General features: G+C 38.9%; 5 protein-coding genes and 1 non-coding gene across 8 annotated transcripts; 2 read left to right on the forward strand and 4 right to left on the reverse strand.

Moving 5' to 3' along the window:
* The first annotated feature begins 12770 nt into the window (after window positions 1-12770).
* Window positions 12771-13532, forward strand: LOC141616988 (secreted RxLR effector protein 161-like). Its single transcript, XM_074434156.1, has one exon. It carries the CDS (start codon window positions 12771-12773, stop codon window positions 13530-13532), a length of 762 nt encoding a protein of 253 aa, XP_074290257.1.
* A 6100-nt stretch (window positions 13533-19632) lies between these two features.
* On the reverse strand, window positions 19633-23101 carry LOC141623089 (uncharacterized). The gene is made up of 6 exons (XM_074439136.1): window positions 22883-23101; window positions 22688-22756; window positions 22434-22491; window positions 22235-22324; window positions 20420-20587; window positions 19633-20201 (listed from the first exon to the last, which is right to left on the reverse strand). Exons 1-6 carry the CDS (start codon window positions 22981-22983, stop codon window positions 20118-20120), a joined length of 570 nt encoding a protein of 189 aa, XP_074295237.1. The 5' UTR covers window positions 22984-23101; the 3' UTR covers window positions 19633-20117.
* A 1640-nt stretch (window positions 23102-24741) lies between these two features.
* LOC141623092 (mitochondrial import inner membrane translocase subunit TIM14-3-like) lies at window positions 24742-27792 on the forward strand. Its single transcript, XM_074439140.1, has 3 exons — window positions 24742-24946; window positions 26098-26270; window positions 27200-27792. The coding sequence occupies exons 1-3, from the start codon at window positions 24944-24946 to the stop codon at window positions 27354-27356; spliced, it is 333 nt and encodes a 110-aa protein (XP_074295241.1). The 5' UTR covers window positions 24742-24943; the 3' UTR covers window positions 27357-27792.
* A 235-nt stretch (window positions 27793-28027) lies between these two features.
* Window positions 28028-33882, reverse strand: LOC141623090 (putative pectin methylesterase CGR2). Of its 3 annotated transcripts, none has more exons than XM_074439138.1 (7): window positions 33197-33882; window positions 31172-31378; window positions 30986-31025; window positions 30408-30437; window positions 29113-29487; window positions 28751-28806; window positions 28028-28453 (listed from the first exon to the last, which is right to left on the reverse strand). In XM_074439138.1, the coding sequence occupies exons 2-7, from the start codon at window positions 31292-31294 to the stop codon at window positions 28298-28300; spliced, it is 780 nt and encodes a 259-aa protein (XP_074295239.1). In that variant the 5' UTR covers window positions 31295-31378; window positions 33197-33882; the 3' UTR covers window positions 28028-28297. The 3 variants fall into 3 exon arrangements, with proteins under 3 accessions (XP_074295239.1, XP_074295238.1, XP_074295240.1); XM_074439137.1 differs by having other exon boundaries at window positions 31172-31323; window positions 33197-33881; XM_074439139.1 differs by lacking the exon at window positions 33197-33882 and adding an exon at window positions 31475-33173 and having other exon boundaries at window positions 31172-31323.
* Window positions 33883-53595: 19713 nt separating this feature from the next.
* LOC141621265 (uncharacterized) lies at window positions 53596-54961 on the reverse strand. The gene has a single exon (XM_074437902.1). The coding sequence runs from the start codon at window positions 54734-54736 to the stop codon at window positions 53777-53779; it is 960 nt and encodes a 319-aa protein (XP_074294003.1). The 5' UTR covers window positions 54737-54961; the 3' UTR covers window positions 53596-53776.
* A 13461-nt stretch (window positions 54962-68422) lies between these two features.
* On the reverse strand, window positions 68423-68528 carry LOC141624862 (small nucleolar RNA R71). Its single transcript, XR_012534665.1, has one exon. It is a non-coding gene; the product is annotated as a small nucleolar RNA R71 (small nucleolar RNA).
* Window positions 68529-72089: the final 3561 nt, after the last annotated feature.

Below are 72089 nucleotides of genomic sequence, written 5' to 3' on the forward strand. Positions count from 1 at the left end.
CTAAGCCATCAACATCTTTGTTCACTTGAGTTTCTCCGCTTGTAGATGCCCCACTTGTTATCTTTCCTTTCTTGGACTCACTCATCATTCCCGAAGGAGTCATTGGTGGGCTTTTCCCGTCACCATTCATTACCAACTGCTTTCTTTTTGGATGAACATAAATTTCTAGATCCTTGTAAGGGTCTTCAAGTTCAACCCCACTCCTCAATACAACCGTGTGGGATTGATGGTTTGCCGAGGCATCTTTTGAGCTTTGGCCTTGGGCAAGCAAAACCACCAGACGGTCTTTGAGGGTTGGCTAATGCTTGGGATGTCATCCGGGCCTCCATCTCCCTTTGAGTACCACTTGACAAATTTTCATCTCTTGGTTATGCAATGTTTGCATGTTCTTCAACATCCTCACCATTTCACCATATGAACTCATTGGGTTGAACTGAGCCAACCACCGCCTCATATATAATCACATCCATGTGACTTCCAACCTTCTTAAAAACCATCAAATCATCCCCCATCATCCTCATCTCTCGCTCTCTTTTGGTTCTCATTAATGTTGGAATTATCCCGTTCTATAGCATAATTCACACATACTCCGTCTATATTACGAGCTCTTCGCAGCCATGTCCGATCCTCCCTCTTCCCCTTTTTCTCGTCACTCCTCGCTTCCAGCTTCTCCACCTGAACCTTTGCATCCCCTCTTACCGGCTCATCACCGTCAATACTCAAGATTGCCCTACCCCGCATACCACCCACTGACAACATACCCATATCTTCAATTATGCTCGGCACCACCTCCATCACCTCTCCCTTTTCCAATAGTCCACCCTCATCCGCCACCCTACCACCCATCGCCGAGCCCACGTTCACGTCCATCTTCTCCCTCCCACGCCTTATTCCCTCATTACTTGAGAAATAAACCCTACGTAGTTTCTCGATCATCTCCTTCTTACTTCTCAAATATTCCGCTTCAAACTCCGGTCTAAACTCCCTGCCAATCCTACTCCCCTCAGCCACTTCTGTCTTACCAGCCTTTCGTGGCGACGCACGCAGTCCTTCTCCAAACTTGAGCTCATCTTCTTCATAAGGTCCCTCGTCACAGTCCTTCACTTATGGCCCAATACCCAGCACCCATATCAAAATAAAGGCAGCCTCTCATACTTCACCGCAAAGGACGTAACTTGACCATTCGGCATACGAATATCAGTGGATGAACGAAGTGGTTTACGAATATCATGTAATATACGCAAATGAACAACCCTTTCCATCTCTGGAAAGGAGGCCACATCATGCACAACATACTTCCTCAACTGCTTCCCTAGCCTCCTCAAATTATCCTCATTCGTACAACCTTTAATCGGAAGATCATATATGCGTGTCCAAATAGGAAGCTTATAGAGCTGTGTATCGGTCATCATTCCCTCAATATTAGGTTCATTAAAGCACCACGCAAACTTATCGAAGTTCCGCGGTTGCCCTTCGATAACCTTACTTTTATTACGTTCATCTTTAAACCGGAAATAAAGATCTTCTCTTTAGCATCCAGAACATTACCAATCACCTTGCCTCTCAGGCTCCACAAACGTAACATCCTTATTTGCTGGATCTTTAATCCTAAGGGCTTGCTTGGGATGAGTGTAATCATTAAAGGAGTAATAAGAGCTAAAATAAGAAGAAATGGGAGGAGATTGATACTTTGTGGTGGTTGTGGATGGTGGAAAGAGGAGGTGAGGGAGGAATTATTACCTCTATATGGAGGTAATTATTACTTGGAAGGAGAGGTGGGTAATAATTACTCCCTTAATGGAGGGAATATTTGTACCACCCCACGTTAATTGAAGAGGTCTAGTGATAGGCTTAAATGACTAGTGCTTAAAGGGATTAAAAGTACTACCCATATCAACAAAGTGCACTTTCTTTTATGGTCATCCATGCAAAAGAACTCCACAGTCTAGCGTGCTTGGTTGGGAGTGGATAGGTGACTGAGTGAGGACAAAATGCGCTATAAAGAACCCGTGTTGATCTGTGGGCCATGTACACAGCCTGGTGAGCTATCGTAAGTAACCGCTCTTGATCCGGTTTGGGTCGGGGTGTTACAATATTACACTATATTTCCCCATTTCTATCCATTTCTATCTCCAAACCCATCCCTTCTCTCCATTTTTTAGTTCATTTTATCTTTATTACTCCCTTAATTATTACTCTCATCCCAAGCAAATCCTACATGTATAAATAACAAGTAACCTAAATAGAGGGAGTATTTTATACAATTCAACTGATTAAAATGAATTACTCCTTAATAAAGTTTTAAACCGCAAAGCACTTGAGCAAAAAAATATTTTTAAGATTTCGGTTAGTAAAGTGAAGTATTGATAATTCAGATCAGTAAGGTGAAATTAGGTTGCATCTCAAACACCATTTTAAAACTATCAAATATAAATCTCCATAAGTAATTGTATATTATACTCCGTAGCTTATAGCGTAAAATGCTTTTATATTTCGTTTACGGTGTACTCTTTTAGTTTATGAATGAAACTTTTTTCGTGACTACTTGACTAGGGTGTGGGTTGACACCGGTCTTGATGAGGTCTCAGACGCAATTGTTGCTTCCGACTTCGTGTCAACATTCAAATGATAATTCACGATTTTTTATCACTAAATAAATAACAGAACACTTTTCTATGGTTATTAACAATCATTTTAGGTTTTAATTTGAAGATGAAATAAGCTAGAGTAATTACAACAATATACTTTCAAAATTTATAGTTTCATGGACTTACTAATGGTCAATTTGGTCGTTTTAAGTTTTTAACTCATAATCCTGATTTTTAAGAAAATGAGATAGCGTCACTAGTGATACCAAATTACGCATCACCAATTCTCATTGAATTACTTTATTAATACATAACTAGTATACATCTCGCGCGTTATTATTTAGATAGGAATATTGAAGAAAATAACAATTATTCAACTGATATTTAACTCAATGTGAAATTTAATTGTAAAATTTATTATTATTAATGTTTTGCATTAATCAGTGGAAAAGGAAAAGTTCGGTATAATCCAATAGAATATAATAAAAGTGAAATAATATGGTCTATATTGTATCCTTGTGTATCAAGTATATAATCGTTTTTTTGTTATAGTGTATAATATCTTTTCCTTATTCTTAGAGATAGTTTTCTTCTATGGGAGTCTCAACTAGATTGTATATACACATCATGTATTGCTCTTCATATTAATAAGAACGATTAACCTTTCAATACTTCACTGATCTTTCGTTTATCATGGTATCGTGAGCATCTCGATCCAATTTTTTTAAAATCAAAACACAAACTAACCATCAAATTTCCAAGATGTCAGGAGACGATAAACTCAAAGGGAAAATTACTGGAAAATAGTCCATTCCAATGTCTTCCCCACTCTATCTTCATCCCTCGGATAGTCCGAGTCTAATGCATACGCAGACCATCTTTAACGGCGAAAATTACGAGCTATGGGCTGACGCCGTTAAGAATGGGTTGGATGCAAAAAATAAGTTAGGTTTTATTGAAGGAGAGTGATGCGTGTCTTTTATATGATGTTTTACACCCTATTTTACACGCATTTCAGAGCTCATTTATGTAGTTTACGCTACTATTTTCCCCATTTCGTCTACTTTCGTATTTTCATGTAATATTGCAGATTATTGCGAAAATGAGTAGATATCGGGCCAAATCCGTCCCTAAGTACCTTGCATTGCATTTGACGTGAAGTATTCACTCAAGAAACGAACTTGGTGCGCATTTCGAGGCCTGAAAGATGACTTTACGTGGCTTTTTGGAGCAAACTACCAGCTACAGTGGTCGATCGACTGCCCTGTATGGTCGATCGACCAGAGCACGACTTACAGAAGCTACTGTACAGCGTAGGTTGGTCGATCGACCGGACCCAGTGGTCGATCGACCAAGCCGTTAATTCTGACGTGAATTAATAGAACGAGAATTCCGAAGCCCATTGTAATTAGGTTTAGGAATAAGAGTTGCGTAATATTTCTATATAATGTAACCAGGTTTTTTAGAATGATCATCAAGTCATATATCATCAGTTTGAGAAAAACAATTAGGGTTTGCATTCAAGTTTAGCATTAGATTTCTTAATCATTCAATACAATCGGTTTTGTTGGTTTATTTTCGTTCGTACTTTCGATTCTTCCTCCTGTTTTCATACGGTATTCTTCTGTTCTATTATTCAGTTTACTGCTTTAATTTGTTCATATCTAGAATTGTTAGGTTAGAATTCTCAAAGCCAATTGTCATTTTATGTTAATTGTTCATTTAGTAAATTTAATCATGAATTCAGTATCTTTATTCGTTAATCTTGTTGTTGTTTTTATCGTAAACATGAGTAGCTAAATACCCTGTGCTAGGATGTAGGGAATCTGTAGAAGTAGGCGGCGTAGAATAGTATACCTGAATCGCGCCATGGTCGATCGACCGCATACCCTGGTCGATCGACTGGCCACGTGAGATCAGTTTCGTTTTAATTAATTTAATTTCTATTTTTGACGAATCGAGTGCACGCGACTAGTTGAATGCTTAGGAATTGACCGACCCAGTAAGATCGAAAGATAGGAGAGGGAAATAGACTACTTAATTGAGACGACTAAATTAATAAGATCGAGAGATAAGTTAATTTAGACTTTTAAATCACTTTTCAGGACGAAAGTTAGCATTAGTGATATTAGGGACCCGTAGCTAGATCGAAAGATGCTACCTGTTAAGAATGGACCGATAGGACTTCTTATTTTCCCGTCTCACGTGATTATCTCAGACTTGTCTAGGATACTACCGCCGAAACTATAGTGAACCGACCATCTTAGCATCCTTTTATTATTTGATTTTATCCATTTCTTTAGTTTACTTTTATTGCATTTAGTTATAGTTTCACTCAAATCAAATCCCCCTCACAATTGTTACCTTAGACTAGAATTAGACAACTATAAATTGCACCGCCTCTCTGTGGTTCGACCCTGACTGCCACTAGCTATAGTAGTAGTTTAGATTTATAAATTTATCTTTGGTACTCTACGACGGTATCAAATTTTGGCGCCGTTGCCGGGGAAACATTCCATTGTCTTTGCCCAGACAGCTAAGAAGAAAGACCCCATGTGGCCAGTAACTTGTAATGTGGTTTCTGAAAAGAAATCCTATTTTGTGCTTTCTGATATGCCTGCCCCTATGCCTATTCCTGTTGTAACACCTCCGCCTCAGATTGGGAGCAAATTGGAGGAAGATTCTTCTGTTTTGGATATTGCAGGAGTTGGTTTGGGGAAGGAAGAGCCGCATGTTGCTCCAGTTGTGAAGGAGCCAATCGTTCAAAGAAGCGGCTTAGGATGTCTTAGCTATGGCACTGATGAGGAGCCAGTCAAAGTGACGGAGTCCGATTTGGATTTTGATGAGCCAGACAAGGTCATTGATTGGGAAGATATCAGAGATGTTGATCCGTTGAGTTCTGCGGATGATGGAATTGAGAAGAGTGTCGCTGAGGAGATGAGCACTGTTGAGGCTACTTCTTGTAGCCAGAAGCCGAGCAAGTGGGCCATTCCGTGGCCATTCTTGATCAACTATTAGTTGATTTACTTTTCTAAAAAGACACTTTTTTTTGCTTTCGTTAAACTTTCTTTTTATTGCTTTTGTATGCGCGAGACTTCGCTCTAATTCAGTTTGCTTAGGATTTAAAGACCTTTAGACTGTTACTTTGAGTTTTTGCGCAATTTTGGGCGCGTTATTATGTGCATTTACAGGTTTATAGACCATATTAGCTTGAGTCATTGAGCTAATTCGAAGAAATCAGAACTTACAGCAGGTTTCTCAGTCGATCGACTGGCCATCTTGGTCGATCGACTGACTGCAACAGTTACAGAAGCTACTGTTCGTGTCACCCTGGTCGATCGACTGGGTGATGTGGTCGATCGACCGCCCAGCACTGCTGTACCTGTTTTCGATCACTTCCCTGCTGTGTTTGCGGAATTGAGGGAGTCTTCTCTCCACTTTATTCTCCAACATATTTCTGTTTTCTTCCGTTTTTTAATTTTTGCACATAATTACCGCTTCAACATTGCTTTCTCGGAATTTTGCGTGGTTATTTTTGTCTTTTCAGGTACTTATTGGTAGCACTGCTGGCTACTGAAACCTCCTAGCCCACGCTGGTTTGGGGAGATTTCCTTTTTGTTGCGCTTAAAGTCTTGTGAGTTTCCGAGTTTAATCTCATGTCTTATTTAGTTAATTTTATCGCAAATTCCCGTTTCCCTTTTATTTCATTACATGATTTTGCACAATGGGGACATTGTGTGATTTGGTTTGGGGAAGGGTTTTGCGTTGCATTCACATGTTCTATTGCATTTCTGTTTCACGTTTATTGCTTTTCAGTGTGCATTTGTTTTTTCATTTCATATATAAATTAAAAATTTCAAAAATTGAAAAATTTCAAAAAAAATTCAAAAATGCATGTTTATTTTAGCATATAGGTTGAGTCGGAACGGTAGTATTTCCATGATGACATTGCATTTTCAGCTGTTTTATGCCTGAGCCTTGCTTAATTGACATGTTATTAGTAGAATCAATATGCATAGTCTAGGAGTTTTCGTTAAATTTCTTGCTGAACTTTAGACTTGACTTGAATTTTTGGCAAACTACTTATATTTCTGAGGTTTAGAGCCTATAGCTGGTGTCATTCATGACCAGTTTATCTAGGATGTGAGTAGTCACTCCTTATAAGACATGTTTCATAAATTTGCATAAATATGAACTTAATCTACTTAATTCCCGTATGCATTCGGTTTGTGGTTTGTTGACACATGTGGAAGAGGTTTCCTTTATTCATTTTGCCCATAAGCTCCACACTGCCAAAAATAGCCTTTTGTCCCTTTTACTACATCCTATATTCAGCCTGCCTTTGTCAAGCTAGTAGTATTAGTCTTTGGGAATGTTCTTATTATTTTTGGTTGCATATGCTCTTATTGAGATAATGTTGGATGAAAGAATGAAGGAGGAAAAAGAATGAAGGAGGAGAAAAAAAAGAAAAAAAGAGTTCGAAAAAATAAGAGGTCAGTCGATCGACTGAACCCAGTGGTCGATCGACTGAGTACTGCAGCAGAAAAAGAAAATTCGAATATCATATGGTTGGAGTTTTGATTCGTTGGTGATTTTACTCCCGTGTTGTATTTATATCATTTGGGGAGTTACATCTATTGGAGATTGTGAGTTTAGTGCTTGATAATTAGCACTGGTTTTATTGAAAATCTTGAGCAAGAAGTTGGATGTTGTCATATGGTTTTTTTTAGGTACTAGCTTGATCACCTATGCCTCCACATTACCATAATTGTTTAGCCTCTTCTTACCCATACCTCACATATCCATATTTACCTCGGCATGTGTCATGGTCCTTTGTTTGGTTGGAATGCATATGTACGGTTGTAGAGATTATTTTCATATTAGACCGCAGGCATGTTCTTATAGGTCGTAGTTAGGTGAATGTCACTACAAAATGAATTCTTTCTATCTTATACATTATTCACCTGTGCTTATGAGTGATTTGAGCGACCCGTGAGAGTCCATAATGATAAGTCTCTACAGTTGACGGTTCAGCAGTTTCTGACGACTTCATAACTCGTTTGCATGATTCATATTGCTAGTTGATTGTTAGTTGTTGCATTAAACTGGTTTAGGCTTTACAGTTTGCATTTCGTACTGAGGATGAAATCATTCCAATTAGGTTTTAGGATCGAGTCTTGTTCTTGCTTGGGGACAAGCAAGGGTTTGGTTTGGCGAAGTTTGATGCGTGTCTTTTATATGATGTTTTACACCCTATTTTACACGCATTTCAGAGCTCATTTATGTAGTTTACGCTACTATTTGCCCCATTTCGTCTACTTTCGTATTTTCATGTAATATTGCAGATTATTGCGAAAATGAATAGATATCGGGCCAAATTCGTCCCTAAGTACCTTGCATTGCATTTGACGTGAAGTATTCACTCAAGAAACGAACTTGATGCGCATTTCGAGGCCTGAAAGATGACTTTACGTGGCTTTTTGGAGCAAACTACCAGCTACAGTGGTCGATCGACTGCCCTGTATGGTCGATCGACCAGAGCACGACTTACAGAAGCTACTGTACAGCGTAGGTTGGTCGATTGACCGGACCCAGTGGTCGATCGACCAAGCCGTTAATTCTGACGTGAATTAATAGAACGAGAATTTCGAAGCCCATTGTAATTAGGTTTAGGAATAAGACTTGCGTAATATTTCTATATAACGTAACCAGGTTTTTCAGAATGATCATCAAGTCATATATCATCAGTTTGAGAAAAACAATTAGGGTTTGCATTCAAGTTTAGCATTAGATTTCTTAATCATTCAATACAATCGGTTTTGTTGGTTTATTTTCGTTCGTACTTTCAATTCTTCCTCCTGTTTTCATACGGTATTCCTCTGTTCTATTATTCAGTTTACTGCTTTAATTTGTTCATAGCTAGAATTGTTAGGTTAGAATTCCCAAAGCCAATTGTCATTTTATGTTAATTGTTCATTTAGTAAATTTAATCATGAATTCAGTATCTTTATTCGTTAATCTTGTTGTTGTTTTTATCGTAAACATGAGTAGCTAAATACCCTGTGCTAGGATGTAGGGAATCTGTAGAAGTAGGCGGCGTAGAATAGTATACCTGAATCGTGCCATGGTCGATCGACCGCATACCCTGGTCGATCAACTGGCCACGTGAGATCAGTTTCGTTTTAGTTAATTTAATTTCTATTTTTGACGAATCGAGTGCACGCGACTAGTTGAATGGTTAGGAATTGACCGACCCGGTAAGATCGAAAGATATGGGAGGGAAATAGACTACTTAATTGAGACGACTAAATTAATAAGATCGAGAGATAAGTTAATTTAGACTTTTAAATCACTTTTCAGGACGAAAGTTAGCATTAGTGATATTAGGGACCCGTAGCTAGATCGAAAGATGGTACCTGTTAAGAATGGACCGATAGGACTTCTTATTTTCCCGTCTCACGTGATTATCTCAGACTTGTCTAGGATACTACCGCCGAAACTATAGTGAACCGACCATCTTAGCATCCTTTTATTATTTGATTTCATCCATTTCTTTAGTTTACTTTTATTGCATTTAGTTATAGTTTCACTCAAATCAAATCCCCCTCACAATTGTTACCTTAGACTAGAATTAGACAACTATAAATTGCATCACCTCTCTGTGGTTCGACCCTGACTGCCACTAGCTATAGTAGTAGTTTGGATTTATAAATTTATCTTTGGTACTCTACGACGGTATCAGAGAGGTTAAGAAGCCGGAAGGGGAAGAAGGGGTAGACAACCTCGAATTGGTGGCATGGAGACAATGTAATGCTATGTTACGAGCATGGCTAAGGAACGTGATCGACCCGAAATTACACCCGAGTATCACTTTCTCGTTGCCAATAGCAGAAGTTTGGGAGGAATTAAAGAGCCGTTTTTCGGCTGAGAATGCTCCAAGGGTGCATCAGTTGAAAGGAGAACTCAACGAGTGCAAACAAGGACGACAATCCATCGTTGAATATTACACTCGCTTAAAGACGATATGGGATGAACTCGGAAATTACAGTCGAGTACCCAAGTGCACCTGTGGAGCCGCAACAATGATAACAAAGGAGGGAGAAGAAGAGAAAGTTCATCAATTCTTGATGGGCCTAGACACCGGTTTATACGGTAATATTCGTTCAAATTTATTGATGGAAGACCCGATTACATCTCTCACTCGAGCATATGCTTTAATCTTGAGGGAAGAGAGACATACAAATGTGACAAAGATAAAGGAAGAGAAGAATGAGGCAGCCATGGCTGCCAAGTTGTATGGAACAGGCAGAGGTCGAGGCATGACCAGTAGACAGAACAATGAAGAAGAAGACACGCCGCCACCGCAATGCACTCACTGTGGTAAATACTATCACACAGAGGACAATTTCTACGATAAGCATGGGTATGAGGCGGTTAAGAGTCGAGGTCGTGGTCGTCGAGGAGGCGTAAACAATCGTGGAAATTATGGACGCGGTAGAGGACGCGGAAATCAGCAGAATGCTTTCCAAGCTAATGCCGTGGGAAACTCGTCAGGGGCAGGAGCAAAGGAAACAGAGGCAGGAAAACAGAATTTGCCTTTCACCAATGACGAGATAGAACGTCTCCGTACTCTTTTAAATAGCAGCCCGGAAGGTAGTGACAAACTCACAGGTATGCACATTAATATTGCTAGTGAATGGTTAATCGACAGCGGTGCTTCCCATCACATGACGGGGAAGCGAGAACGGCTCAAGAACACATGGACGGAGAAACCGTCACTTGTTGGTCTACCTGATGGTAGAAGTGTCGAAGCAAGAGAACACGGAGAAATTATTTCGAACGATAATTTTGTGCTCAAAGACGTTCTTTTCGTCCCATCATTAACATGTGATTTAATTTTTGTCCGTCAATTAATAAAAGAGAATAATTGTGTAGTAACGTTCTACCCCGACTATTGTGTTATGCAGTACCAGTCTACGAGGACGGAGATTGGACAGGGTGAGCATCGAGATGGGGTATATCATTATCATCCAAAGAAAGTCGAGGTGGTGGCATCTTTATCAAAGGAGGATCGACTGTGGCATAAAAGACTTGGACACCCGTCAAGTAGTATACTGTCTCAATTTTCTTCTTTAGTTGGTTGCAATTTAAAATGGAATTCTAGTCATATTTGTGACCCTTGTTGTAGGGCAAAACAAACCCGTTCTCCTTTTCGACTCAATAATAAGAGGTGTGATGTCTTGTTTGGATTAATTCATTGTGACATATGGGGTAAATATCGGGTAGCTAGCCTATCACGCGCTCAATATTTTTTTACCATTATCGATGACCACAGTCGGGCAGTGTGGGTATATCTTATGAAAGAAAAGAGTGAAGCGGGGGAATTGCTAAGAGTTTTTTGTCAAATGGTTAAAACCCAATTTGCAAAATGTATTAAAATCGTCCAAAGTGACAATGGAACTGAGTTTTTATCCGGTCCCATGAAGTATTTTTACGAAGAAAATGGGATGGTTTTTCAATCTAGTAACATTGACACGCCACAACAAAATGGACGAGTCGAGAGAAAACATCGACACATACTTGAGAAGGCGAGAGCAATACGATTTCAAGCTGACTTACCCATACAATTTTGAGGAGAATGTATATTAACATCAGCCTATCTAATAAATAGAACCCCAACACCTCTCCTCCAAGGTCGAACCCCGTATGAAGTTTTGCACAATAATAAACCCGACTTAAATGGTTTGAAGGTATTCGGATGTCTTTGCTACACCCATAGCAAAGATAAACCACGAGACAAGTTCGGGGAAAGGGGCAAACGTTGTGTATTCTTGGGTTACCCACATGGCAAAAAGGGATGGAAGATATACGATTTAAAGGAAAAACAGATGTTTGCATCAAGAGACGTAATTTTATTTGAACATGTATTTCCTTTTTCTAATGGCATCGATACAAACGTGTCTCCACACAATAAAAATGATAATGCAAAAGATACTGCCACTTGCCCGGAAACACAAGAAATTATCAATAATGACAACTCGGATCATCAACTGTCCCCTAAAGTAAGGGGGAGTGAGCAGAATGGACAAAACACCCATAGAAATTGAAGGGCAGAGTACAGACGGAGGTAATGAAGTGGCTGATGATGTTCCCACTATCGAGAATGACACGGGAAATGAAGAGGAGGCAGTAAGGCTTGGTAGAGGAGCAAGAGAAAAATCCGAGCCCGCATGGAAGAAAGACTACTACTGCAAATCAACTAGAGTTATAAACCCCACTTGACAAGCTCATCACGCCCAAAGAAGGTCCTCCAAGACAGGTACTCGTCATCCTTTAGTAAATTACGTTATTACCAATTATTTTTTTGATTCCCACAGAGAATTTCTAGCTGCAATAGATGAGATCAAAGAACCGGGTAATTATAGCGAGGCAGCCAGACATTCGAAATGGAGGGATGAAATGCGTAAAGAGATTGATGCATTGGAAGGCAATGAGACTTGGAAAATTGTTGAATTACCAAATGGAAAGAAAGCTATTGGGTGCAAATGGGTGTATAAAGTCAAGTACAAGGCGGATGGGACAATTGAGCGGTACAAAGCTAGACTCGTAGCACAAGGGTTCACGCAAATTGAGGGAGTTGATTACCATGAGACGTATGCGCCAGTCGCCAAAATGACTAGTGTTCGGTGTATGCTAGCAGTAGCCGTGGCAAAGGGTTGGAATATCGAACAACTAGACGTGAACAATGCTTTTTTACACGGGGAACTCGAAGAAGAAGTGTATATGAAAATACCACAAGGATTCGAATGAAAGGAAGGCAACAAGGTATGTAAATTATTGAAATCAATTTATGCTTTAAAACAAGCATCCCGTAATTGGTTCGCAAAGTTAACTACATCCTTGAAGCGGTATGGTTTTGTGCAATCACTAGCTGACTATTCGTTGTTCACACTCAACAAAGATAGAATTTTTATTGGTGTCTTGGTCTATGTTGACGACATGATAGTCGTAAGCAACAATAGTGCAGCATGTAATGCGTTCAAGAAATTCCTTAATGACAGTTTCGGTGTTAAGGACTTGGGTCGTCTCAAGTATTTCTTGGGCATTTAAGTAGCACATGGGTCGAAGGGTTTATTCTTGAACCAAAGGAAGTATGCATTGGGGATAATAGAAGAAACAGGCATGACGGGATCAAAGCCTGTACATACACCCATTCAACAAAATCATAATTTGGCATTTGCAAGTGGCTACGTACTGAGAGATATGATGAAGTATAGACGACTTGTGGGCGGGTTAGTTTATCTTACAATAACACGGCCTGATCTTGTGTATGCGGTGCATGTCCTATCACAGTTTATGAATGAACCTCGAAAGGAACATTGGGATGCAGCATTGCGAGTTGTGAAGTATGTTAAGATGAATCCGAGTGTGGGAATTGTTTTAAAACGGGATTCGGATATGCAGTTGAGAGGTTATTGTGATTCTGATTGGGCAAGATGCCCGTTGACAAGAAGGTCTTTAAGCGGATATATTGTGTCTCTTGGTAACTCGCCAATATCATGGCGGGCTAAGAAACAAGTTACGGTTTCCAAGTCAACGGCGGAAACAGAATATCGAGCAATGGCAGCCGTCACAAGTGAGTTAATTTGGGTCAAGTCCTTCCTTGCTTCGTTGGGAGTTTTTCATATGAAACCAATGAGATTATTTTGCGATAATCAAGCTGCAATTCACATTGCGAGAATCCCGGTGTTTCACGATCGTACAAAGCATATTGAAATCGATTGTCATTTCGTTCGACAACACTTGGTTAACAAGACGATAGCCACATTTCACGTTCGTAGCAAAGAGCAAATAGCAGACTTATTTACAAAGGCGCTAGGGGGTGAAGCGTATGAGCATTTGCTATACAAGTTGGGACTTGGCTTACCAAGTGCTCCAACTTGAGGGGGAGTGAAAGAATATGGTCTATATTGTATCCTTGTGTATCAAGTATATAATCTTTTTTTGTTATAGTGTATAATATCTTTTCCTTATTCTTAGAGATAGTTTTCTTCTATGGGAGTCTCAACTAGATTGTATATATACATCATGTATTGTTCTTCATATTAATAAGAACGATTAACCTTTCAATACTTCACTGATCTTTCGTTTATCAGAAAGTCCAATTACAGATATGATATAATAAAAGTCTAATTACAGATATGATATAATGAAAGCCCAATTATAACCAAATTCATTTAGGCGGGAAAATTTGGGAAATCTCTTATTCTTTTAGTATAAAGGGGAGAATTTAAGGGGGATTATATTGAGTACCATTCCGTAGTGATAGATGTGCTTATATTTTTTTTTTTTTTAAATAAACGACCGATGGATTAGTACTACTTAATTTCAACTACTAATTCAGTTAGTCACCAAAAAAAAAAAAACCTATGAATTCAGTTAACAATATATACTAATCATTATTGTTGGTATACAACTATAAACTAACAGATCAAACCGCCATAATTAGTTTTGTACCTACCTGAATCAAAGAGGGGCCATCAACAATACTAAAAGCCGATCATCGGTCAAGGTCACTTAGATTATCAATCATTAAACTAATAATGTGAAACATAAATAAATTGTACCCCATTTAAATTATTAATGTCATTGATTATGTGGGATTGTGTTGTTTATTAATGTATGAGTTCATTCCTTGTATTGTCGATTATTTTAGTCATTTAAAAATATGAGCAATATTATTATTATTGTTGCATGGAAAATAATCCAATTAGGAGCGCGTCTGTTAAACTAAATTATTAGGGCATTCCAAATTGTACTGCGTATTCCATAAATAACTGATTACTGGTTAGCTTGTTTGCGTCTGAATTTTTAAGATCTCTATGATACTGATTATGATGAGGACAGGTATCTCTTTTTTATTGTACTACTTAATCCGTTCCAATAATATGTCTACCTTATAAAGTACTTTGTACTCTATTTACTAAGGTAATCAAATGATTCAGATTGAGGGAGTCTTTATTTATCAAGGTTGACAAATGATTCAGATCGAGGGAGTCTTTAATTGGTAAAGTTATGAAAAATGATACTCATAACCTGAATTCAGAACCGTGAACATCAAAATAGCTCTTATAGCTCCTTTCAGAACCAAATCAAATTAAAAAAAAAAAAAAAAAAGAACAAGTCAATACTTCAAATGTATATGGGCTTCCATTATTGATGGTAGCATTATTGGAAAGTAAAGGTGGTAAAAGCTGTCTGGTCTTGAGAAATTTGAAGAGGTTGTCACCCAATTTAATAGAACTAAGAGACAGTGATTTACTAGAACCGGCTAGACGCAATTGAGGCCAACTCATTATAACCAAAACTGATCAGATTGACCTCTGAGTCAATCCTGGTAATAATCAACCTAATACTAAAAATGGAGTAATTTCAATATTAACTAATTAATTAAAAAAGATTGTCGCCATTTAATTTATTGATTTTAACTTACACAAAAGAAATTAAATAAAGACTCCATATTAAAAGTCTAATTAACAGTTAAATTGTCTATTATAATAACTTGACCACGTTAAAACTTAATTAACTGTCTTTGACCAGACATGTCACGTGATCCAAAACCAAACCCAACTCGATCCAAAATGCGATATCGTCTAGACAAATCAAAACCTAAACTCAATGACCTGACCCGCTTTGAATCAATCACCCTTAACTAAATTTTAGAATCAAGCAATCTATACAAAATAAAATACTTTTAGGTAGAAATTGATTTTAATACTATTGAAATGCAAAATTTCTAATTAAATTTAAGTAAGTCAAAATATTGCATGCATGCATAATGGACGAGATTTGTAGATTTGTTGATGGGTGAGTTAGGAAGTGAGAAGAAAAAGTGTATCGAGGAAGTGACCTATGTTTGGTAGTTTTCAACGTTCATGTATATTATTAGAATTACTAGTTATTCTATAATGAGTAAGCTATAGGGATAGTGTGTACATAGTCGCAGTAGCAAATCTCCCAAATACCTGGTTTCACTAACCTTAGTACTAACTAGTGAGGGACAGCTACTCAATGCTTTAAGTTCATGTTTGATACTAATTGGGAATGTCGGGTACATATTTTCTTGCGGCTTTGCCCTTTCTACTTTACACTTGTAGCTTTAAAGGTTGCTAGCTTCATCAAGTTGTATACTCCATGAAACTTCCCTAGCTCGATCCTTTTCTATAGGTGTTGTACTAATAACTAATGTACTAAAGAGACGTAATTATTGCTTCATGATCTATTATTGTGAATTGCATGACTCGAAGTGAAGAGTTTACGGGAGATATTCAGTTAACTAGATAAGTATTGCTCATTCCTTTGACCCGCAGTAAACTGTCGTAAGGTACTATGTTCCTACCTTGCGAGGAAATAAAATTTGGGGACCAAAGGACAGGTGAACTAGTAGTGAAGACAGATTAACCTCCTTGTATGTATTTTTTGTTGATAAGATTTTCACGCGCTATTTTATGTTGGAACTTATCATAAAATGCTCACAAAATTCTGTTTTATTATTTCAGACCAAAATAGTCCAATTGAAACAAGAATTTTCGTAATCATTATACAGTGCTCACATCATAATCTTTCAGTATAAACGAAATTATATCAAATGCTGATGTAATTATCACGTGGTCATTCTAGTGGTATACTAAATTTGTCCCTTACCACTTCTCTCATATCAATCATATTATTGTTCTCCCAATCACAAGTCACAACAATTGAATTAATGAAGAAAACTCTGACAAATAAAATTCCTCGAGAAACAATGAAAAACATACAAACTAAGACCTCATCCTCTAATATTCCTCCAAGGAGACATGGTCATGCCTCTTTTGGACCCCATGTATAATGTTTTCATAACACTAAACCCTAATTCCCTACCTACAAGATCACATACCTGGTTTTAAATATGGAGCAGGTTACTATTTTCGATAAATATTTTTTCGACTCTAACTTTTCATTTAAATGGGTTACATATTTGTTTTAATTGACACATTTAATACGTTGTTTGTGTAAGATATCCTTACACAAGAATAATAACTAGGTAAAAATAAAAGAAAATTATTCATGTTCAAAATCTTCTAGCTTAACATCATGTCTTGTTAAGTAAGAGTATCTAAGCGCATTAGCCTAGAAACATAAATTGTTAACCGTATGCATAGTTTGATGGTTATCAGATAAATATATAACCGAGTATTTACCAAAAACGTACCAATAAAATAATAGCGATTACAGAATTCCTTGGTATAAAATATAGGAAGATCAAGTTGATCATCACATAATAATTAGGCAATTTCATACAAAAATAATTAGGCCTTGACCAAACATCATGGGGCGGCATGTCAAGGCTACCAGTTATCGTTCTGATTGTGACCAAAACATGTGGGGAATAATTGATATGCACCCACCAAACTCTATACTAAATTAGACAAGCAGGTGATCATGATGAATAGCTTATTTCCCAAACAGTATCTTAAATTCTTCCCTTATCATTTTACAAGATTTTCAAGTGTAACCAAAATTCCATAGGAGATTTGATTTGATTTGATTTGATTTTCATCATCTAATATTGTAAGCATGATAATGTCTAATGACACAAATACTTCATCGATTTTTTTTACATACATCGGTCTCATATTTTAAAACACACGCGTTTTTACTGATATATATTCAACATCTCTTCAAATTAAATATATAAGTAAATAACTAAATATCGTGCGAACTTGATAATATGTCACGTAAGTCTTTCTTGGCTTACAAACCATGACACGACTTTTTTCGTCTTAATCATTTTAGTTTAGATTTCTTTACCTAAACATAGTTACCAGGAGTTACTAGTAATTAAGGATGAAAAAAAAATAGAATTGTATTTTTAAGAAATCATCAAAAGACTGAAAAGAATCAAATACATGAAATTTAGCTTGGTTAGAAAAAAATTGACATTCTCTGATCAATTGGGTTCCTACCCAATAAAAAAATAGGTTGGGTCGTCACGCCGTTCTTGTCACCAAATCATGCCTGTGTCCTATAATAGGAGATTAAAATGGTGGACATATTAGTGTTGCTATGTCGACCAAGTTTACTAGCACATGCCATATGTATCATGTGATATGTGACTACATGACAGCCATATTCTGGAGCTATTTCCCTTGTGTTTATGAACACTGTACTACTACCATCTCAAAACTAAAACTCTAGATTTTAGAGTTATTGTTTAAACAAGAGTCGGTTTTACAATAATTTTTTCATGGTGCTATGGTAGGTGAAACTATATTAGTAACTAGGTCTAGCCTTTAGAAATGATCTTAATTCGAAAATGAGCCACACCCAATGACCGTTTACGGCCATAGGAAGTGAAATAACTAGATTTGAAAGACTGAGTTGACGATATTAAATTTGAAATTATAATTACTGTATCCACATAAAAAATGACAATCAGTGTATATAGTAAACATGGCCCAAAATTAATGAATTACCTTCAGAATAAATAATATTTTACCAGGACTAAAATGACTCATTTATCAAACTAGATCAAGTTAACCCCCACATAATTCGAAGTGCATAAATATCTATGATGAACTTCACCCAAAATCACTCTAACCCTTACATGACTAGAATGACTCTAATCCTTACGCGACTAGAATAACTCATTTACTAGGTCTTACTTAATTACATATATTTCTCGGACATTATAGATTTATAGGCATCGGATTTGAATAGATGAAAATGTAATCACCAATTCACCATGAACTTTAAACTTGATAGTTGCACTGGTATAGACTTATAGACCACTTAATGAGCATGAGACACGGCCTAAATACAATGATGTTGACTTTCCACTTTGACCTTATCATTTGGTTATTTCAGGACAAAATACAACTACTCTGAAAGTAACGTTTAGTTCTTGGACTTGTACACCAATTATAGATTACGTAGTATAAGACCATAATACGAAATGGTACATTTCTCTTTAGTCAATAGTCATTGAATGTGACTGAATGGGACTGAAAGTGACCAAATTAACTTGGTTTGCTTGATTTGATTACGCGGATACTCATTTTTCATATCCCATAATGGATGTCGAATTTAGCTATTACAAATCGAAAAATATCTATATAACCTTCCAAATACAAAAGGAATATTTTATCTTTTTTCTTTTTTTTTTTTGATGAAAACATATGGAATATTTCATGATCCGACACTTAGGGGGTGTTTGGTTGGAGCTTTTGGAATGGATTGGAATGGATTCAATCCATTCTAGTGTTTGGTTGGGGTGATTTGGAATGGAGTTAGATACCCAATGGATTCTAACTCCACCTCAACCCCTTGAAATCTCATACCCATCCTCCCACCTTGGATTCAAACTCCATTCCCCCCTTCTATAATTTATGTTGAACCAAACAAGATTAGACAAGTATGGATTTAGAACTTCATACTACTATACTATCAAACTCCATACCATTCCATTCCAACTTGTTGAACCAAACGACCCCTAATATTAGACTGCGGAACCTTGTGGCCGGCGGTAGTAATTAGGTCAAATGATCCCCGCCATCATACGACATTATATAAATATATAATAGGCAACGACAAGGAAGACTCGCCCACAAGAGTTACCGTCCCGAGTTGGTTGATCTCGATGAGTCACTAGTGACTCGCCACAACACGTTCAGCTATCACAAGTACAAAATTAAGATACAATTCACTGTCTATAAATACTCAACCATACCAAGGTAACGGATACAAGAACCTAAAGTAGTGTTCACATACAACTACTCTCTTTCTCTACAAAGAAGTCATTAAGAAGAAGACTTACCTTAGTAACCTCACGCGCTAAGGTACTTTACTTTCCGCACGTACTGACTTAGGCATCGAAAGGGTAGGTCTTGAACACCCAGGTTAGGTTAGCAGATGAAAGTAACAAATAAATATAAGTAACCTTTGAACAAGCAGGTAGAGTAGGTCTCTCTTACGACGGTTTTATGTTAAAACAAGAAAATGTCAATACTTTTTAATAGAAAGTACATTTAATGATAAAATGTTATAACTAAAGTTATCACGTTTAAAAAAAAAAACTAATTTTATCAGGAAATATTTACATTTTATCATAAAATTGTCACATTTAATGTCTTAATTTCAGACGGAAATAGTCCGTTAGAAACAAGAATTTGCTAAAAAAAATGCAATCACACAATACATAATGGAATTTCCTTTGTTAACCACGTGGGTCAGGTCCAAAACTCACTACCAAGGAATGATTCATTAACTGGGCCAACACCTAACTTGATAGGTCTTCAGATTACTCCCCCGGCATCCTGTGGGCTTTACCGAATGGCCAGATACAGGTCCGAACAGCTGTCGATATTGAAGTTTCCTAAAAACAGTAGCCCAATACACGCTCCTTAACATTTGGTTAAGGGACGTATTCTCCGGGAGCACAACAAAACGCGACTTCAATCTGCATATCAGTACGTCATGCAGGGGCCGTTTCTAGGAGTCCAAGCATCTAGTTTCATCCAACTTGTCGGGATGAATAACACCTTGAACAAATTGGTTGATGCTACTTTTTTTAGCCTACAAATATAGCCACTTACCTTTTTAGATCACAGTACAAGAACATTGGTTATACTATATGCCACGAATCTAAAGACCTACTCCGTAAGTTTGATTGTTCATCTCACAGAAATGTTTGTTAAATTAAAAGTCGAACCATCATCATGAAAACTGAAAAATCATGTATATACAAAGGAAAACAGAGAGTACTAGACAACTAAGATTGTGATTCGCATTACCTTAACTCCGATAGCCATCGCTGTTTTGACCTTAACAACCTCGCCCAACCTCAGAGAACCTTCTTTCTTATCTTTGACATACAAAAGTGGTACTTTCCTGGAAGTAGCCAAGCTTGGCAGATGCTTAATGAGCGACTTGGGGTTGCAGTCCGATGCTACTAGCACCGCCTGGTTTTACACGAAGAAAGAAAAAAGGTTTAACGTAGAGCAATGGAACATTGATAGAGTGATAGACCATTGATGTCTAGCGTTACTCATCCTTGTGAACAAATGCAAACAAGGAATGGTGAATGTGACGTGACACCAATGTTCTATATCATATTCTTACTCATGGTTGGCTCGTCAACAATTATGTGAGAAACCTATGACCTCCAAGTTGTCCATGCAAAACTATATACGACCACCTATCTTCATACATGCGGTGTATTCGGTTTCAATAAAGCCTAAATTGCTAAACGCCTGTGGCAAGGCAAAGGGGGTCAGATGTTCACGGCACACTGCTACTTCGTGAATCGTGATAAAGAGAAGCATGGAGAGGTTAGCAAACCATTTTGCTTTATTATTTGTATTTTGAAGCAAGAGAATACCAAGTCCATAGGACAGAGTTAGCTCTAATAGGGCATATAGTATTATACTCCCTCCTTCCCGGTCATTTATTGTCCTTTTGTTTTGGCACAAAGACCAAGAAAAGAGGAGATAGCCAATTACTAAATGACATGTGGACCACATTGAGTGTGAATGAGCAAATTGTTCATCAAATGCATTCCTAAAATAGAAAGGACAACAAACGACTGAGACACCCTAAAATGGAAAAGGACAACAAATGACCAGGACGGAGGGAGTACGTAGTTAACTCCACATCTCAAACTCAAACCCTATATAGCTAACAGCTATACCCAATATATCAAAGACGCTTGTCTATAATCTGAGTAGCCGGCTTGCGCAGCCTCAGTGCGGGAGTGTAAGCTATTCAATTCTCTTTTACGCATAACTTCTCTTTGTGATCAAAATGTTACACAAGCCAACTAGTACAATACTCCACGTAAAAGAAAATAAACTCCCATAAAAAGAACAAAAAAAGGTGGAACCACATCACCAACACGATCAAAGGCAACCTCTTAGAACGTTGCATTGCATCATCACCAACAAAACGATCACTTTTAAGTTCTAATGCATGCAGATCAAGGCCATAGGACAGAGACTATAGTAAAGGATTTTTAGAATCCAAACCTAAAAACAGAGATTGAAAATATTGTCAAATGAAGCTATAATACATGGTAGCTGGTAAGATCCCAAACACTAATTCATAAGGGATGATAAATGATACTCCGTATTTGTCAACAACTTGCAACATCATTAACATATATAGTATCTCAAACAAAGTTTCTCCCTAAACAGGTTAAGTGCTAATATCCGTCAATCTATAATGATTAATGATTAATTCTTCCGAAACTGCCTGTTAACTAAGGGATTGCATACCACAGAGGCACAGAGCTCCCTTCATCTCCAAAGATAACTTTCAGGACTTTGGTTAAGTAAATTTCTCTCTTGAAGCCTCTACACATTCAGTCAAACAAATTCCTTTCACTGCTAGATATATTCATACTTCATAGAGCAAAACTTCTCGTCAGAAACAGTCTCATGCTAGGATAGCCTTTTATACAAATTTTATAAAGAAAATGCATTTTTCACAGCAATTATCCGCTTCATTTGCTCTCTAACCCCACCCCTATACCTTCTGAGCATGAGATCCATAAAATGATAAACAAGCCTAAACAGCTAAGCAGATTTCACTACGAAAATCAAAGAACAAACCTGAAGTGGGGTGGCAGATGCGGCATTGTCCAAAGGGTTCATTCGCTCAAGCAATCGTGTCACTTCGTTTATCCCGACAGCAAACTGCATCTGCTCATCATCGCCATACACACCAAATACTAATCAAACTATTATATTAATTTATTATCCGCTGCTAATCAATGCAAAATTCATTCTTGGACAAGAAATGAAGACTAACCTTAAACCAGAATTTGTCAGGCAAAGTTTGATTAGACTGTCTTTCAGATTCGATAACCCTACAATTAATTAATACATATCATACACGAGAAGAAACTAGTCATGCAAAAATTCAAGCTTTTTGAACTAACCCAATAAACAGGTATTAAAAACAAGTATTCTCTCCGTCTCAAATAGTTTGTTTTAACTTTGATTAAAATGCAAATAAAAAATGTCAAACTGGCAAATATGTACTCCCGACATGGTTAAACTGACCTTTGGAAGGAATTGAGAAAGGTGACAAGACGGTCTCCTTCAAAGCTGTCATGTTGATCGGATTGCAAGCTTAAAACAGCAAGAAACACACACACACACACACAAAAATAATCAAAATAAAAGGATAGTAAAATTGATAATGCAAGTAATGAAAATTGGCAGTAATAACTGAGAATAGAGGAACAAATTCAGTACATATTGTTGGAATGAAGATTATGGTGCTTCTTTTGACTGTGGTTTGATTCAGTAACAGGAAGTTGGGCATCAGAGGCTTTTCTTTTACTTCTTGACGGCATCTTTGGCTTTTCCAGTCTTTCTCGATAACTTTCTTAACCTTCCCTTCCCTCCGGTTATTTAAAATATAAACCCATGAACCGGCTCAAACCAAACGATTATAAATCATTTTGAAGAGGCCGGACTTCTCTCTGTCCCCAAAATCCCAAATCCAATTTTCCATTTCCTAGTGAGTCGATCTAATTTTGACTTTTTTTTTTTTTTAATAAGGTAAGAAAATTAGATTGATCCTTTGGGATAGGACTAACATATCTCATCCTTTCGAATGAGTGAGATAAGTTGAAGTCACCGGCTTTCAAACCACCTCGAAAGAGTTGGACATTCATGTTCAATAGAAGCCATAAAATCAGCAATCTTATTGGCTTCACGGAACATTAATATCACCCGAGTCAAACCAATTTGAAACAATCTAATTCTAAATGACGTGATATAAAAATGAGCTAATAGAAATCGGTCGATTTGAAAGAAACATTTTACGGATTTTCTCCATGGTAACCCTTACCATTTGATTTTTTTCTTTTTTTATAATGGTACCCTAGGTAGCACGGACACTTCTCCTAATCAGCCGTCCCGTGTCCGACACCGTGTCGGACACCGACACTCCTCGGACACACGTCGAAACGTGTCGGACACCTACAAAGCCGTGTCTAACTTTCTACATTTATTCGGGCACGTGTCCGACGCGTGTCTATAGTATTTCGGCCGTGTCCGACGCGTGTCCATGACATTTGGACATCATTTGGGGTGAATGATGTTCTTTAAGCGTGAAATGAGCTGTCGAAAGAGATTGATTAAAAGATTCGTTTGGATGGTAAATGAAAACGAGTTATAATCAAGGGCAAGTTTTAGCTTCACATATTTAAATTTAATATCAAATACTTTTATAAAAATAAAATCGAACGTTTATAATTATAAAATATATATATTATTAAATTTAAATAACGTGTCCCGTGTCCTAAATTTCAAGGGATGCCGTGTCACGTGTCCGTGTCGTGTCCGTGTCCCGTGTCCGTGTCCGTTTTGGTGCTACCTAGATGGTACCTACCTCTCTTTTTCGAAAATAAAACTTTAACTAGTCGTAACTTTTCGCTATGAGTTCCGAAATTATATACTATACAGTATATTTTTTTGGGGAATCAATCCTACACAATCTTCGATTTGGAAAACAAATCACAGTTTTTTTTAAACTTATAGTCGGGAGTTATTTTTTAACACAATAAACTTTGATCGAACATAACTTCAGTATATAAGTTCAGAAAGCGGTGATTTTTTACCAATACATGGTCTTTTTGAGAGCTTAGGTTTGGAATTTTTTTTTATTCGTTTTCTAAACTCGTAACCAAATGTTATAACTAGTCGAAGATTTTTCCTAAAAAATGACCGGCGCCATTGAAAAAAAAAATGAAATAATTAAGAAGTACAATTGAGAATATGGCAATGCTTTATGATTGTGAGTTGACTCAAGTTGACCAAAAATGACTTCATTGACCCGATTCTAAATGACCTATATGTACTTACTCAGTTACTCATACCTTAACCCACCGAGATTGTGCATTAAAAAATCACCCGATTAAACATATAGAGTCGTGAATCATTAACGCCACTTGAACATGCATCACGAACCCAACTCCAACAAGAGTCGGGCTCACATAGATATGCAGGTTAGGAGCGAGTTCGACTAAATGATAAATATTGGAAAATACTGTACATTATTCACACCCGGTCCATTTTGGAAGCCAAAAGAACCCAATCAAATAAGCTGTCCCATCTATAAACCGCCCTTATCCAAACCCTACTTAACACACATACTAACACAAATTCTCGACTTGATTGGAAAGGTGAATTACTGATCCATCAAAACTAGTAAACGTTATTAATTGAAAAAAATCCTAAATAACACAAAAACCACAACCCAGTAGCGCCAACAGAAGTAGAGGAACAGCAAAATTATAATCCGCTGCTATGGTAGGTAATTTCATCCTCTTCGTTTCCATCTATTCTCTTTTTTATTTTATTTATTTGTTTTCTTTCATCAACATCTACAATTATATCCCTTTCTGGGTGCTGACTGCTTTATATGATTCATTTTTTGATTGCTGATTTGACTGTTGACGCAAGTTTTAATTTTAGGGTTTGCAGTTGATGGGTTTTTTTTTAGATTAATGTTCTGATAGTACCCTTGTTTGAAACTTTTGAAATAGCAAGTCTTTTTCTCAAAATCAATATAGTTGAAATTACATTAGAACTTGAATGGAAGAGACGGTTTCTTACTTAGTTAGGTCCTTTTAATTGTTCGTGACTCAAAATGACTCTTTTGTTCATACATATGGGTTCTAGGTTGTTTAAAAAATACTATGGGTTAAGGGTTGTTGCATCATACTTGTAGTAGATGGCGAGTTTTAATTTGGATGGAGGTGCAGGGTGCTACCGCAGTCCGTTGGTTGTCAATTTGTCATACAAACTAGTACTCCGTAGTGGTTTGTGGTCAATTATTATTTATTTTCTAACCATTAATTTATTCAAATATGTAAATGGTTGGATAATGTTAAATTCCTTTAGCTTGGTTCATCATGAGACCTTTTTTCATATTATCATCCAAAAGAAGTTGTCGGTGGTGTATATTGTGAGAATATTTTGCTGATGTTGGCATCGTCTGAAAGCCAAAGTCAGACGGCCAACGACAATGAAAGCCAAAGCCAAAATTCATTACTAAGGGGCGTGATTGGATAATTGGATTATGGCAATAGAGAGGCGATATGACTAAAGTAGGAAGATAGCAGTGCATTGGAAGATGGTGGTGGTTAAGGCAGGAAAATATTCGCAGGACTAATAACTAATTACCCTCATCTGTAGCTTTTTCCTCGCCTGGTCATTTCTTAATCGCGATATGTTTGTGCTTCTTAGCTTTTGAAATTTAGAACTTTCTCAAGGGGGTTTCCTTTCTCCCTGCCTTAGTTCCCTAAATGGCTACAATGCTACATCCTATTATTTTTTCTTATCTCCCTTTTTTTTTTTTTGCTGTTGAACTCGTGTTTTCCTTTTTTATCGGGTGCTAGCATGGTGCTACTTGAGTTATTTATACTCTGCTAATATGCCAATTTGTTTAATTCCAATAGGTAGTTCCACTCATAGCTGGGGCGGCTATTGCTGCTACTGCTGTTGCTGGTAAATATGGTATTCAAGCTTGGCAAGCATTCAAGGCAAGACCGCCTAGACTTCGCAAATTTTATGAAGGTGGGTTCCAGCATAAGATGACAAGGCGCGAAGCAGCTTTAATACTTGGAGTCAGGTAGTATACTTTTTCAAACATACCTCATTTGGTAGTATAACATTATAAGACACAAGTGATATGAACGTGAAATTTTGCTTTTTAGTTCTGTCTGATCAGTGTTCACGGATGCCATCATTTATGTCTGCTTAGTGAAGTCCTAAAGTGGGCATAAAAGGCTAGATTGTGTCAAATTAAGCAGGATTTGGTGTGTTTTAAGGCTGTTGGACTTGAAACTTGAAAGTATCGTGTTACTGTTAACATACATCAAACTGACAAGGCTGAGTATCATGCTTGATAATCATTAGACATGTAAGGCATCAATTTGCCTTGTCTGTTATCGTTCACATGCTTAGCCTCGTTAAAGGCCTGTTAATATATGCTACTTTGAATTTTCATCTCACCTCGCAACACTCCGATATGGGTCTAACATGTGGACACTTCTAGTTTAAAGTTAAAACCAAAACTATGAAATTTTTCATACAACAGTCTAGTCTGACATGTGTACTGTGTACACGCACGCATTCATGATTCATGTTGAAAACTTCTAAACCGAGTCAAAGCAACATAGCTGCTTACATATGTTATAGCCCGGGAAATGGATCATTTGGGTCAACTACAGGTCGAACCATTTTGTTTATGTTTGGTTTAAGGTTGGGCCGAGTCAGATCATTTTGTGTCATAGTATTTTACGGGTGTGTTATTTTCGGATCATTTAGGGGTATGAGGTCGACGTTGAGCCCATGAAATTTGGGTCAGAGCCTCAGATGGGTTTGTTTGCTCCAACACAGTGCGGGTCAGGGCAGTTCTACCTGTCGACATAGACATATCACATATGTATGTCTCATGCTGCTAGTTCAGCAGCTTGAGATTTGCCTGTTCAGTTCTACACTAATTGCAGGTGAAACTTAAAATGTTGGTATTGATTGTTAAGAGCTAAAATTTGACAGGGAAAGTGTAGCTTTGGAGAAGGTAAAGGAAGCTCATAGAAGGGTCATGATAGCAAACCACCCAGATGCTGGTGGTAGCCATTACCTGGCCTCAAAGATTAACGAAGCCAAAGATCTGATGCTCGGGAAATCAGAGAACAGTTCCTCACCTTTCTAAGTCCTGCTTTGTTGGCTATGTCGGCATTTGCCCGCCATGATATTTTTAGTTGGTTGACATTTTAGTGGTCAGATTAGAGTTGGTAAAGGTTTATTTTGAGCTATATAAAGGATAACAAGATGAATTGTTCAAGATTCAAGATTGTTTCGGACAAATTAGATTCAAAACGGAGTGAATAGTGATCTCATAGTTGTTCGATGCTGTAGTTTAACCTTACATAATTGGATTTGGATCTGGGTAGATTCACAAGGGCCGCAGAGTGCTCCTTCTTGAGTTTTAATGGGTCTTCTACTAGCAATACAAATGTGGAGTACTTTACAAAGTTCCATTATTAGCTTTGCAAAACCACAGCTCAGAATATTATTCGATCCCTGAAACTCCTTCCAACATTTAAAGGCTATAAAAGTTTTAATGAGAGTCTATATGAAATCAGAAACATCTCTGCCTTTCTTTTCTTTGGCCTCGTATCTCTATAACTCAAAGTTTACTGCATACTGAAATGAATGATGTGTCTTGACTTTTTTACTAATTGAACTTTTCAACAGGCAAACAATTGTACATTTGTACTAATATATTGCTCGTGCTGATTGAAGTTTGTTTCGGTAATGTAATTATAACACATTGCAAAAGTGTTTCGGCATGGGTTATATATTTTTCAAAGCATTTAAACTGCACCCCTCGAAACAAGCTGTAATAGAGCATAAAATTAACTCCACATTATACCCATTACCCAATATATCAAAGACTCTTGCCTATAATCTGCGTGGTCAGCCCAACCCGAATTCAGGGAACAATAGGATTGCACCGACCACCAAAAGTCAACAAACATTTGCTACACCACAGCTAACATTACACAACATACACTATGTATTCTAATTCTATTGAGGCATCTACAACTTAAGGATTGCACCGACCACCAAAAGTCTCAACGAGTGCGTTAATCATTGAAACGGTGATTTCAAGTGGAAAACTTGGCAGCTCGGCTGGTATGCCTCTTTAGTTGCAGCCTGTTCAAACTTCTTGGTAGCGGGCTCGTTGATTTCCACACCAATCTGAACAAATAAGCGGGCCCACCACGACTGACTGCGCATTTTAGCCTAATAACACCAACCCATCAATAATTAATAGTCATTCATCGTTCACCCTTGTGGAACAACATAACCTAACACATCAAAAACTCTTGCCTATAATGGGCAGGGTTCGGATTGCTCAACCTTACCCCTATATTGATTCAGGATAGATAGATATGATCTAAAATGAATTCACAAAACTGCCTCAAGAATTGCATTGGCCACTGCTACTTCATAACCTCAGAAGTGTGAGTATGACCACTAGAATGAGGCATACTTAGATTGGAGATTGCTATAATAATGGGAATAAAAGAGGGTACTCACCGGGCGTCCAAATTTAGATAGCTCAGTCACTCTAGCCCTCTGTTGCCCAGGAAACCCTAAAACAAAGACAATCAATGAGAACGATAAATTTTCAAAGCTGTTTAACAGTATGGCCTCCGTTTAGTGATGCTATTACATCTTCAAAACAAAGAAGTAGGCTCAGTTATCAGCTAGCAGTGGACCTGTGGCAGTGAGCCAGTGATCATGACCTAAGGTCGAGACCCATCAACATCAAAACTGCTATCGTGGCTCCCTTTGCATACCCCCACACAAAACAAAGTAGGCAAGCGACAATTCTTAAGTTAATTATGAAAAGAAGTTTTGCAGCGCCATACAAAAATAAACAAGTTATTATGACATACCAGTAAAAATCACTATTCCATCAGCAGCCACTCTAGCCAACTCCGGAATCGTTTTGTTCAGATATTTTGGGGACAGGTAATCCAAAGCATCTGAGACAACCACTAAAGAAAAAGACTGTGACCTATATGGTAACGGGAATTTGATATCAGCAACACGAACAAACCCTTTCCGCACAAGATTTTTGCAATTTGAATCGGTATCCTCAAGATCATATGGTTCAACACCCCATGCTTCTGTACCCTCCTCTTGTAACAACTTAGACACAATGGAACATGTTTCCGGCCCAACGTGCAAAACCTTGCGCATACCATCACTATAAGTTTTCTTCAGAATAGGTATTGCACTCTGCAGTTCTACTGTTCCAGAAAACTCACCTACACATGAATGGTTTCCGTAAGAACTCTAAGAAGTTTAGTCTAGACTAAGAAAATTTCTCCCATAAAAAAATAAATTAGACAAACAATTTTAGTCAAGATGAGGTGGCATTTGAGTCAGAGTCAGAGGAAGGGACAAATAGATATGAAGCAGAAACCTAGCATTATTATTTCAACACTTTTGGAATCCAAATTGGAGTGCACTACTACATTAGATGTCACGGGTACGAATTCCCTCTAGTTCTTTACTATCTTCCAAATCTCCAGGTTGCGATGTTGATATCTTCCAGTTGCCTTTGTGAGAGTATTTTTAATTTGAACGACCAAAATACCCATAAACTACCGCAGTAGCTTATAAGAGATTAGCAAAACGGTTGTATCATAAAAACTTTTTGTTGCGTTTCTAAAATCTTATGCCACTTTCTCTTGGAAGATATCAAAGAAACAAAGGGAGTAGTTCTAAGTTGCGGTATAAATGCAAAGTGAGGAAAAGGATCAATGAACAACTCCAACTAACGTAAGGTTCTGAATGAGTGGTAACTGGTAATTAAAGAGCCCTTAAGTTAATCATTTTGTAGCTCAATGACAGATGTTTGGAAGCTACATTAAGATACATTAATATGTATTTTAGGAAGTTAGAAACATTCGTCTATTTTATTTTAGCTAAAATGGTTTCTTCTTGTCAAGGATGGGTCGCACACAGGTATATACTAATAATGTATGAATGGAAAACATGCATAAGATGGCAATGTATACACATACATGAGGGCAATTCATGTACTTTTCCACCACAGTATATATGCATTATGCAATCAAATCTCTCCATTATTGAATGAAAAGAGTACTCCATAGGAATTAAGTAAATGGATGGGAAATCAGAAATCAGCTAATCATAGCTACAAAGGGCGAGATATGCCTACCTTCAATCCGGCTAACAATGCCTTTTCGGCCTGCAAGACATAAAGCACAAACAACAATTAACGTAAGAGTATCATCAACGAGTCAAAATTGAAGACCGAAATAAAAAGCTCTTCAGGCAAACGAGAAAAAAAAACAAGGCAGAGATATAATGCTGTGCAGGTCCATAATGATGTATTCACTTTTTTTCCCCTGACTTCTTATGACAACCAAAACTTACATAAGATGACCTTATGATTGCTTTTAATTACACCTGTTAGCTTTTGAGGTTTTTACGCAAAATTTAGATAAATGTGAAGTCTATAATATTGACGTCGAAAATCTCCTATATTTAAAAGCTCATTCGGTCACCAAGAAGACAAACATGGGCTGACCATAAGTGTTGACTAACTACCTAGTCTTGCACTAGTTATATATTAAGAGAGGTTCTATCCCCTTTGTTCGAAGCAAAGAACAAGTTCATATGACATATAAACCATACAAAACAATATACTGAAATTGAAGACAAGACTCAGGCTTTCCCATGGCACGTAAGATACTAAAAGATTGCTAATTTCAAGAGATCAACTTTCAGACAGACCTGAGCCACTGTATACGTATCCAAGAACGAGGAATACTCCCTGAAACCCGAGAACATGACAAAGAACAAAGTCAAATTTTTAGATTACTGAAGTATGATAATTAATGAAGATAAAAGTTTCTTTAATATAAGCATCTACAACTCAAGTGAAGCAAAATTTGCAAAATCTAAAGGAATGAAAAGTACCAGAACAACAAGGGTAAGTGGCAACAATGGAGATGATCGTGTTTTTGATGGAAATACTCCAGCAAGAGGAAAGCCTCCATTTCCCACCAGACGTCTAGTGGGGTTTACTGGTCTTCTTGACATGACTTCCTTGTTTCACGTATAGCAAGTATCTGCCGGGACAACTTGAACTGTCAATGAATGTAGATAGACAACCGACAATAACAGCTGGAAAAAAAACCTTACATTGGAAGTTGAAAGGCATCTAGAAAACTACATTAAAAAAAACAAGAAAGTAAAACATCTTTGATGCTTAGTGCTTACTTGCTTACTAATTACTCGTACAACAGAGGAACATAAAAGTTGAGACCTTTGATCAAAATCTGGAGTAATCAACATCTTTTATAGAAAAACAAATAACTAGAACTCCAAATTGCAGAGGAAGAAGACTGGATGAACACAGCTGACAGCTTAACGCAGATGTTTCAACACAAAAGGGATGTTTCTGTATAACCTATAATGAAAATTGTATCGTAATCCTAAAGAATCAAGAACAATATAGTGAGGCATTTTGCTTTATTCCATCATGATCCACAACACAAGAATGGTGGGTCTTTGGCTTTGGTTCAGACAATGGATCATACATATCCACATATCATTTGCATATTATTATAATTTCTGAGCAGTGAGCCATAAACCGAAATTTCATCATAAGAACAGGCAACACAATATAACAAAAACAATGTTGGGAAATCTTACACTGTTCTTCTATGTGCAACAAAAACAACCAACTCGCGATGTAAATGTTACGAGTAACTAAATCACAAGCAATAGCAAGTAGAGATCAGATTTGGCGCTGAAAAAGGTCAAACCCCACCAAGCAGAAACAACTAAATACCCAAACAAAAATAGGTTTTTTTGTTGAGTCAACCCAAACAAAAATAGCTTGAGTAAAAGGCAACTGTTCCAATTAAAACATATATCAGGAACCTAAAACAACCCAAGAATACAAAAAACACACTCTATGCACTGAGCATAACCAGGCAAATACCACCAATATGTAGCTACGTAGGACGGGTAAGCTACCACCCCTAAATTATTTTATTAGAAACTCAATTATATTTTTTCACACACTCGAACCCTGTATTGTTCTTCATCCAACCCCTTTGTTTGATTTGATATGAGATATATGATGCCAATGTCATGAAAAATAGCCTTTGATTCATTCATCACTTCTCGGTAAAGCTAATATATGAAACACTCCAATCGCGAATCATTTAATTTCATAGTTAACATTAGTACTGTGCTTACCAATACATCCAATCATTAATGTTTGAAACATGTATGAATCCGGTGACAATGAACTGTCAAATAATACTTGAATTGGACATTGATCTACCCAACAAATTGGACGGATGAGCTAATTAATATCGGCCGACATATATGCAACATACTTTTATCACTATGAGGGTGTTTGCCGGTTTGGCTGAATGTTTCAGAATGGATTTGGTTGGATTATCTCGGAATGGAGTTAAATACTCCAAGGATTCTAATCCCATTTCAACCACCTCAACTCTCATACCTTACACTCTTCACTAAGTTTTTAACTCCATCCCTCTAAAGTGGGAGAGATGATCAAACCAAACAAGTATAAAACGGTACAGGTTTTAATTAATCAGCTTGTCTCATTGAAGACGGGTACTATCCGTCACAAGCTGAAGACGGATAGTGCCCCTCTCACAATATCACAAGTGGGAGGGCAAGTGGAGTGCTCCCGTCTTCAATGAGAATTTGTGTTAATCCATATACGTCCCAGGTATCGCATTCCAATCCATTTCCTTCCACCCTCTCAAAACAAATTATCCCGAATACTTCCTCCGCCCCAATCATAGATGTATAGAGCACTACAGGTTTACCTCAAATTTCTCAAATTATAAACTAAACAACATTAACAAACTTAAACTAAATCATAGATGTAAATTAAAAAGATAATTATCATTTTACAAGAATTGAAAATTGCAGGAAATAGAAAGAGATAAAATTTACCTGAAAATTAGAGACACAAGACCCACCCAGATAAAAATAGAAAACTCTAATTCTGTAAATTCAGGTGGTGGTAACTAACTGAGTAACAGGTATAGATCTAGATATGTCAAAAAGTTTCCAACTTTAGTACTAATGTTTATTTCTGACAACTTTGGTACTAATATTTGCTGTTTTTGGAAGGTGGGTTGATCTCAAATTCAAGAAAAGGATTAATTAGTGTGCAAGGAGAGGGGAGAAAATAATGTAATTTATTTTTCGCACAATGTTTTTAACCACTTTTTTCCATTTGCATACCCTTCCCTAAAAACTAACTCAATTCTCTCCCTTGCCAATTCTCTCCCTTATTAACACTATAATCACTCAATTTAAACAAAGTGATTCAATTATGGATGATAATTTGTATGTACGTGTTTCTAATTCATTAATTTCATAACTATGAATCAAATTAATTATTTTTTTTCATTGTTGGACTTTTATTTGATCTAGGGTTTATCTTATTAAAGAATTTAATTATTGTTCTGGTTTGGTAGTGGTGCCTCTGGTGGGACGGCGGCGATGGGTAGCGGCGATATCGGTGGTAGCCGGCGGTGGGTAGCGGTGATCGCGGGAGGGAAAGTGGTGGTGGGAGGTGGTCAACGGCGATAAAAGCTGATAAATAGTGGTGATGTAGTGGTGTACTGGTGTTATGTATGACGTATGAGTTTGTCTTGGGTTTGCTTTTTTTTTCTTTCTTCATGTAGTACACTGTAAATTTGAGAAATGTGAGGGGTAAAATGGTCAAAAATGTACTATAATGAGTAAAATGTGTACTGTGAAAATCAACACTCGAAAATAAATAGTGAAGGAGTGACAAAGCGCGATTGTATGGGAGAATGACTTAATGAGCACAAATAACACTATACCTCCAGTGGTACAATAGCATCATACAACTAAGTTATATCTTATCGAGCTTATGTGTAATTTTTTTTGAGCTTTTTTAAAGTTATTTTTTTGGTATGTTTAGGTGAGTTCAGAAATTTTATGGTATAGTTCGACTTCTTTAAAACAAAACTCGATAACTTTATTATGAAGTTTTCGGGAAAGATACAATCTGACAACTGTTGGTTGTAGGATCTATTAACTGCTTAATGAGGGATTAGTGATTCTTTATTCCGCAAGTCTTATTTGCGATGGTCACAAGCTTGTGAATTTAAAATGGACGTGCTTGGCTTGTGACGGTCACAACTATAAATTCGTGTTTTTTTATATTATGGCAAATCGAGTATTTCATTCCTCAATCCTCACTACTTATCCACTGGTTGAATGAGTGGGTCGTGTACTCTCAGGGGTGCTTTTGTCATTACAAACAAATATTTTAGATTTTCAGTAGAGGTCGGGTTTCATCGTGAAGAAAAACGCGTCGGTCGAGCCGGGTTTAATTATTGATGGCTTTAATGCCCTCTTCATGTTAGAGATTATCGATAGGTAAAATTTGTTATCAGAAAAAAGGTTCGACATCATTTGGATTTAGGTTAAAGAGGAGCAAAGTCGCAAACATATTAGGTGTAATGAAGTCGAGTGGAGTTTTGTTCAAGTCATTTTCGAAGGGGTGTTAAATTTAATTTTGTTCATGTCATTGTGAGCATTTCACATTCAAATATGTACACTTCCTGTTTGAATTATGACCAGCGATTTTATTGGATAATTTTAAAAATTAAACATTAGATTTATATGTCGAAATAAAAATACTTAACACTAACCAGCCTAACTCCCCGTGTTTTACGGTTTTACCTATGTGTTCTCTTCATCGAATCTCGGATTGAAAAAGAAGTACTTCATTTTATCTTGCTTCATCGAATCTCAGATTGAAAAGTTATGCATATTTTTAAAGATGCTCATTGATATATATGTCGAAACCAATATGAGATAAGATTTAGTTTTTCCCTTATTTTCCATGTATTATTGTATATGCAATTTGGTTGGTACTTACCTTTCTTTAGATGGGTTGGTATTGCAGGTTGCTTGCTTGCTATCGTCTTCACATGTAAGATAAGGCCTCATATTCGATTGTCTTTACTGATTAGTGGATTTAAATTGTTTATATTTAGATGGATTAATATTATTCACTCCTTTGCGCTGATTGTGCAACAAGATTGTGATACGAAGTCTTTATTTATGTATATAAGTCTCATTGTTCTCCAAACAATTGTCATTATGGTTTTCAGATCACAGTTGTTTAGTGTAATATTTATCTTTTTGTACGAATTGAAATCTAACAACTAAACTCCCTTTGGGGTGATTTTCAGATCACATAGTTGTCATTATGGTTTTAGAGTTCACATTTTCTTTACAAGGCATCGAATGAGAAGGAAGGAGGAATATCGAACAAAATGGAATAATGTTGTACGAAGTATTAATATAGTGGCCACAATCAATTAGTAGATTATACAACTGGTTGTATGTAGTTTATGTACAACCTTTTCAATGTTGTTGAGTTTTGTTATAAAGTTGTCGAGTTTTACTAACAAAATTGTCGAGTTACAATACAAAGTTATTGAGCTTAAGAGGAATAATTATTAAACTCAATAACTTTTTAAATTAGCTCAATAACTTATAAAATAGCTCGACAACTTTGTGTAAAGAACTCAACAACTTTGAGGCGGTTGTACAATGCTAATATACAACTGGTTGTAAGATAGTATTTGTGGGCCACAATTGTGTATCCAATTAACTTTGCAATTTTAAAAACCATGGACAATTAAGACTTAACAATAAAAATAACGGTATTGCTTTTTCACATACGGACTTTACTCTTACACATACACTTTTTCATTAACTTTTCATATGTTACCCTTTTCCTAAATCTTGACAAATTAGGGTTCATATATTACTTTTTCGGTTTTTTCCCTAAAATTGATCTCAATTGTTCTAAAAACTTTAATAATGAATTATAATTCTTCAAGTTATTAAAACAGTGAAATAGTTTTTATGTTTAGCAATACTCGTATTAATAACTGTTTATCAATTACTTTGTTATAAAATTAGGGTTTGTCAATTAGTAATGTAACACCCCCGTACACCAGAACGCCTTACCAAGGACCATTCCAGTATATGACGGTGTCACCATCTCGGTTTCCCGAGGAGGTAGATCAAATTAGACAATACAAGAACAATATTATATCATTAGAATATCTATTACAATATCATTCTATTCAAGGTCCCTAAAATAAAGTTCAATTACAACACTTGTGATTCTACATCTCTAGACCAATAGCGTGATGACTCGATCCCTCCAATCCCAAAGAAGAATAATCAACAATACCGCTTAAACCAACCGCTCACCATCCCCGAATGGATCACCGCAGATACCACAAAACAACACGGGTCGATCGACTAATCAAGTATAAGATAAGACAATAAAGTAAAAAGCTGATCATCCGCCATCTCAACCTTACCACATCGTATCATAATCGACTACACCGCGAAGGGTGTAGCCCTGCCAGACTACCCATCGCAACAGGTAGCCCTCGCCGCCAGTGGGTGACCGCAGTCCATTCCCACCTAGTCCAGCTCATCATCGAGCGACTAACATTCCCTGTCCCTTAATGTGCACATCCCCTCCCGTGGCGGGTTCCACGGAGGGCGAACTAGGGTGTGGAGCCACTCCCGCAAGTGACTCCACCACAATCACAATCACATGACCCAGCTGTCACGCCACAACGACATCATCACCCCAACACCCATACTCCGATGATCAGCAGATAGCCACAAATTACAATACAATCATAATCTCAAATCAATTAACGATGGGCGAGTAGGAGACCCTACCTCATCGCAAAGCATGAAAGACTTCCAACTACAGCCGCGCACGACTCCAATAAGCACCCTAACAATGATAACCATGTCCTATTACACGACTATACTCAAAGAATCATTCAAAAGGGCACAAGGCAGAAACTTACCTAACCTTGCACATCGGTGACGACATAGACAACCACCACCCACGTCCTCCTTGCTCCGCGAATCCCGACATTCCCATGGTAGGGGTTTAAGCTAATCCCTTTAAGGTATGAGGCTATGGAGTGATAGAGTAGGGAGATGGTCTAGGGTTAGAGAAAGAGAAACTGTCGAGGAAATGAGAAAATAGAAATGAATCTCGCGAACTCGCATTTATAATAACGTGTCGACAGCAGCCATACTCGGTCGAGTATATGAATACTCGGCCGAGTAGAACCCACTCGGTCGAGTATTGGTGATACTCGGCCGAGTGGCCCCCGCTAGGTCGAGTAACTAACCTATACATCTCCTATTACCAGTCTGATCCTACACCATTCATCCCTAAGGTCTGTTTGGTCAATAAGATTGGTCAACAACGTTCTTAAAGATCCTGGGTGTTACAATCTTCCCCCCTTAAAAGAACTTCGTCCCCGAAGTTCAGCCCGTACGACACTCCCCGCAAAATTTATGTACCAAGACCTTAACCACCTTCACAAAGGTGCACAAATTCACACTATCCATACATTACCATCAACCAACTTACTCAACAACAATCACCTATCACAGCTACCTTTCCAAACAATAACCCAATCTCAAAACAGTATTCACCCTATACCTACACAAGTATGCAATTGCAACACTTTACACAATGTAAGAAAACCATACACACTTGTAAACTACCACGTTCCATACGTTTATATTAAATATACAATGCAAAGCGATACACCATTGTAAAGTACATAAGTACACAATCACCACATTCCGAACACGTATACCAATTATCATCAATTGAATCGAATCTTCATATTACTTGACACCCTTGCGCCATAAAATTTTCATATTAATTGAATACAACATAGATGCGGCTTAAAGAAAACATAATTGTAATCCAGTAATTCCGAATGTGAGCACACCTAACATACATATGATTCCCAATATTTCATAAAATTAAACACTTACACATGAAGAAGATACATCTTTCATAAATAAAATACTTGTCATAAAAATTGAGTTGAGACCTCCGTGTATAGTATAATCTTTATATTACCCGAATACAACATAGCTATCGCTTCAAGGAAACATGAACATAAATTCCGAATGTTAACTACATACATGTGATTCCAAAATCATAGGTATAACTAAACACATATTTTACATAATTAAATACTTAATTCCGCGACATTACTCTTCCCCTCTTAAAGGAACTTCGTCCCCGAAGTTCACCAGTAATCATTTTCCCAAACCCAACGCTAAAACGTACCACATGACGGTGACATTACTTATAAACTCATGTAGCTCAACTTGTTTTACGACATTACACTCTGGTGACTTATAAAAACCAAATACTTCAGCAACCAATATATATACTCTTATAGCGACAATTAACATATAGAATAATTGAAAAAGAACAGGTCTATACGTAACCTCATTGAAACAATTATCATTGTAACCAAACATATACATATGTATAAAACTTCTTACAGTGAGCACGTGATATGAGTAAAGTATTACCTTCATATAATTAAATGTCTAGGGTATCCCCCCCCCCCCCCCTTAAAATAACTAACCTGTTTTATACAACAAAACATTCATAAATTTATAGCCGATACCAACAATCACAAATCCATGATACCATAATGATCCATCTGTAGGACGTCATCTAGTATAACATAGTAAAACAAGTATCTAACAAGCTTTGTCACACAATTATCACGTAATTATGAAATTTTCATAACAAATTTCCAATGTCCCTCTGAAGTCGCAATAATCGGCCGAGTATGAAAGGCTACTCGGTCGAGTAAGTTCTACTCGGTCGAGTATAAGAATACTCGGCCGAGTAGACTCCGCTCGGTCGAGTAGTAATATATATACTCGGTCGAGTATACCTGCCAGAGAGTGTTTTGTCGACAACCTAGCTATCACTAACAACCTGCATCCATTCTTCACCATAGATCCAAAACATAACCAATTCCGACATTAAGTGACATTTAAAACTTCTCCATACGATAACCAATTAACGGCCTTATGGCCAAATACAGTCATCCAACCATAGATACTAAATACTGATAACAACATTCAAAGAAGAACAATAAATCCGATCGATAAGGTAAATCCATCATAGCCAATTAAGTCCAACACCAAATAAATCAAAGTAAATAACCTAACAACCTAAGATCAGCAACGAGGACCCTCCTCCATGTCATCACCACCACCTGCGCCAGAGGTACCTGCACCTGAACTCCCGCACTGGAAAACTGCCGCCGAGTAGTCCCCTCCCTAGCCGACCACCGGAGTTGGCTCCCCACGGTCTGCGAGGTAGCCAAACTCGTCTCCTCTCGGTTGTCTCCGAAACTCGGGTCCACCCCATAAGCGTGGAATACTCCCGTATCCACTCCCGGTCCTCTCCACCATACAAGTGTGCCAAATCGGTCCGATGCCCCGATTAAGGGTCATCTCGTGTAGGTTGCGGAGCACCAAAGTAGAAGAGATCCGCTCGGCCCGGCTCATGAGGCCGCATCCTAGGGTCATGCACCGTAGGGTACGGCGAGTACCGATAGGGGTGGTAAGGGTAAGAGTCGGGGGCGAGTAAGAGGGCTCAAACACAACCGGGTCTACCCTAGGTCGCCTAACTCCACGACGCTCCCTAGGTGGGGGAGGTGCTGCCGCTTGTCCCTCATGTAAGGTGACGGGCTCGGGTAAGTCCGGGAGGATCCGTGGGTCGATCAGTGGGACTGGGGCTCAGGTCTAGGGATGCCACAAGGCTCCCACTCGGCCAAATGATCAACAACGGGGAGATGAGTGGGTCGGAAGCACCATCCACATAGTTCCCCTCACTCTCCAAGCATACGACCCATCATCTATCTTCCTCAACCATCGGTTCGACGCCGATCGGGCGTCCATGGTGGGTACAACCTCAACATACTCATTCCCCTCGGGAGGTGGGGCCTCAAAGTCGGTCGGTCGCCGAGCTAGGCGGGTCACTATGGCCCCGCAAGCAATAAATCGGGTCTCGGATCGTGCCATGCGCTCCGGACTAGAGCACACTATACCGGAGCACTTTGTAGTAAAACGGTTTCCGGCGGTGGAGGTTAAGGTAGGACACAAGGAGCATGACTTCGTGAGAATTGAGCTTACTCACGTCCTCTCTCGAGTAAAGCGGACAGTCAACATCCTTAGAAACATACGAAGGGAAACGTCTTTGGATATCATTAATCAACATGGCACCGCGACGGTAGGGCGGGTCCGCCGGTCAAATAAGGAAATGCGAGGTGCGCCTTTGTTCTTGGCCACGTCACTAAGGTAGTCATCCTCCTCGGCCTCTAAACCTAAATGGTCAGCCAACTCATCAAGGGTAAGCTCATGATCCTCATTCATGAGACGAAAAGAGACGGTCTTGCCCTTCCTATCATAAACAAAAGAGCTTAAAAACTCTAAGGTCAAGTGGGGGTATGATTTCTTTCTCAAGTGATACAACCCCTCCATGCCCAAAATCTTGAAAATGTGAACTATGTCCTCCTTAATCCCCAAAGTCTCAAGGATACTAGGGTTGACACATCGGGTGGGGCGAAAAGGACGGCGCATAAGAGCCACAAAAGCCTTACGATGATCGAAGTTAGCAAAAATTACCGATGGATGTGCCTCCACCGGCGGTACAACCGGTCCATCTACATTGCCCACCTCGAGTTGAACATTCGCGCGAGGTCTCTTGTTGGGTAAACCTCTAGTTTTCACCATACTGCAAGAAAATCATTTTTAACAAAGGATTGACACTTGAAAGTTCTTAACACAAAGGACGGACTGTTTTACTTGTATATCGATTTTGGAATAAGCTTTGTGAGATAAACTATCAGAAATCACCATGTATTTTACAATTCACATAGTTCCAAATTTTCAAATCGCCTCTAATCAGGAAATACTCATCAACAATAAGAAGAATTTCGTTTTTGCTAACCCTAGAATTCAGAAATTGAATTTTTCCCCATGAAATTAATCAACCAAAATCTACACAAGTTCTATACGTGGTTGAATTCGAAAATCAATAAGTTTAAGACTGAATTTCAATGGTTTTTAACAAGGAATCGAAATATAGCATGCTATTACACAAAGTCTTTGAAAACAATTAAGGAATTTGAGTTTAAATCTTACCTTAAACTGATTTAGGGCAATATAGAACAAGTGTGGTACCAAGATTTTACCCAAAAGCTTGAGAAAGGAAGAGTATGGAGTTTTAGAGAGAAGGAAAGATGAAGATGGGAGGCGGAAATAAGAAAGAAAGGCACGAAATTAGGGTTTTTGTATAACCCGCAAAAGGCCTGCTACAGCAACACTCGGTCGAGTGTTGGGAATACTCGGCCGAGTGTTCACTACTCGGTCGAGTATTTAGGATACTCGGCCGAGTGAGCACTACTCGGTCGAGTACCATCCTTACTCGGTCGAGTTTTTAAGACCAGAGTCGATTATTATTCTAACAAAATAGGTACTCGGTTATGTAACTTGATACTCGGCCGAGTTTGGTCTACTCGGTCGAGTACTCGCATCTACTCGGTCGAATTTTTCGAAATAAAGAAGGAGTCGTAACTTTTCTTTGTTCTGCAAAATCAAATAATATCGTTCGGAGTTCGGGATTCCGGCTCGTCACAATTAAAACGATTCCTACCACGTAAACACATAACAACACGTATATCCGTACATTCATCTCCAAACAATCATCACTTCTACCTTCATCCCTCACTATGCCAAGAAACTATTTTACTGTACCCATATGGCATATGTCACAATCTAATTACGGTACCTACCAGGTTTAGCTCTATATCACATCATTTCTACTTCTGCTAATCACCAGACGTACACATTATTCACATTTGTAACACAATAATTTCACACCTAACACATTCATCATAAAACAAATTGATTAATTTGTCACTGATCACACCTTGCAACAATTCCATATTCACTTCCACTTTTCCACACATCTATCTAACACATACCACTCTAGTAATAGATACGCACACTATAGATGCACACAACACACAACACTTAGCAATCCACGACTCACACTAGCTACCCTTTTCCCGTGTCTGGCTTAAGTCCGATGGGGCCATGATTTTGAAATGAGGGCGCCTACTCACCCAAAATCTAGCATCGGCTGGGGCTCCCAACGTACATACACCAGGTTCATTTTAATTGACACCCTATGTTCATTAATTTCGTTAGTTCAGGTTCCAAAATCGTCGGCTCTGATACCACTTTGTAACACCCCGTACACCGTAACGCCTTACCAAGGACCATTCCAAAGTATATGACGGTGTCACCATCTCGGTTTTCGAGGAGGTAGATCAAATTAGACAATACAAGAACAATATTATATCATTAGAATATCTATTACAATATCATTCTATTCAAGGTCCCTAAAATAAAGTTCAATTACAACACTTGTGATTCTACATCTCTAGACCAGTAGCGTGATGACTCGATCCCTCCAATCCCAGCAGCAGTAATCAACAATACCTGCTAAACCAACTGCTCACCATCCCCGAATGGATCACCGCAGATACCACAAAACAACACGGGGTCAGTACTGACTAATCAAGTATAAGATAAGACAATAAAGTAAACAGCTGATCATCCGCCATCTCAACCTTACCACATCGTATCATAATTGACTACACCGCGAAGGGTGTAGCCCTGCCAGACTACCCATCGCAACAGGTAGCCCTCGCCGCCAGTGGGTGACCGCAGTCCATTCCCACCTAGTCCAGCTCATCATCGAGCGACTAACATTCCCTGTCCCTTAATGTGCACATCCCCTCCCGTGGCGGGTTCCACGGAGGGCGAACTAGGGTGTGGAGCCACTCCCGCAAGTGACTCCACCACAATCACAATCACATGACCCAGCTGTCATGCCACAACGACATCATCACCCCAACACCCATACTCCGATGATCAGCAGATAGCCACAAATTACAATACAATCATAATCTCAAATCAATTAACAGTAGACTGAGTAGGGAGACCCTACCTCATCGCAAAGCATGAAAGACTTCCAACTACAGCCGCGCACGACTCCAATAAGCACCCTAACAATGATAACCATGTCCTATTACACGGCTATACTCAAAGAATCATTCAAAAGGGCACAAGGCAGAAACTTACCTAACCTTGCACATCGGTGACGACATAGACAACCACCACCCACGTCCTCCTTGCTCCGCGAATCCCGACATTCCCATGGTAGGGGTTTAAGCTAATCCCTTTAAGGTATGAGGCTATGGAGTGATAGAGTAGGGAGATGGTCTAGGGTTAGAGAAAGAGAAACTGTCGAGGAAATGAGAAAATAGAAATGAATCTCGCGAACTCGCATTTATAATAACGTGTCGACAGCAGCCATACTCGGTCGAGTATATGAATACTCGGCCGAGTAGAACCCACTCGGTCGAGTATTGGTGATACTCGGCCGAGTGGCCCCCGCTAGGTCGAGTAACTAACCTATACATCTCCTATTACCAGTCTGATCCTACACCATTCATCCCTAAGGTCTGTTTGGTCAATAAGATTGGTCAACAACGTTCTTAAAGATCCTGGGTGTTACAAGTAACTTGGTTTTCAATTGTTATCGATTAGGTAGTATTATCAATCATTAACTTTTCATATGACTTGGCTTAGCCATCGAAAAAGCCATATGCTGTTAGAAATTGTATCAGAACATTAAAGCATGCTTGGTGCAGAGAAAAGAAGGCTGTGTAATTCGATTATCCTTCTCCGAAACCCATAACTGATTGCCAATCGCCTTAACAACATTAGTTGACCAAATGAACATAACACTGGTGGATTCAACGAAAGTGTATCATTTATCAATTCTGTTATTCGGGTTGCGGAAACTACAAACTATAAAACAAAATGCATACGCTGAACGAAGTGAGATGAGGGAAGAGGGAAGAAAAAAATGAATTGGGGGAGGAGTTGAAAAAATGACAAGGGTAAAAGTGTAAATGACGTATGTGAAAAAGCAATACCCAAAAATAAAGGACCACGCAAAAAGAGTATTATTAGGCAACAAATAGAATCACAGAAATTTGTGCTCGCTAACTGGCTACTTCGCTAAACATATAGTGCACTCAAACCTCTTATTTTTTTTTTTTCAATTCTAGGTTAAGTTCTTTGTTGATTAGATACTTTAACGGCAAGAGTTGTCACAATTCTACTTTATTTTTTTTAGAATTTTAATTTTTAGCTTTTAAGTGGTTCGCAAAATTTAGAATTAGTGTTTCTTTTATTCATTTTTTGTCAGAAACTACCTTTTATTTAGGGTCATTTGTGAACAACTACCTTTTATTTTATTTTTGGCTTTCAACTACCTTTCATTTCTTCATCTGCGAAAGACTACCAAAATTCCACCTCCTACGAAAAAAAGTGTACTTTCCAGCATTGACTTGCTCTTTTCTCCCTTTTTCACACATATAACCCACATTTCTCCCTTTGTTCACCAAACAAAATCCGAAAAAGCTCATCTCCATGCCCAACACCTTATCAAAAGTTTGTTCAAAGCAATATCAACGCATCAACCATCTCAATCTCTATCTCCGTCGTCACTTTTACTACCACTTTCACCTTCACCCTTACAATTCAACAACCTTATAGACTAATCATGATTCATCAACCTACTGTCCATCTAAGTCATATTAAAGTACCCTCTTTCTCTCTTCATAGTAAAGATGGTAAAACTAATGAGATAGTAGCACACAAGTGATCCTAAGAGTGAATTCATGATTATTTTCGAATAGTTAACCCTAGGAGTTAATTTTGCCCATAAGGCCATAATAGATCATTATTGTTGAAGAATTATCTACCATATTCAAATTAATATCAATGATGATTTTGTTTCCGTAATTAGGACTTTGATTTGGGTAAGAGAGAGACAAATTGAAGTGATTAATGTTGAGTTTAATCAATCTTTATCGTCAATTATTAGGGTTATGAAGTAAAGAGTTAGATTCAACATGAAATGGTAAGCCAACGCCGGAAAATTCACTTTTTTTTCGTCGGAAGTAGAGTTTTGGTAGTCTTTCGCAAAATGAAGAAATAAAAGGTAGTTGAAAGTCAAAAATAAAATGAAAGCTAGTTGTTCACAAATGACCCTAAATAAAAGATAATTTCTGACAAAAAACCCTAAAATGTATTCTTCAATACAATACAGGCAAGTAACTCTCCATCCCCTACACAAATACTAATATTTCTCGATTCATAGGGATTCATTTATTGCGCTATATATCTGCTTTCATTTGCTAATATATAACAAGTCAAGAGTTGGAACTATAGAAGCAATACACAAGCATCAGTATCATTTCCTACATCTCAATTTTTATTGTCTTATTACTTTTCTTTTTAAAGATGATTTAACAAAAAAATTGAGAAAATAACAACAGTGCCCCTTAACTTAATTAAGGAGAAATAATGACAACTTAATTGTAATGGGAGGTGGTAGACTGGTAGTAGCTATTAGAGAATATTAGGAATATATTATATTAGTGATTATTAGGAAATATATTATCATGAGATAATATATATTAGTTAAGATATTATGATGTAGCTACTACTAGTAAGGGCGATTTTAGATGTACATTCTATTACCTTATTAAACTTAGACATGGGACAATTAATTTGAGATAAATTTAGAGAGAAAAATGAACGATAAAAATTAGATCTAGAGAATACACTATCATAACCTACTACATCATAGAAAATGAAAGAGCAATTGAAAAAAAAAGTGAAAAGAGTTGAAAACGAAAAGAGACACTTAAACAGACCCGTGAGTGCTCGGGGTCACAAAACTAGTTAGTTTTTCATAGTCAAGGGCGCACGAGTGTCTTTGCTCAGCTAACCAGCATTAGCACTCAGTATAGTTTTTAACTATGTGGTCGGGTGTTCGATTCTTACAGCATCATGTTATCAATTCTTACATCCATATTTAAGGCTTATCTTCCCAAATCACAGCTGAAATTATCAATGTCACTTCACTGGATTTACGGAAAGAAAATAACTTAACAACCGCTTAAAATTCCATCTAGTAAAAAGCTTATTTTTCACCGCGCCCTTGAATTACAGTCAACTACATGATTAATCGTTAATCAGTGTCTATAAGCTCCTGTAATATTCCAGTGGACATCACTTTGCAAGTATTTGATATAAGACAAAGAGGTTTATGTGAATTGTAATTGTATATTAATTAGTCTGAGAGAATGTACAACATATATAGTTAGAGATGATAGCTAAATAAGGAGAGGAGCCTATACAATTGTGCTAATTGATACTAATTGATTGACAGAAAATATGTATGCTATATTTACAATTATTTGACGCTATATGATGAGATTATGTAGGATTAGGTGTATCTTTTGAGTTGGAGAAATCTTGAGATATTATACTGTTAATACGCCCCCTCAAGTTGGACATTCTTTCGATAAGGCCAAGCTTGGTCCGTAAGTCTTGGTATTGTTGTTTGTGCAGCGGCTTGGTAAGGATATCTGCAAGTTGATCTTTGCTCGCGACATGAGAAATGCGAATTTGACCTTGGTGAAGTTGTTGTTTGACAAAGTGAAAGGAGATGTCCATGTGCTTCATCAGGGAGTGGAAGACGTGATTCTTGGCATAGAGTGTGGCGGAGATGTTATCACAAAAAATGGCGGGTGGTTTGTTGACGGTTAGATTCAGTTCAGAGAGGAGGTTGCTAAGCCACATAGTTTCGGTTGCAACAGAGACAACAACGCGAAATTCAGCTTCAGTGGTGGAGAGGGCAATGCCTTTTTGTTTCTTGGAGGACCAGGAGATTGGATTGCGTCCAAGATAAACAATGTAGCCTGTTGTCGAGAAGAAGTTGTCTTTGTCACCTCCAAAGTCAGCATCACAAAAGGCATGGAGACAAAGAGGGGAGAGTTTATAGAGTTGAATTCCATGGGTTTGAGTCCTTTGAAGGTAACGAAGCAGACGTTTTAGTGCAGTCCAATGATTAGTAGTGGGGTGATGGAGGAATTGAGCAAGGCGGTTGATGGTGAAAGCGATATCGGGTCGAGTGAGAGATAAATATTGCAAGCTCCCAATAATGGCTCGATAGGTGGAGTGGTCTTGAATTACTTTGTTGTCTTCTCGTAGGAGAGGGGGTGATGTAGCCATATGGGTGGTGTTTGGTTTTGCATCAGCCATGTTATATTTCGTAAGAAGGTCATTTATATATTTAGACTGACTTAAATGAAGGCCAAGGGCATTAGGAGTAACCTCAATGCCAAGGAAGTATGACAGAGGTCCGAGATCTTTGAGAGAGAAACGTTTAGAAATAGCAGTGAAGAAGGTTTGTAGGTGAGAAGGATTTGGTCCTATAATAATTATATCATCTACATAAATAAGCATATAGAGGCTGGTTTTGCCGGTTTGTAAAATAAATAAAGAGGGATTAGAAATTGATTGAGTGAAGCCAACGGTAGTGAGATATGATTTTAGTTCGCTGTACCAAGCTCGAGGAGCTTGTTTTAGTCCATAAATAGCTTTGTGCAGTTTGCAAACAAAGTCAGGTTGGTTTGATCAACAAATCCAGGTGGTTGTGTCATGAATACCTCATCTGTCAGCGTGCCTTGTAGGAATGCATTATTTATGTCAAGCTGACGGAGGGGCCAGGCTTTAGCTACGGCCAAAGAGAGAATTAGGCGTACGGTGGCGGGTTTGAAAACGGGACTGAATGTTTCCGTATAGTCAATGCCTGGTCGTTGGTGAAATCCTTTTACGACTAGGCGAGCTTTGTGTTGTTTAAGGGTTCCATCAGGATGATATTTATTCCTATATACCCATTTACATCCAACGATGTTTCGAGCGGAGGAACAGGGTACCAGGGTCCATGTATGGTTGCGAGCAAGGGCATTATATTCATCTTGCATCGCTTGACGCCAATGTGGAAGAAAGAGGGCCTGTTTTACGATATTAGGAAGGCTTGTGGCCGAGGTGGAGATATGAGCAAGTTTAGCATATTTTGGGTTCGGCTTTCGAATATTATTTTTGAGCCGAGTGACAGCCTTGTCTGGCGGAGGGAGAATCGGTTCAGACCGAGATGAAGATGGGGCAGAGGTGGTGGAGTGTTGTTCAACAGAGGGTTCAGAGGAAGGAGGAGGTGTGATCGTGGGTTGGGTGGGGGTTCGACATGTGTAGACAAAGCGAACAGGAGGTTTTGGACGGGGAGGCTGGGCAGCAGGTTCAGGTGGCAGTGTAGTGGTGGTGGTCGGTAGGATAGGGAGAGATAGTGTGGCCCATTCGTCGGGGGCGGGAGAGGGCGATGAGTCCGTAGACAATTTATAGAAAGGGTAGATATCGTCATAAAATTTAACGTGACGCGAGGTGTAGATACGATGAGTTTTGGGGTCAAGGCAATGAAAGGCGCTTTGAGTGGTCGAGTAACCAATAAAAACACACGGAATAGAGCGGTTTTCTAATTTATGCTTGGTGTAGGGCCTTAACCAAGGGTAGCAGAGACACCCGAAATTATGAAGATTGGTGTAGCCGGGTTGTTTGTTGTGAATCACATAATAGGGAGAGTTGCCTTGGAGTGAGCGGGTGGGAAGGCGATTTATTATATAAGTTGCAGTACTAAAAGCGAAAGGCCAGTACTAGGTCGGTAGACGGGCGTGGTTAAGAAGAGCTACGCCCGTTTCAACTATGTGACGGTGTCTCCTTTCAGCATAACCATTGTGTTCGAGAGTATGCGGGGGAGATGTGGAATGAGAAATACCGTTGTTAAGTAGATTGGTTGTTAATTTAATATATTCTCCTCCATTATCGGAAAAGAAATGTTTAAATGGGTTTACTAAAATGTTTCTCTACAAGCGCTTTAAATTGTGCAAACAATTGACTAGTGTCGGACTTTCGTTTTAAGGGATACAGCCAAATATACTTGCTATAGTGATCGACGAATACGATATAGTATTTATAATGGTCGAACGAAGTGATTGGGCTTGTCCAAAGATCCGAAAAAATAAGGTCCAATGGTGTGCGTTGGTTGTGAACGACGAGGTAGAAAATGGTAGCTTTTTGCTCTTTGCGATGTTGCACGATTCACAGTGAGAATAATCAAAAATAGAAAACGTTAAATTTTTATTAATGATCTTGATTACATCATATGTTGGGTGGCCTAACTTATGATGCCAAGATAACGAAGGGGGTCCTTTAATAGAAGCATAGATTTTTGGTTTAGGAGGACACCACTCGTACACGCCGTCTTTAACTCGGCCCTGGAGAAGTATGGCTCCCGTCGCCATCGCCTTAACAAAGAAACAATCATGGGAAAAAATAACATAAGCTTGGTTATCGCGACATAATTTAGAAATAGAAATTATATTTCGCGAGATTCGTGGGACATGAAGAACATATTTAAATTGAAGCGATTGCAAATTAAAATTACCTATGTTGGCGATTGGTATGGCGGAACCATCTCCTATGATGAGGTCATCAAAGCCGGTGTATGGAGAGTGGAAGGCAAGAGTGTCCAGGTCTTGGGTAACGTGATGACTTGCAGCACTGTCAAGGAGAAAATTCGGGTTTAAGAGTGTCGAGGCAGTGGTGGCAGTGTGTGCTTGGTATGTGGTGTGCGGCTGTCGATTGGTTGACGGGGCAGGAAACACAATGTTTGGAAATAATTTCCGAAACAGAGGACAATTGGCGATGACATGGCCTGTTTCACGACACCATTGGCATCGGCCTTTGAAGGGACGGGGGTTTGAGGAGTTTGCGGATTGGTTGGTGGCTGCATATTGTGGATTCGAGGCAGGTTGATTGGAATATCGATATTGGCCATGGTTTTGGTTATGGCCATGGTGGGCCGGGTTGGCAGAAGAAGTGAAATGATTGTAGGTGGGTTGGTGTTTGATAAACAATTTGTATTGTAGTAATTTTTCGTGAGAGCCTCGAAACGAATTGGTGTGTCTCGGGCTCGGATTGGATCAATGATAGGTTTATAAAGTTCATAGTCGAGGCCCTTAAGGACCTTCGAAACGACATCTTCAGGATCTATTATCTTGCCCATAAGAGCAAGTTGATCCACACACGCTTTGATGGAATGAACGTAGTCGGTGATGGTTTGATCCGTGGTTTTGACTATGGAATCGAGTTTATCTTTAAGTTGTTGGATGTGAATACGCGAAGGGTTTGCATATGTGTGGGCGAGGATATCCCACGCTTCTTTCGGTGTTTTTGCCCGTACAATGAGGGTTTGTAGGGCTGCGGTTATGGTGCCCATAAGGACGCCGAGGATAAGACCGTCTTGCTTGATCCAAGACAGGTGCGCAGGGTTTGGATTCTCCTGTTTGTTGGCATCAACAATGGTAAGAGGGGGAGTGGGTTCGGATCCATCAAGGAATCCGAGAAGGCTTAGAGCAAAAAGGATATTGGTGAGTTGGAATCGCCAGGTGTAGTTAAGGGGTGTGAGCTTGACTACGTGGCTGAGGTTCAGGGCTGTGAGAGGTTGAGCCGTGTTGTGTGGGTTGGGGATAAGGGTGTCGTTAGTGGTGTTAGGCAGGGTGAGACACGGATGAGGAAGGGTGTGTTGGTGGCGTTTGAATGAGTTGACGTTTGGGTCGTAGGAGATTGGATCGCTGTAGACTCGATGATACCATATAAGACAAAGAGGTTTATGTGAATTGTAATTGTATATTAATTAGTCTGAGAGAATGTACAATATATATATATAGTTAGAGATGATAGCTAAATAAGGAGAGCAGCCTATACAATTGTGCTAATTGATACTAATTGATTGACAGAAAATATGTATGCTATATTTACAATTATTTGACAGCTATATGATGAGATTATGTAGGATTAGGTGTATCTTTTGAGTTGGAGATATCTTGAGATATTATACTGTTAATATTTGAAGCACGGAGAATGTAATGGAGAGGAAGTCGAGTCCTTAGCAATGTTATGGATCAAGCCGAGTCTTTAGTAAAAGGCAACCATTGTTCCTCGGTATTTGCTTGCTTCCGCTGAAGGCATCACTTTTTTCGACTCACAGTGCGAAGGATACAATATACAGCCAGTTACATCAAGGCTAACATTTGTGTGTTTTTTTCCCTGCTATCGTCTAAATCTTGGCCCGCTGAAGTATACCTTTATTAGGAGATTGGGCCTATACTAGGCCCGGCTACCATTAGGGTTTGCCATTAGGGTTAGGGTTTGCCATTAAGTTGGGAGGTATTATAAATACCTCACCATATCGATGTAAAACAACATCAACCAATAATACAAATCTCTCTTATTATCGTCTCCCCCTCTATAATCTTATCATGGTATCAGAGCCTCTTTCTTGAGAACTCTAAAAACCGCTGCTTCCGCTTTCTTGCCGGTGGGCGAAAATGAACAACGCCCACCGGTGGAATTTCCAATATAGTAATACTCTTTCTTTCTAATACTCAAAAAAAAAAAAATTATGACTATTGATCTTGGTCGGATCATCAAAGTTGTAGCTAAGAGTTGAAGAATTTTCTAGTGGAGCATTATTACTAACAGATTGTTGTTAGTAAGGATTCTGTATGTGCTCTTCTTTGTTTTAGGAAGTGTTGACCGTACAATAACAATCATGATAATCCCCTCGACATATTGAACGGAGCCATTGATAATCTGATTTCATCTTCTTTGATACTTAATTAAAAGTTTTCAAATTCGTTAAAGGTGGTACAAAATTTGTTTGGAGTTCGAAAAACTTAGCGTTCTCCAAATATTGAAACTGACGATAATTTTCCGTTTATTGAAATTTGTCAGGTTCGATTAGGGTTCCCGCAAATTAACTCATACTTTCGACAAGTCCGAAAAAATTAACGTTCTTGTTCGAAGAAATTTCTAGCGAGTCTTTATACTCGTTTATCTTACCACTTTTCGAAGACGAAGATGATTGATGAAGATCGAAAAAGATGAAGATTGAAGATTTCATTTTTTCTTTTTATATTTTCTTTGTATTTCTCCAATCGCAAAGTTCGTACTATTTACTGCCTTTACGATTGCGGGAGGGTATTAGGAGATTGGGCCTATACTAGGCCCGGCTACCATTAGGGTTTGCCATTAGGGTTAGGGTTTGCCATTAAGTTGGGAGTTATTATAAATAACTCACCATATCGATGTAAAACAACATCAACCAATAATACAAATCTCTCTTATTATCGTCTCCCCCTCTATAATCTTATCAACCTTACTAGGAAACACCTGATTTGGAATGACTCAAAATGACTAATTTAAAACCAAATTTACACGACAAATGACCTGACCCGAATATTAAGTCTGACACCGCCTATATTGCAAATTGAAGTCTATCGTTGACATGCAGGAATGCAGGATTGCAGGTGCATAACCTCTGCACTCTGATGTCTTCTATTTTTGACAGTTCTTTCATTCTTACTTGTCATTTTGAAGGTGTTCTGATACTGAACATTCTGTGGTATGAAGTCCCGCAACATAAATTATTCGTGGTACTTCTCAAGCATTGGGTCAGAAAGAAAACTGAAGGGAAATAACCAGTACTTACATAGTTACACGAGTAACATTGAGTAATAAAGACTTGAAGCGGTGAATTGCAGGGCAAATCTCCTTTGGCGTGACAGCAAGAATGCACGCGCATTATCTGCATGCCAATAGAGAATTACCCTGGTATTCACCATCAATCATATGATATATAGCTTCTGAAGTTTCTGCTTAGCGAAAAAAAACAAGTTGGAAAGTCTCCTCTCTAAGCAAACATGCTTCTGCGCATTATTCGGAAAGTAGTAATGCTGTAGTCCTGAAATTGGCTTTGACATCATATTTATACCCCATAGATTTTCAGTTTCTGCAGAATATGCGTAAGAAGAAGAAAGCATATGCTGGTATAAACTTGTGTAATGCATGTTCGACAGTAGACATTTATGAATTTTTAACTGGTCCTGATCATTCCACTATAGGATATGATTCCTATGAAGGTGGCTGATCAGCATCCTGCAATACTTTTTCGCTTTTTCACATTCTACTAATTGGATATGCTTTTACTAGACAACTGATTCTATTGTTTATTAATAAATTAGGCTTTGATTACCGTCAGGAACATCGCTATGTCAGTCTTTAATCCGAGTGACAATTTTGATTCAGAAGTTTTGATTTTTAACCGAGACCACATTGTTAGAAGTTTCGGTCAATTAGAATTAGGAATTGACATGACAAATTCCCTTCATATACAAAATTTGCTTGCTCAGTTAGATGTAATGGGAGTAATTATTTACATTTATCTGCAGAAACAAAAAAACATATAAATTTTAGCATACCTGTACAAATCATCATTAAGTACTGCAACAAACATGGCCAAAAAAACGTCGAAAATAGGCATCAAAAGAGAGAGGATTCTGGAGTCAGAAATGAATAAAATGTTTTATTGCATAAATCGACGAATTTCATACAAACAAATTCAATAAATTGTTACAGTCAGAATTGAATGCAATCAAATCTGAATTCTGCTAAATTAGGGCATTCTGAATCATCAATTCATCATACTAATCTACTTAATTTATACGAGTACTTAACAACAGCTAAGCGGGCTTAAGAAATACGGAGTATGAATCATCCATCCATCCATGATGAATTATCAACAAACCCGATATCAATGTTGCATTCAGCATCAACAATCTTGAGTACTTCACTGAGATCGAAACTGTTCCTTCTTTCTTGAGAATTGAATTGAGGGCTGAAAGTTTCATCATCGCTTCCAAAATCAATCCTTTGAATTTCAGAAGAGAAATCAGAACCTTGGGCATCCGGGGTTGCATCAACCGACTCAAAATCGATAATTTCCATGAATTCTTGACAGTTATCAGAGTTAGGGCTGACAGTAGCATCCTTGCATCCAAAATTGATACCCTTAATTACATCAAAGAGGGTACCAACGTTAACAACAACCGGCCCAAGATCGAAACTTTCTTTTGTTTCGTAACTATAGTCAGTAAATTCAGAGCTGAGACAGGCATCCGTGCATACACAATCAACACAATCAATTACATCAGGGAAATCATAACTTTCAACTTTTAAGTTTTCGGTTGATTGTTCGTAATAATTAGAGAGTTGGCGATCAGGGTTGAACCCGATTTCAGATTCGTGTACTCGAGTGAGTTCACCAACCCTCGAAACGACCCCGTTCTGTAGCCTTTGAAGAGACACCAAAAATTCCTCAAGCTCCTCCAACCTCATATCATCAACTGAGGCTTCCCACCAATTCTTATCACTACCAACAACGTTTCGAGAATTATTACCCTGTCGATTATCGTTTAGAAAACGATTAATCACAGTATCGAAACAAGGGTACCCGTGGGAAAAGGGTTTCCCGCCAACTGAGAAAGTAATGGCGGCAAATTCAGTACCGGGAAACACATTGCATAGCTTTGAACACTTCTTCAATAACCCGGATCGACGTTTAGAGAAACATACTTGACGTGCAGTCTTGTCTGCGATTCGTCTTATCGGGATTTTCGCCTTTCCCTTACTTGTTCTCTTCTTGTGCAGCTGATTATCAGTAATTGTCTTCATCTTTTTTAGGAATTTTTATGTTTGCAATGAAATTAAAGGGCATGCAATTGTGTGATTATATATAGAATATTGATGGGTAAAAATTCTTTGATTAAAATTATGGAAATTTGTGATTAATAGACAGGAATTATGGAAAGTAATTTGAAATTTGAAGCCTGTTTTTTCATTGTCGGTAAAAATCAGAGATATTACCGTTGTATATCCCGCGTTATATTCCCCAACAATAAATTTGAATTAATTAATTAGTTATAGTTAGGTAATGGATATTACTACCGGCTTCGTTGGTAAGTCTCTAGTGCTTTGTCAATCAGTTATGGTTGTTTTTTAGGGTTTGTCCTAATTGATTAAGATGGGGTAAAGGCTAATTAGTATGGTGTATGATATAGTGTTGTTTATTCTTGCTAGGTGACGAGTTCGTAAAAGAACAATTCTAGCATTGTTGTTGTTGATTTCAGATTTCGAATAAGGTAGGGTTTCCCTACTCTCAATTGATTGCGTAAATGATTTGAGATTGTTGTGATTGATTGATTAATATGTTTCGTTGGATTGATATTGGTTGAGATGATATTGTGATTGGTATTGTTGTTACGGGACCATGCATGTTCGGGAGATGGTTCCAACCCCATGCACGCCTCTTGTGGCTCCCGTCACAAGGGGGACCATGCATGTTCGGGATATTGGTTAAGATGATATTGTGATTGGTTAGTATATTGGCTTGTGTTGTGAATTCGTATCTTGGTTATGCAGTTGACTGACCCCGTCATTGTTTTTAAAATTGTGGTGATCCATTCGGGGATGGTAAACAATTGATTGAGCAGGTATGGCTGTGGATAGCTTGCGGGTTTTGGATGGGGTCAAGTCATCACCGATCGCTTAGCTAGCTTCCGCTGACATTTATACATTAGTTCCTTTTTGGTTGTTTTGCTTGTAAACAGTTTTGGCTAAACTTTGAGTTCTACTTTGATAAACAGTTTGTTATCTTTTAATAAACGTTCTTGGATGGTCTATTTGATATACTTTACCTCGGGCAACCGAGATAGTAGCACTTTGATATGCTAGGGTGGTCTTGATAAGGCACCTTCGTGTATGGGGGGTGTTACAGTAACATCCCCATCTACCAAAGTGCCTACCAAGGCCTACCTTAGTAAACAGAAGTGCTACCATCTCAGTTACCCGAGGTAAGGTATATCAAATAGACCATTAAAGAACGTATATTTAAAATAAAACTAGTTTAATCAAAATACATGACCAAAAATGCTAAAACCAAAAGAAAATACAACCATTAACCAAAAGACTAAATGTGTAAGACTCGGCGGAAGCTAAAAGATTAACGTCTCGCAAGCGTCCCATCCAAACCTTCATACAAGCTCAACAACAAAACCTGCTAAACTTCTTCTCACCATCCCCCAATGGATCACCGCGGGTTTTGAATACATGAAAGGGTCAGTCAACTGTATAGTCAATCATGAGCTACAATACAACAACCAATACAATTCAATCCTGTAATAAACAATCTTAACCTCCAAATATGAATGTCTGAACCGAAGCCCAGACCTGTCAGGTCACCCATCACAACAGGCACCTACACCGCCACTGGTAGACTGCAACCTTGCCACCTAAGCCCCGCTCATCGCAACAAGCGAACCCATAACATTAATGTGCACACCCCCTTGTGACAGGAGCCACAAGGGGTGAACATGGTGGTGAAGACCATCTCTCGACAATGGCTCCACAATCAATACCAACAATGTCAACAATATCAAAATGTCACAATAATCCACATCAATGATAATCACACATTCCCACATCAACTTATAATCAATCATACAGAAAACCGAGTAGGGGAAACCCTACGTTATTCGCAAATTCCGCAAATCAACACAACAACGAAGCTAGAACTGCTCCTCTACGAAACCGTCACCTAACAAAGATAATCAAGTAATACCTGTAGATACCTCATTTCTGCACCTCCCGCAAACCACCCGGTGATGATTGGGCCGCATGTTTGGTACGCGGAACGGTTTGTGACAGTTCGTAAGTTTATCGCCAAGTGATCGCTCAAACACTTGTGTCTACCTCTTAATTGTCATCTACGTGCCGATACGATCGTTTTGGCAGTAATTAGAGTACATTTGGAGTCCGGGTCAAAAAACCGTCTTCATTTTCTAAAACCGAGTCAGAATGTTCTGGAATGTTCCGGATAGTTCTATTCCATGTTTTCGCAATCTTTTAATCTTTGGTAAAGAATTTCCCGTAATTGTGGACATGGGCCACGGGGGCGCTTGGAAAACAAGCGTTTGCATTTGTGGAGTCGCCACCAATTTATTGTGGAAAATTGGAAACCGTTCGAATACCTCGTGTCATGTCAAGACACAAAGTAGTGACATGAACACCAAGAACTCGTTACCCTTAGCATTCTATGTCTAGAATGACTCTCGTGGAGGCCAATGAACACGGATGTTCACAGAGATATGGAGTAAAGGGTGAGGGTACGTATTAGGAAGCTCTTTTGATCGAACACCTAATCCCGCCCGCCTCGATAGCGACCTCTACTAATGATTAGAGAAGTTGTCTATACTCGATATATTGTCGATTATATGCATGCAATGCAACATCCATAGATTAATCCTAACATGTGAGAAGTAGACTAAGTCGGTGAACACGTAATTTATCATACAATTAATGTCAAAGTCGGGATTTAAGTTTAATTACATGTGAAGGCATACAAGGAAATATAAAGAAAATTACAATAATAATACAATAAAGAAAATTACAATAATTACATTGGGTTAATTGATTTATGTCGAAAATACTTCTAAAACGGATAATTTGGAAAAGAAGGAAATAAACGAATTAACGAACATGAATTAAGGTGATAATACGAATAATAGTTAATTAAATACGTAATTAAGTCAAGGCAACACGGGAATTCAGAGACAGAAATCAACCAGGAACAGGCGCAGCAGAGGTGCGTCCCTTGGAAGAGGCGCAGCAGTTGCTGCGTCTGTTCCTTGGCTCAGTTCTGGCTGTGAAGCCGGAATTGCAAGTCGTTAATGTTCGTTGGTGAATTTAATGCTTGATTATGCTATTTGACTCGGGTGAAAGTGATTAGCAGATTATTTACATGTGAATAAGGGTCATGAAAACAATAAACATGGACAAAACTAATTAGAACGAACTAATTACAAGATTTAATGGATTAATTAACAAATTAATGAATTAACTAATTAATTAGGTTAAACAGGTTATTAATGACGAATTAATGATGGATATGATAAACAAAAGGTGGGAAATATATCAAAGAGGAATTCCAGAGACTCAATAGGGATGAATCGAACCTCTAAAATCCGAATTTGACTTTAATGACGAAAACCCGCAAATATTAATTATAAGGGATTTAAGTCGGGAATTTATGATGGATTAAATATTAATAACGATGAATATATTACATGTTTGAATTATTATGCTTAAATCGTCATATGAACAATGAACAATTGAAGAAAGAAATAAAACAATCGAATCATCAAAGGACGAAGGAAGAAGAAAGGAAGCAGGAATCGGCGGCCCCTAAGAGCGCGCAAAGGTGCTGCGTCCCTTCGAAGAGGCGCAGCAGTTGCTGCATCCTTTCTCGACGGTCATCTTCTGGTAATTCGTAGAAAAGTATTTAAAGCATGGTTTTATAAATCGGTTTTAGAAATACTTTCGACATAAACCTTCCATTATGATTACAATAAATAACAATAATAAAATAGGGATTTACACCCTCAGACTTACATGTTTGACGAAACGAGATGAACTAAGTATACGTTTAGTGATGCTCGACTCGAATGTAGACGAAAGTGCCCTCGTAAGAGGAAATTAAACAGATTGATTAAGTTGATTATGGTGGAGTTGGTCAAATTGGTTGGTCATGCAAAACGAGGCTGGTACTCAGAAAGATCCGAGCTTACATGGTAGAAAGTTCAAGCACGTAGACGCCAAAAAGTAAGAACGTGGTTTAGAATGCAAATGGAGAAGAGAAGGGCGGACACTCGCGTGAGAAATATGTGAGATCGAAGGTCTATATTTATACTAATCACACAGAGGAAATAGGATTTTCGGAGAAACTTTGGAAGTGAATCTCGAAAAGATATGAAAAGATACGAAAAATACGCAGAAAAGGACTTGGGAAGAGGCGCAGCAGGCACTGCGTCTCTTGGAAGAGGCGCAACACCTGCTGCGTCCTTTCCAAAGTGGGTTCCCCCTGCGGAAGAAAGATTTCCGTGTTTAGTTTATGGAATAACGGAATAATCTTGTTTTCCTTAATATTTTGTGTGAATATTACGGGAAATTCTTTACCAAAGATTAAAAGATTGCGAAAACATGGAATAGAAATATCCGGAACATTCCAGAACATTCTGACTCGGTTTCAGAAAATGAAGACGGTTTTATGACCCGGACTTCAAATGTACTCTAATTACTGCCAAAACGACCGTATCGGCACGTAGATGACAATTAAGAGGTGGACATAAGTGTTTGAGCGATCACTTGACGTTAAACTTACGAACTGTCACAAATCGTTCCGCGTACCAAACATGCGGCCCAATCATCACCGGGTGGTTTGCGGGAGGTGCAGAAATGAGGTATCTACAGTAATATTCACACAAAATATTAAGGAAAATAAGATTAATCCGTTATTCCATAACCAAAACACGGAAATCTTTCTTCAGCAGGAGGAAACCACTTGGGAAAGGACGCAGCAGGTGCTGCGCCTCTTCCAAGGGATGCAGTGCCTGCTGCGCCTCTTCCCAAGTCCTTTTCTGCGTATTTTTCGTATCTTTTCATATCTTTTCGAGATTCACTTCCAAATTTTATCCGAAAACCCTAACTTCCTCCGTGTGATTAGTATAAATAGAGACCTTCGGTCCCTCATATTTCTCACGCGAGTGTCCGCCCTTCTCTTCTCTCTTTGCATTCTAGACCTCGTTCTTACTTTTTGGCGTCTACGTGCTTGAACATTCGACCACGTAAGCTCAGATCCTTCTGAGTACCAGTCTCATTTTGCATGACCGACCAATTTGACCAACTCCACTACACAATAATCAACTTAATCAATCTGTTCGTTTTCCTCTTACGAGGGCACTTTCGTCTACATTCGAGTCGAGCATCACTAAACGTTAACTTAGTTCATCTCGTTTCGTCAAACATTTAAGTATGAGGGTGTATAATCCTTCTTTTAATTATTGTTCTTTATTATTGTAATCATATTGTAAGGTTTATGTCGAAAGTCCTCTTAAAACCGATTTATAAAACCGTGTTTAAAGCTTTTTTTTTTACGGATTATCAGAAGACAGACGTCGAGAAAGGACGCAGTAACTGCTGCGCCTCTTCGAAGGGACGCAGCACCTGTTGCGCCTCTTCGTGAGGCTGCCGCAGTTCCTGCTTCCTTTCTTCTTCCTTCGTCTTTTGTTCATTTGTTTGTTTTTCTTTTGTTTTCAATCGTTTGTTGTTTCTTTGACATAATAACTTAAGCATAATAATCTGACATATCATTAATACATCATTAATAATTATCTCATCTTTTAGTTCCCGATTTAAATCCCAAGTAATTCATATTTGCGGGTTTTCGTCATTAAAATCAATTCGGGTTTTAGAGATTCGATTTACCCATGTTGAATCTCTGGAATTCATCTTTGATAAACTTGTATTTGTTATTCTTCGTCACCGTCATTAATAACCTGTTTAGTCTATTTAATGTGTTTAGTTTGTTAATTTGTAATTAATAATCCTTAATCTTGTAAATATTCGTTCTAATCAATTTCATCCATGTTTATTGTTTTTATGACCCTTAATCACATGTAAATAACCTGCTAATCATTTTTATCCGAGTCAATTATTCATAATCGATCATTAAATTCACCAACGAACATTAACAATTTGCAATTCCGGCTTCACAGCCAGAACTGAGCCAAGGAACGGACGCAGCAACTGCTGCGCCTCTTCCAAGGGACGCAGCTCTGCTGTGCCTGTTCCCGGTTGATTTCTGTCTCTAAACTCCCGTTGTTGCTTTGACCTAGTTTATTAGTTACGTATGTAATTAACTATTAATCGTATTATCACCCTAATTCCTGTTCGTTAATTTATTTGTTTATTCTTTCTCATATTATCCGTTTTAAAAGTATTTTCGACATAAGTCAATAAATCCAATGTAATTATTGTAATTTTCTTTATTGTATTTTATTGTATTTCTTTTATTGTATTATTTGTATGTCTTTCACATGTAATCAACCTAATTCCTACTTCGACCCAATTGTATGATTAAATTGCGTGTTCACCGACTTAGTTTAATTCTCACATGTTAGGATTAAAACGTTGGATGTTGCATTGCATGCATATAACCGACAACATATCGAGTATAGACAATTTCCCTAATCATTAGTAGAGGCCGCTATCGAGGCGGGCGGGATTAGGTGTTCGATCAAAAGAGCTTCCTAATACGTACCCTCACCCCTTACTCCAGATCTCTGTGAACATCCGTGTTCATTGGCATCCACGAGAGTCATTCTAGACATAGAATGCTAAGGGTAACGAGTTCTTGGTGTTCATGTCACTACTTTGTGTCTTGACATGGCACGAGGTATTCGAACGGTTTCCAATTTTCCACAATAAATTGGTGGCGACTCCACAAATGCAAACGCTTGTTTCCCAAGCGCCCCCGTGGGCCCGTGTCTACAGTTTGGCGACTCCGCTGGGGAGTAATACACTTACGTGTAGCCAAAAGGGTGAAACTTGAACATGGTTAGAGAATAGTTTGTACAAGACAATTGTCGGTTTTCATAACTCGGTCTTCCTAGATCGTTTATTCGGCCTTCCTAGGCCCAACCCAACCTATTCGACCAATCGCCCCGTCTAAACGGTCCTAATTCTTATTTGGGCCCAAGGATGGATAGCGATTGACGTCATCCATACCATGATACTTACTCTTGTTTGTATCAAGGACTTTCACTACTTAAGGAAATGGACTAGGAATCGGCCTTACTCTTGTTTGGTACGAACCTCTCCACAGACTTCGGGTTTGATTGTTCGGTATGGCAACCCACCCTTTAAACCAAAACCCTTTTAAATGCACTCAGCATCCCGTTATAATGCTTGTATAATGTTTGTACCATATGTGATCACCATTTCTAAAACAAACCACGACGATTTTTGTAAAATCAAAATCCTTCTTTAAAATGTAAAAATTTTCGAAACTTGGGCCTAATATTAGCGCAAAATCAGCCGAAACTCTGTCCAATTGTCGAGTCAAAATTCGGGCCTCAAAACCCATTTCAAAACCTCACTTCGAGTCCACTCCTACAACTACACTAAAGTTGACTAGGACCAACATTTTTCAAACTTTGTCATTTCCTCAAAACTCACTTGACACAAGTGGCACACTCCCACTTCACGAGTCAAAACATTTCTTTTCGAGTAAGTGTGCTAGAATGGTCGATCATGTTTTGATTCGTCGTCGATCCCTTATTCAGTTTCCAAGATGCCTGAAACAAGCGACGTGAACTTCAACCAACTCCAGAATGGTAATGATCAAATCCTAGCCGCGCTAGCTCAACTCCAAGTTACTCAAGACCAAGTGTATGATCGCCTTGACACCATTAAGGGCCGAATATATGCCCGTGGAAACGAGGATGCCTCCTCGAGAAAGTAAAGTGTCTGATGAATTTGTGAACAACTTCGGGGACGAAAACCCTCCCATGGGTATGACTGCAGCTGAGAAACGACTCCAATACTTGGAGGAGCAATTGATGTATCTCAAGGGGGATGACATTTATAGGGAAAATAATCACAAGTATGAGGCCGTGAGTTCCAAGTTGCCAACCAACTTCAACATGACGGATATCCCTAAATTCAAGGGGCATGAAAACCCTTTGAACCATATCCGTGCTTTCAAGGATTACATGTCTATCAAAGGCATTAAACCCAAGATGTTCTTAAGGATCTTTCCTTCATCTCTTGACACCATCCCAAAACAATGGTTCTATTCGCTAGAGCACAAGAAAATCGTTACCTGAGATGATGCCGCAATCGAGGTTGCTAAACAATATGCGGATAATGCTGAAATCCAAGTCAACATGCGCACTTTAGAAGTTCTTACCCAAAATGACAAAGAAGGTTTCACCGACTTCCTAAGTCGGTGGAGGAAGACTAGTACTCAACTTGTTTAACGTCCGGATGAAGCTACCCTCGTGGAGAAATTCGTGGACAACCTAAAACCCATCTATGCAAATCATTTGAGGTATCAAAACATCAAGACCTTTAAAGATTTGACCATACTAGGGACGAGGATCGAAGATGACATTCGTAAAGGGCTCTTGTCCAAAACGATAGGTCGCGGATATCAAGGCTCGATAAGTCATTCTTACGGCTCTACTAGCAAAACTGATGAAGTTAACCTTCTCGAGCCATCTAAGAAGAATACCCCACCAAGGAAATTCACAAATCTAGGGGACATATATTCCAACGCTCTGAAAAGGTTGATGAAGCTGGGTAAACTTCAACCCATAGGCCCTACACCCGAACCAGAAAAGAAATCCAAGTTCTGGGATGAGAATTCGTATTGCGAATACCATAGAGGTAAGGGACATGATACAGAAAAATGCTACAAACTGAAAAATGTACTTCAAAACATGATTGAAGACGGTCGCCTACCAATACCACCTAGAGGTAAGCCTAACAACACTCAGAATCCTCTTGGAGTTCTGATGATTACAAGTGACGAATCTACCTTAGATTGCTCACATCTTATCTCCCCAAAAGAGGAGGTAATCATCGGGATATGGACAGATAGCGAGGAAGATGTCTACCTCCAAGATCTTCCCTTAATCAAGAGCGCTGAAAGCATCATAGATGAGATCATTACCGCGCTAATCACATAAACCAACACCAATCAGCAAAAAGGATGGAGAAAATCGATCAAGTGGACAAACAATCAAGGAAGACTCTTCAAGCTCACCACTGGAGAAGGAGAGATGTTCAAAGGAGAACCAGAAGACGATGAATTCGAGTCGGAGTCAGAGTCGGAGTCTAGAGAAGTTCCTAAAGAGTCTCCTCCTGTCGTCATTCCCACTCCCCTCGTTTCTCCTAGCTTAGTGTCAAATAGCAACAGTAGTTCGGGAAATGTCCCAACCACTGTCCCTTTACTGCCACTGACTACAGATCAGATGGCTTCTTTGTTTCAACTTTTCTCAAATTTTAATATGAATAAATCAGGTTCTGCTTACTCTTCGTGTTATCTTGAATGCAATTCTGTTTACGATGACAATGAGAATGACCTAGACCCAGACTCAATCGAAATACCTCCCTACATAGCCAAAGAAATACTACAAGAGGGGGAAGGGGGAGCAGTGATAGAAAATACTGAACCCATCAACGTAGGAACTGAACTAGAGCCCCGAGAACTTAGGATATGGACAACATTGAGCCCCACCGAAAGGGCCAATTTCATAGACCTCCTGCACGAGTTCAAAGACGTTTTTGCTTGGTCCTACAAAGACATGCCAGGGATCGACAGGGACATCGCAGAGCATAAAATCTCAATCAAACCAGGTTTCAAACCCGTGAAACAGAAGCTTCGTCAAATGAACACAGAATAGGCTCTCAAAATCAAAGAAGAAGTCGATAAACAATTCAAAGCCGGTTTCATCAAAGTTTCCGAGTACTCAGACTGGGTAGCTAACATAGTACCCGTACCTAAAAAGGATGGGAGAATCCGCGTTTGTGTTGACTTTAGAAACTTAAACAAAGCGAGTCCTAAGGATGACTTTCCTCTACCACATATCGACATATTGGTGGATAATACGGCGGATCACGCGTTACTATCCTTCATGGACGGATACGCAGGATATAACCAGATCAAGATGGCCATAGAAGACATGCATAAGACCGCCATCGTCACTCAATGGGGAACCTATTGCTACATGGTTATGCCGTTTGGGTTAATCAACGCCGGAGCTACATACCAACGCACCGCAACTACTCTCTTACATGACATGATGCATAAAGAAGTTGAGGTATACGTAGATGACATGATTGTCATGTCCAAGGAAAGAGAGGGGCACATTGCGAACCTTCGCAAATTCTTCTCAAGGCTACGGAAGTACAACATGAGGCTCAACCCTCAGAAATGCCCATTCGGAGTGACATCTGGCAAACTCCTGGGATACGTTGTTAGCCAACGAGGTATATAAATAGACCCTTCCAAGATCAAAGCTCTAATCGAAATGCCACAACCTCAAACGGAGAAAGAAGTTAGAGGATTCCTAGGCAAGGTGCAATACATAAGTCGATTCATATCAAAACTCACCATGATCTGTGAACCTATCTTGAAGAAGTTAAAGAAAACAGATCACACCATGTGGGATGATGACTGTCAGAAGGCTTTCGACCGAATCAAAGAAATACTAGCCAAACCTCCAGTGCTCATGCCACCTCAACGAGATCAACCTCTTGGTTTATATCTCACGGTAACTGAAACGGCCATGGGCGCCATGCTAGCTTAAACTGTAGGAAAAGAAGAAAGAGCTATCTACTATCTTAGTAAGAAGTTCTTGGAGTACGAGTGCAAATACACACCACTCGAGAAGACATGCCTCGCTCTTGTGTGGGCAACGAAGAAGCTACGCCATTACATGCTTAGCTACTCCGTCAAAATATTCTCCAAAATGGATCCTGTCAAATACCTCTTCGAGAAACCCGTTCTTAATGGACGCTTAGCAATATGGACTTTGATGCTCTCAGAGTTCGATCTCAAGTATGTACCTCTGAAAGTTATAAAAGGGCGCGCCGTTGCCGAATTCTCCGCAGAAAATCCCATCAATGATACACAAATGATAGACACCTGGTCGTTTCCGGATGAGGATATACTCTGATATGTGATTAGTTTCACCTTTTTACTTCCCATTTTCCATGCGTTTCAACCTCCTTAGCACGATTTTAGCTTCCTTTCGCTCATCTTTTGCCCTTTTATTCCATGTACCGCCATATTACGGTTCCCCATGATCTTTTGCAGGGAATTAGCCTCGTAAAAGGGAAGACGGAATGAAACCCGAGTGAAAGGCTAACCCGTGGTAGCTTGAGAAGAAAAAGGGGTGAAGAATGCTGAGAAGAGTGTTCTGCCGGTAGACCGGCAGCCGGTCTGGCCACCGGCAGAACACACCCCCCACAATGCCAAGAAAAATGAAGAAGGAAGTTGAAGGCTGTGTTCTGCCGGCAGGCCGGCAGCCGGTCCACCGGTAGAACACAGCAGCTAGAGTTGATTTAGAATTAGAGAAGAAAAAGAGTTTGGCCTCGCTACCGGTAGACACACCGGCAACCGGTCAACAGGCAGAGCACATCACAAGGAAACATTCGAAGACCTGAAGACAGTGTTCTGCCGGCAGGCCGGCAGCCGGTCCACCGGCAGAACACACTTGCCAGCTATTTCCAAAATTTCGAGTTTATTTGACCTTGCTGCCGGTAGGCGCACCGGCAGCCGGTCCACCGGCTGAACACAGCAACAGGCGGATTTTGGGCTTTTCTCCTCTTTTCTCCTCTTTTCTTCTTAATCTTATGAAAGACTATAAATAACCCCCCCCCCCTTAACCATAGACCTAAATTAATTTCCTTTTGCAAGTTTGAATCTTGCTAATTACATTGTTAATTTTTCCTTAATTAGAACAAGTTCTTCAATTATTTAGTAGTAGAAATTGGGTTGTAAGAAGATTGAAGGTTCCTCCTTCTTTATTGTTCAATCCAAATTCCTTTCTTGCATTTGGGTTGGTATTATTTCTCTTCCTAATTTCATTTGTTTACATTTGCTTTTCCATTAAGTTTTGTTTAATTGTTTGTGTTAAATTTCCATCCTTGTTGTTTGATTGTTGTTATTTTCACTCTTGTTCATCTTTCCTTTGTTCACCTTTGTTATTTACATCAAAGATTGAGTCTTTGATTTCCTTGTGCTAAAGATTGAATCTTTGGGTTACTTGAGTTAAAGGTTGTGTCTTTTAGTTTAATCATCCTCATTATTAGACTAAATTATCTTTGTTCTTTAATTATTGTTGGATTGTTGCATGTTTAGAAGTAGAATTCATCCTCCCATTATATTTATGCTTAAAGACTCCATCTTTGTTGCTTTTCTTGCTTTTAGAAACATGATTAGTGAGTAGTCTTTCACTAGGACTCGGTTTGACCCAACATGAGTAGCTTCACTAATTGAATCTCATAAAGGTTAATTATTTGGGGAAATTGGTGAGGGTAGTTTAGAGGAATGACATGGTTTAAGGATTGATTTTTGGGTAGCGTCGACTTTTAACCCTTGTCCACCAACGAGAGTTGGTTAGGTTGTAATTTGGATACCTGAGAACTGGTCTTATCACTAACCTAAGTTGAGACCGAAAGGGAGAACCGAGGGAGGGTACCTCTAGACTAACGTTTGAAATCGACCCTCGAGAGAGGGAGTGGGATGACCCGGATTTTGATGAGTACTTAATGAGCTTGACCGATTTCTAGACCTCCTTGGAAAAGTGCACATTTTTGGGGTTGTCGAGTGTTGAGTTAAGGATTTCGACCTTCGAACCCGAGAGGGGGGTTGGTGGGTAGTGCTAGTGTCCTATTTTGAACCCGAGAGGGGGGTCTTAGGCGAATTAGAGCCATCTCCTCCTCACCTAGCTACCCTTATGATTGGCCTAGGGATTTAATTGTGTGAAGTTATGAATTGTTTTGGGAAGAACAGAGTCTTAGGCTTTTAAATTATTTGATTTACATCTGATCATTTCATCTTGCTCATTTACCTATTTCTTATTTAGTTTGCATTTCACTTTGTTTTAGGTAGTTTTAGTATAACAAACTCATCCCTTATTGCCGACTTAGCTAAACGATAGGATTAGAACAATTAGTAATCTTTTCAACTCCTTGTGGGATCGACCCTCTATTTTGCACAACGATAAATCGTGCACTTGCGAGGTATAGCTTGACACCATCAAGTTTTTGGCGCCATTGCCGGGGAGTTCGGCTAGATATTAATTGTTTTAGTTCTAGTTTAGACTAAGTCTTTTGTGTTACTAATCCTTCTCTTGAGTGTGTAGGACTTTTTGCATGAGTAGGAGAACTCGAAGAGGTCATCCAATTGATCCGATTAACCACGAGATTGAAGCTACCGCAAGAAGACTAAATTCACTACGTAGAAGAGGGCTTATAGAAACACCAACTTCTCAAGAAAATTTAGTAGTTTAAGACTTTCAAGAAGAACCAAGTACCTTTGAAACTTTTGAGAATCCCTTTGCAAATTCGGGAGAAGAAGTGACAATGGCCGCGGTTCCTATGCGAGATAACTTGGCTCCGAAAAAGGTGGTGAATCCGAGTATTGTCAAGCCACCTATTCAAGCCAACAATTTTGATGTGAAATCCAGCTTGCTACAACTTGTCCAAGGGAATCAATTCGGAGGAGGAGCCACCGAAAACCCCAACGAACATCTCAACGAGTTCTTGGATAGTTGTGACATGTTCAAGGCCAAAGGAGTGTCGGAGGATGCCTTACGCCTTAGGCTTTTCCCTTACTCCTTGAGGGGAAGTGCCAAGGAATGGCTTAAAAGTTGTGAACCCGACTCTCTTCGGACTTGGGATGATGCCTCTAAGGCTTTCCTAAACAAGTATTTCCCACCCCAACGAACCGCAAGAATCAAAAGTGAGCTTCAAGGTTCACCCAACAAGAAGATGAGACCCTTTACGAAGCATGGGAGAGGTACAAGGGCCTCCAAAGGTTATGTCCTCACCACGGGATTGGGGATGATGAGCTCATCAACAATTTCTATGAAGGGTTGAACAATGAAATGAAGATGAACCTTGATTCCGGCTCGGGAAAGGGAGCATTGGATAAAATAGATCACAAGACGGCCAAAGAGCTCATTGAAGAGATGGCTTCTCGTACCTTTCATTGGAACCATGATAGGCACAAGAGGAAAGGAAAGTCCACGGTTGAATCAGCCAATAATGTTGAAGTTAAAGGGTTGATTGAAGAGCTTAAGCAACAAGTTGCCTTGATGAGTTCAAGCAACACATCTAGCAATTCTTCTATGGGGAACCAAGTTTATAGTTGTGAGATTTTTGGAGACCAAGGACACCCACCCAATGAGTGTCCTTTGATGATAGGAGATGGAAATTGCATGGAGCAAGTGAACGGGATATGGGAGTCTAGTCCGGCCAAGCAAGCATTTAACAACAACCAATATCATCCCGGAATGAGAGCCCACCCAAACTTCTCTTATGGCTCTCAAAATGTCCAAAACCCAACCTTCCAACAAAAATCACAACAACCAAACTTTCAAGCTCAAAAACCGAACACAACATTCAATCAAGGTCCACCGGGTTTCCTAGGAAGAACCTTCCAATTAAGACAACAATTTCGACCACTCAACCCACCAAATAACCCACCTTTCCAACCAAATAACCCACCTTTCCAACAATCCACCCAACCAAAGTCAAGCTTGGAACTCATGATGGAACAATTGATGACTTCCCAAAACCAACTTGTCAATACTCAAAACACAATTCATCAACAATTCCACTCAAAAACAAGAAGAGACAACCTCATCCATCAACCAACTTAGAACCCAAATGCAAGCTTCCCAACGGATGACGGACAACCAAATCTCCCAATTGGCTTCCCAAATGAGCCAACTACAAGCCTCTCATGGGAAATTCCTGGGTAAAACCGAGGAGAATCCGAAAACCATAAATTCTATCCACTTGAGGAGTGGTAGAGATTTGGAAGACCGGACATTTGTCAAGAAAAGGAAGAGTAGTAAACCGGGTGATATGGTTGAGCCTCAAATTGTGGTTGAATCTCCTAAGGTAATTGAAGAAAAAGGGGTTGAAGATGAACTTATGGAAATTGTTGTGGAGACTCCAAAGGTGATTGATGAACCAACAAGGGTCGTTGAAGGGCCAAAACAACAAGTTGTGAAAACCTATGTGCCACCAATTCCTTTCCCACAAAGGTTGGCAAGGGCAAAACGTGAACAAAAATATGGAAAGTTTATGGACATGATGAAGGGTATCAACATTACCATGCCTTTCATTGATGCCGTCAAGGAAATACCAAGCTATGGAAAGTTCTTGAAGGAGCTAATCTCAAACAAAAATTCCTTGAGCCCGACTACCACGGTGAACTTATCCAAGGAGTGTAGTGCAATTCTTATGAATGAGGCTCCTCAAAAGCTTGAAGACCCGGGGAGCTATTCCATACCTTGCAAAATTGGGACCGTGCATATTGAGAGAGCTTTGTGTGATTTGGGGGCAAGCATTAGTCTTATGCCCCTCAAAATTTTGAAGAAATTAAAGGGTTACGAGCTTTCACCAACAAGGGTTTCTCTCCAACTTGCGGATAGGTCGGTAAGATACCCCATCGGTCTTGTGGAGGATGTCCCACTCAAAGTGGGCAAACTTGCATTCCCATGTGACTTCTATGTAATGGACATCCCCGAGGACTCAAAAATTCCCATCATATTGGGACGCCCTTGCCTTGCTACGGTGGGTGCCATGATTGATGTGAAGAATGGAAAGCTTTCTCTACAAGTGGGTGAAGAAAAGTTTGAATTCTCCTTGAACAAGGCTATGAAAGAGCCTTCGGAAGAAAACTCTTGTTACATGATTGACATGGTAGAGGAATGGGTTGATATGAAGAAATATGATGAAGACAAGGGTTTGCAAGGATTCCTTGAGGGCAAGGTAAAAGATTGCAAGGAGCACCGAGAGTATGCTTTAGCTATGGAAGCAACAATTGAAGAAGACCCGGACAAAGAATTTGAGAGCTTGAGAGGAGATGGTAAAAAGGAGGAGAGATCTACGCCTCCTCAAGTGGAGTTGAAACCTCTTCCCTCTACTCTTAAACATGCTTTCCTTAGCCCTAATGACAATTACCCTATTATTGTCAATAGTGCACTCAATGACACCGAACTTCAAAAGTTACTTGATGTTGTGAGAAAATATAAGGATGTCATTGGGTACTCAATTGATGATATCAAGGGGATTACCCCTTCTTTTTGCACCCACCGCATTCATTTGGAGGATGAGAGTGCATCTTCCATTGAGCCTCAACGCCGCCTTAACCCCGCAATGAAAGAAGTGGTTAGGAAGGAGGTGTTGAAGCTTTATGATGCAAGTATAATTTACCCTATCTCCGATAGTGCATGGGTGAGCCCGGTGCATGTTGTGCCAAAGAAGGGCGGGGTCACGGTAGTCACCAATGACAAGAATGAGCTAATTCCAACAAGAATCACAACCGGGTGGAGAATGTGTATAGACTATAGACGCCTCAACAAGGCGACTAGGAAAGACCATTTCCCCCTCCCTTTCCTTGACCAAATGTTGGAAAGGCTTGCCCAACACTCTCACTTTTGCTACCTTGATGGGTTTTCGGGGTTTTTCCAAATCCCAATTCACCCTAATGACCAAGAAAAGACCACCTTCACGTGCCCGTTTGGCACCTTTGCTTATAGGCGCATGCCCTTTGGGCTATGCAATGCGCCGGCCACATTTCAAAGATGCATGCTAGCTATATTTTACGAATATGTTGAGGATATAATGGAGGTGTTTATGGACGATTTCTCCGTCGTAGGCACCTCATTTGATGGATGTCTAACTAATTTGAGTAAGGTCTTGAAAAGGTGTCAAGAGACCGGTCTTGTGACACCCTTAACTAACGCGATAATTAACACCTAAAATCTACGGAAAAACTGGTAGGATATGTTGGTAATTGGTCCAACTATATAAAAACCTGTAATTTCAAAAATTTTTCTAAACCAATCACAACATTTCCAACATTCCCAAGAGGCGGGTGCCAAAACCTGCAATGCTAACGAACTAATTTACATGCTATAGCTAACGATAAGAAAATGTAATGATACAAACCCAAAATAGAAAAGGGAGACATATGTCCCTTCAAATTATATACAAAACCAAAAGTTAAAAAGGTTTACTATAAGAATAGCTAAACTAGGTCCAAGGTTCCTTATGCTCACTAGCTCGTCTGTGACCCCAACAAAGCATCATCAACCTGTCAATCGCATTTTATACAAACACGAAAGCCACAATTCAGTGGGGAGTAACTTCGAGTCCTCCCAGCCACGAATCGTCATAATTAATGTAACATGTAGTAAACATGTAAACAGTATGACAATTAATCTAATTTCCAAGTATTATAACATATGAATACTAATTTGACCAATTTAAACTATCATGTAAAACATATAACAAATTGTAATCCAAACTTTATCAATTGTAACCGGCTTACATCTCACCTATTACAATTCATAAAATCACCATACAAGAAAGGGCAATATAT

Source organism: Silene latifolia, chromosome X (assembly GCF_048544455.1).
Source record: "Silene latifolia isolate original U9 population chromosome X, ASM4854445v1, whole genome shotgun sequence".
NCBI classification, from domain to species: domain Eukaryota; kingdom Viridiplantae; phylum Streptophyta; class Magnoliopsida; order Caryophyllales; family Caryophyllaceae; genus Silene; species Silene latifolia.

Coding starts and splice junctions, on each gene's coding strand:
- LOC141616988 (XM_074434156.1), top strand. CDS start 12,771: ATGACGGGATCAAAGCCTGTACATACACCCATTCAACAAAATCATAAT.
- LOC141623089 (XM_074439136.1), bottom strand. CDS start 22,983: ATGCCGTCAAGAAGTAAAAGAAAAGCCTCTGATGCCCAACTTCCTGTT. Junction 22,325..22,433: donor CTGACAAATTCTGGTTTAAG/GTTAGTCTTCAT, acceptor GATGATGAGCAG/ATGCAGTTTGCTGTCGGGAT. Junction 20,202..20,419: donor CGATGGCTATCGGAGTTAAG/GTAATGCGAATC, acceptor CTATATTTGTAG/GCTAAAAAAAGTAGCATCAA.
- LOC141623092 (XM_074439140.1), top strand. Junction 26,271..27,199: donor GCTTTAATACTTGGAGTCAG/GTAGTATACTTT, acceptor AAAATTTGACAG/GGAAAGTGTAGCTTTGGAGA.
- LOC141623090 (XM_074439138.1), bottom strand. CDS start 31,294: ATGTCAAGAAGACCAGTAAACCCCACTAGACGTCTGGTGGGAAATGGA. Junction 30,438..30,985: donor ATACGTATACAGTGGCTCAG/GTCTGTCTGAAA, acceptor TATGTCTTGCAG/GCCGAAAAGGCATTGTTAGC. Junction 29,488..30,407: donor CATTGTTAGCCGGATTGAAG/GTAGGCATATCT, acceptor ATTCATGTGTAG/GTGAGTTTTCTGGAACAGTA.
- LOC141621265 (XM_074437902.1), bottom strand. CDS start 54,736: ATGAAGACAATTACTGATAATCAGCTGCACAAGAAGAGAACAAGTAAG.